A 72,089-nucleotide genomic window follows, 5' to 3' on the forward strand; every position below is an offset into this window, starting at 1 on the left:
AGTTCCTAAATAAAGTTAGATGTTAGTTTCTAATAATAAAGTTAGATTTTAACAGTTAGTCTTCTGGTTAGCAACACAATAATCTTACAGCTACTTGTCTGGCCATTCCACCAACCAGTCTATATTCTTTTGAAGTTCCCTACACAATCCTTCTCACAGTTCACAATATTTCCAAATTTTGTGGTGTCCCAAATTTTGGGATTGTGTGCTGAACACCAATGTCTAGGTCATTAATATATAAAACAGGGAGAGCAGGAATCCTAACATCAACCTCTGGGGAACTCTGCTATAACATTTTCTCCGTTCTGAATAACAATGATTCATGACTACTCTCTGTTTCTTTCACTTAGCCAACATTGTATCCATGTTGCTACTTTCCCTTTTATTCCATGAGCTATAACTTTGCTCACAAGTCTGTTGTGTGGCAATGTATCACATGCCTTTTGAAAGTCCATGTACCCCACATCAACAGCATTACCCTCATCAACCCTTGCTGTTACCTCATCAAAAAATTCCAGCAAGTTAGTTAAACACCATTTTTCCTTAAGAAATCCTGCTGATTTTCCTTAATTAACCCCCATTTGCCCAAGTGACTATTAATTTTGTCTTGAATTATCGTTTCGGGAAACTTCCTCACCATCGAGGTTAAACTGACTGCCCTGTAGTTGCTGGGCCTATCTTTACACCCTTTTTGAATAAGGGTGTAACATTTGCAATTCACCAGTCCTCTGGCATCACCCCTGAGCCTAAGGAATATTGAAAAATTGTGTGTAGTGCCTTTGCAATTTCCATTCTCATTTCTTTCAGTATCCTTTGATGCATCTCCTCCATTCCTAGTGGCTTATCAAGTACTTATTTAAGTACAGTCTATCCAATATCTCCTCCTTATCAATGGTAAACCCTTTAAGTGTCTGAACTACCTCTTTTTTCACCATGACCTGGGCAGCATCTTCCTACTTGGTAAATACAGATGCAAAATATTTATTTGATACCTTAGCAATGCCTCCTGCCTTCATGTGTTATTTTGGTCTCTAATCAGCCGTCCTCTTACCACCCTTTTGCTATTTATATACCTATAGAAAACTTTTAGATTCCCTTTTATGTTAGTTGCAAACCCCTTCGCATACTCTCTCTTTGCTTCTCCCATTCAATTCCTCTCTGAACCTTCTATGTTCAGCCTGGTTCGCGGTTGTATTATTCACCTGACATCTGGCGTGAGCAAACTTTTTCTAATTCAACTTAATCTTCGTATCTCTTTAACCAACGAGATTGGCTGATGGAGACACAGAAGGAAGGTGAATTAGAGTGAGTGAATTCAATGCCAGTCAGGTACAAAAATCAAAAATAAGGAGAGGGAAAACAGGTTGGATTAAGAGAGAGAAGAGAATAGAGATACATAAAGGAAAAGTTACATATCTAAAATGACAAGTTAAGGCAGATCCCTGGGGAATAATACATCTCATTTTGTACCAATTAGAAATTAACCTTTTATCCCTGTGCTTTGTCTTCTACCAAATATCAACCCAAATCAACCAAGGTTACCTCCAATTGCATGTGCAGTCATGCCATTCACAATGTGCAGGATTACACAGGAACATTTCAATAATTTAGCTAAATATTCTGCAATTAAATTCAAACATCCTTGTCTCACCATATTACTGAGCCATACATTAATCATCAGTCAGCATTTTTATATCTGCTGAGCAAATATTAGCATATATATGCACTCTAATTCACCTTCCTTCTGTGTCCTTTTAAAACGAGTTAATGCCCCATTAAACATTGTACAAAGACATCTCATAGGAACTCATCAAGTATTTTCATACAGTGCAATTTCAAGACCTTGATCTCTTATCACCACCCAAACAATGAATCTTCCTCAATTGAAGATCAAAATATGGCAAATGCTGGAAATTGGAAATACAAGCAGAAAGTGCTGGAGATACTCAACAAGACTAATTTGTGTAGAGAGACAGCTCTGGTTGATGGCCTTGCATTGACTCCATCGTGAAACATCATCGACCTGAAATGTTAAAATAAAAGCAAAATACTGCGGATACTGGAGATCAGAAAGTAAAAAACAGGAAGTGCTAATAAATCTCAGCAGGTCTGGCAGCATCTGTGGAGAGAGCAACAGAGTTAATGCTTTGAGTCCAATGTGACTCTTCAGAAGTGGTAAGAAGAGTTAACATTAACTCTGTTTCTCTTTTCACAGAGGCTGCCAGACCTGCTGACCTGAAATGTTAACTTTACTTCTCCTTTTCTCATTCGTCCATACGACGGCAGCATCACTAACAAGGTCACAGGAGCTGCCTAACTTGGTTTTCTTTCATTTATTTTTTTTTTAATTTAATTTTTCTCAATTGTTTTCCATTCTGGATCCCACATCATAGACCAAGCTTTTTATTCTATACAAACATGTTTGCCTCTCTTCCAATTCATGTAAATAAGAGATAAAGTCTTAAGCCGGCTTTGGTTTGCTGGTGATGTGACGAAGTTAGGTTAGAAGTTCGGTCTGAGAAGTAGAGTTAACAATTTGCCTCCTGGGCTAATTCTCCTTTATGGCTTACATACTGTGGCCCTACCATGGCTTAAACACAGAACTTCACACCTAACACAAATAATACAAAGAAACATCTGACCAGGGCAATGAGCCCACACAAAACGTAATAGAATGCCATTAGCGCTCAAATCCAGAAAGGCCAGACACTGTTGAGTGGACAATTTGCAATGTGGTACCAGTGACTTCCGTAAATGAAGAGGCTAATTAGTTTTTTTTCTATAATCCTCTTCCTTATTGTATTTGTGAGATGAGCTATGGAACATTATTCTGACAAGCAATTCAGCGGCTGTCATCCTCCTGTGTTGTGTTCCTGTAATTAGATTAAATTCACTGACTACTGAATTTCTAATGTTTCTGCCTCATGACATCTACAGATTATTACAAGAAGACATCCTGTAAAACTCAAATGAATTTAAGCTGCAGACAAAAAGACAGAGACACCAGAAAAGATCTTTTTTTTCCTGTGGTATTAAATTGGCAATCTTTATTTGTTTGAGCTACAGATGGCAGAGCTGAATGAAACCAAAGCTTACGTAATTTTAATTCCTGGCTGAGGATCAGCAAAGAAGGGATGGGGTCACTGACCAGCTAAGCCTATGGGCTGAGGAGTTCTTTCCTCAGTGTTACCACACTTCCCATATGTGAGCCTGCTCTCTGCAATGCTGAAGCAATACCTGATTTTTTTTTCAGATGCGACTGTCTCCGTCAGGCGCTTTCGCCAACACACCACGTAAAATCACCCCTTTGCCTTGCCCAGAGCAAACAGCAGGATAAATGGGCTACGCATTGTCATCTCATACATCATTTTGAGGTTGATCATGAATCTGACATCATTATTTCCAGGCCTGTGTCCTGTTTGGCATAAGTAAGCCCTGGATCCAACAGAAGTTGTTCAATTGTTAACAATGACTGTTACCCCTATTTTGATAAACGGATGGGGAAATTCCCAGGCCAGGCCGCACACATGTCAATCTGGAAAACTAGCAGATACTGATCAGTAATACCGACAAACAGAACTCAAAATCAGCACGAGATATAGAGCTTAAGGCATGTGAAAACCCAATACACTAAACCAGCATTTGCATGAGTGCAGGGTTTCAATCTTACATTTGGGGAGCTGGTGTAGTATGCAGTGGGGTGAGGTGGGGTTGTTCTTTATGAGGGCAGGAGATTGATTTTCTGGAGGGGAGGCCTTTAGTCATGTTCCTTCATCCAGGAAAAAATGATTTCATTTCTTTTACGCTCCTGGTTTTGGTGCACTTCCTTGCATTTCTGCACTGACTATAATTTTGAGCGTAAATATAAATATCATTTCTAAACTGACCTTGATTCTACCTTGGTTATTCTCCACAAAACCTCAGTGATTCTGCAAGTGCAGTGACAGAAAATATACAAATAAGTGAATCTCCCACCACAAAATTTCTTCTTATATTAAAAAGCAGCAAAAATCAGTCCCACAAATTGAACTCTATAGCTAGGCACATTCTAGCAAATTCCTTTGTGGAATATGAAAAGTTTTTGATAGCTTTGTTTGGCATCTTATTTGCTTATACAATTTTGGGGGGAACAAACTCTCAATATACACAAACACCACATATTATTTATGTATTTATATATATATGTACATATATGTATATTCATTTTAAAAATGACTGGTTAAGGTATTGGATTGAGAGGTAGAAAACAGAAAATAGGGACAAAAGGAACATTCTCTGATTGTCAGAACAGTCTTCCCTGGGATCTCTGCTGGAGCCTCTGCTTTTTATCAAATATATCAATGATTTGGATGAAGGAGTAGAGAACTGCATGTTCAAATTTGCAGATGACACTCAGAAGGCACATTAAGTTGTGCAAATGGGAGCAGGAAGTTACAAAGGGACAATGACTGACTGAGTGAGTGGCTAAAACTGTGACAGAGTTCAACGAGAAGGGAATCTGATGGACAACCTGCAGAAATGAATCTGCGTGACATATAGGAAACATTGGGGCAAGTGCAGGACCTTCAGCCCCCCACACTGTTCCACCAATCTATTAGACCATGGGTAATTTGTACTTCACTCCATTTACTCACCTTTGCTTCACATCCCTTGATAAACAAGGATCTATCATTTCTCGCCTTCAAGATTTCAATTGACCCACCATCGACAGCCTTGTGCAAGACAGCCTTACAGGTTTCACACTTGGTGTGAAAATTGCAGCAGAAAATATATAATTCGATCCATATTTCCGAAGCATGGTGCCTGATTAGAGAGAGATTGGAGGAGACCATTTCTATACTGAGAGTCATGATATCTCAGACCTTTGTGCTGATGTTTATGTCCAGGGAAAGTGTGTCCACCTGCATTGGAGCATCGGATACGACAGGCAACCGAATGTATGCTGGACATCGCCAATGGCCCTCACACTCACAATGTCACTTCAAAGAGAATGGAGGAAAATCTCACCTTGGGCAGTCAGCACCTCACTGAATTGTAGCAAAGTGCTCTTCAGCTCTTGACTAGCTGAGCAGTGTGGGTGGCCATTGAGAGTGAAGCTGGCGAGAGGGAACATGGAATTGGGGGCACTGCTCAAAGCACTTTCACTCCTGACTCCTTGCCCCCCCACTGTTGAATCAGAGCCTGCATGTTGCCTCATGTCCCACTGGTCGAGTCCTCTCCTGCACTGATACAGGTGACACAGTCTTTGATGAGGCCTTTTCAGGCCTCAAAACCAAGAATACTGGCCAAAAGCATCTGAGCAGTCAGACAGGGATATGAGCAGTCTGCTTTTAGCTCTGCCAAAACCTCAGTGGTTGCAACATGTAGGAATACCAGAGAAAAGATTTGTGGTTGTACAAGTGTACCAGTGTGTTCACTACTGTGTTAAAATGCCACATTTAGGTTTAATGTTTTAAAACCATGAACTAAATTTCAAAGCTCCATTGTCCTATTTTTGCCTGATGCCGTGTGAAGAACGATATGACAAGAAAAAAAGACAAGCAATGGGAGGCTGTGAGGGGGATGAAGTGTTGCTTGTTGTGCTGCCTTGTACGAGGGGCCATGGTGGGTTCACACTTGGTGGGTCGATGAACGCCCTGCCTCAGGTTGGCTGAAATGAGCCTGCACCCAGTCCTGGGTACACGTGACAGCTGAGGTGCCCTCAGCATATCAGGGTCCTCCGCCTGTTGCTCCTCCTCCTCCTCCAAAGATGCAGAAAACTCATCACCTCCCTCTTCCTGAAGCTCCAATTGTTGCCGTTCCGCAAGGTTGAAGAAGACATCATTTAACATTCTCTGAACCCCTCCTGCTGCATACTGAGGAGTGTTTCCAGATCCATCCAGGCATCCAAAACCTATTGTCAGCATCCTGAGGGTCTGCTCAATGACCACTGTGGTGCTCATTTGGCTTCAGATGTACTTACTATGAATCGGTGGGGGAGCCCCTCAGATGTGTCATCAGGCATGTCCTTAGAGTGTAGGCCTTGTCTCCAAGGAGACTCTGCTTGGAGGTGCAAAGATCTGTGGGAGACATAACTGGCCAGGATGAAGGCATCATAGCAGCTTCCTGGGTCTCTTGTACAGACATGCATGATAATCTTTCATTGGTTGCAGACCAGATGAAGTGGAATTCCTTTTGGTTGATGAATATTGCTGGGTAATCTTGGACTATGTTTATTACCTCAACTGTGTAATCGATAAATACCTAGACCTCTGCAAATTCAGCCAGGGCAGCATGTCCGAGGGCCCTCTTATTCTGACTGGACTCATCGGTAGTGAAGTGTAAGTAAGTAGAAATTCTGACACCCGTCACCTGGGAGGTGCACTTGTTTGTGGTAAATCCTGAGATTCTGCAAATGTCACCAAGTGATCCCTGAACGTAACCGAGGGCAAAGACATTCTGGATCATATCATTGGTGATCAAGGTCACCAATGTGTGCCTACCTGGTCCGTATGACAGCAGCTCCTCTTCCAGGGGGCTGCAAATATCAGCAATGCCCACCAGGCAGAGAAAGTCAGAGTCTCCTGAGGCACTGGTGTCCAGTCATGTCCAGAAAGCTAATCCTCTGCCTCTACACTCTGCGCTAGAGATACTGCTTCCAGCGAGTAGGACCTCAGCCCTGTGGAGAAGTAAAAATCTCTAAGACAGAACAAGCAACCCCCAAATTATTAGAAATCACCTCCCCACAGTGAAAACACACACTCAGAAAAGCCCTGTGAGCAAGGGCCTTTAATTTATGCAAGACAGCAACTGTGAGATCTCAGTATTTAAAGCCTTTCTTGTTTTCAATTGTTCAACCTGTTAATCCCCATTGTCCTCTCAATTGTTCAGCCTAGCGAGTGCCAGGAAGCCTGTGAAACACATGTGCTCAAAGGTAAATACAGAATCCTATATTTAAACTGCAGCTAATAGTCATTCAGCCTATTTCAATGTCAGGCCCACGAATCCCATTGGGGTTTACCAGGAACTAACAAACATACTGAGGTTAAATGTGGAAGTCAGCAGGTTACTGCCAGATTCCCAACATGCCGGCAGTTTCTGGTCTTTTAGTCTGCTGCCTGTACACGCACATGCCTACCCTGACAGGTTAAAATCCATCCCCTTCTCTCACAACACACATACCCACACAAACTATTTCAGGCAGTTCTTGTTTTCCTAAAGTTGCTTTAATGACACCAAGACCAACATTCTCAGGCTTGGTTTTATAAATGCTATCTATATTGATTTTGTACAAGAGAATTATAGGGCGGAACTTTCTGTGCCCGCCAGCATCGGGCGTGATCGGTGGCATGAGTGGACAGTATGGCACAATCGGTTGTGAACCCAGTTTGCCATCATCTGCTCTGCCCACCGGTGGTGGGCCATGTTTCCCACCATCGGACCTCATGAACCTCATTGTGATACATCAGCACATCACCATCAGCCAACCTGCCGGAATCGCCCCCACCCCCCTCCGCTGGATCGTCCGTCCACGTGGGCGGGAAAGCACTCCGACGTGTTGGACAACAGCACATAAGCAACGTGCACATGGTGGGCTGCACTATGAGAGGAACTCGGAGCTGAGCACAGTAACATTGTGCAGCACTCGCTAGGGTCGCCTATTGGACTTCAATCTTGAGGAGTACTGGGGGGGGTCGAGGTTAAGAGCAGCTTTCCTTTGAGGTGACTTGTGAGGGGTGGGGGTGGGGGGGTAACAAGGGCCTGTCATTGAATACAGCACACAAGCATTTGGGGTGGGGGGTTGGGCAGTAGAAGCAGCCACACATTAGGGAAACCTGTATAAAGTAACCATTCCCCTGCAACTGAGACTGTTCAGTCGGGTTTCTGGCTTATCTGCCCACTCAAGCAATGCAGAAGCATCAAAGTACCACCAAGTGCTGCAGAGCTTTTCACCCCTCCCGCCACTGCCCCCTGCCCACATCCCCCAACCCCCACCACAGCCCCTGGCACAGACTGCACAGTCATGAGCATTTTAGTGGATGCCAGAACAGATGGATGACTGGGCACGTTATACAATCTCCTTGCTAAATCTGGCTGTGGAGCGGTGGAGGTGCTCACAGCCTCTTGCAATGTCACCATCCCGGTTTGGACCAGTCTCCCCCATGGTTCAAGCTAACAGTGCAGCCTTGCAGTGCGGGTTAGGAGAATGTCTGTGCCTGAGCTGAGAGCACAGCATGCAGTCCAATGGGCGGAGCTGGAGCCAATTGGTCAGGTGGAGGAAGGTGGGGTTTCGGGCAGCCATGCAGCGCACTAAACTCTGGCCATCCAAGTGGTGGCCAGCACTCTCTGCGAATCATTAAGGGACCTTCACACTTAACCATGACAGGTTCTTAGCACACCCATGCTAACTACGTGCCTCTCTCTTTCATCCTGCAGGAGGACTACATCAGGATCGTGGAGCCTGGTGAGCTAGCTATATGCCTGATGGTCTACTGGGAGCAAAGACGACAGAGGAGAGAGCGACTGAGGCTGCTGGCTGCGCAGAGACAGGAGCAGCACCCTCAGGAAGAAGTAGTGACAGAGGCTCCCACACAGGGCACTGAAAAGCCACAGCGAGCCATCACTGGTCGGCGCCTAGTGACACCCGGGGTCTACAGATGCTGCCTTTCGTTTCTGCAGATGACCAAGGACCAGTGTCGCCAAAGACTGTGTATGTCTAGGGAACTGATCAGTCATATCTGCCAGTTACTGCAGGATTTGGCGCCAAGTGGATATGGAGGGCATCCACTGCCAGTGGCTGTGAAAGTGACAGCGGGCTCAATTTCTATGCCAGTGTCTCCTTTCAGCGCTCCCTGATCTCTGTGAGATCTCACAAGCCTCCAACCACAGATGTATCCATGAGGCCACGGATGCCATCTTCACCAGGGCACACAACTTTGTGCATTTCACCCAGGACCGGGACAGCCAGGATGCAAGAGCGATTGGATTTGCCCAGATCTCAGGCTTCCCCAAAGGTGCAGGGTGCTATTGACTGCACTCACATGGTGCTCAGATCTCCATCGCAACACACGGTCAACTACATCAACCGCAAGGGGTTCCATTCGCTGAATGTGCAGCTGGTGTGTGACCACCACAAACACATCCTGCAGGTCTGTGCATGGTTTCCAGGGAGTGTGCAGGATTCCTACATCCTCAGTCGGTCACAGATCCCTAAAGTCTTCCAGGGTCCACAGAGGCTGCAGGGGTGGCTCTTCAGGGACAAGGGCTACCCGCAGATGCCGTGGCTGATGACACCCGTGCGATGGCCTCAGACTGCAGCAGAGAGACGCTATAATGAGGCTCATGCTGCAGCTCGCAACTTGGTGGAGGAGATGAAGATGCGGATCCAGTGCCTGGGGCTGTCTGGGCCAGTTTGGTGGAGCCCTGCAATACAGTCCACAGAGGGTGTCACACATCATCATCGCCTGCTGCGCCCTTTACAGCCTGGCACTGCAACGGGGAAAGGAGCTGCCTGAGGAGTATATGCAGGAGCTGGAGGTCTCTTCCGATTAGGAGGACGCCGATAGGGATGGGGCTAAGGAGGTCCTGGGAGGTAACAATGACGGGGATGAGGCCCTCACACTGGCTGGATGAGGCAAGTGCACTCAGGAGGCCCTCATAGCTGCTAGATTTGTGGAGGATGATGACGACATGCAGTGAGGTGTCCCCGTAGATCCTCACATCGTAGTTGTGAACGTTTGACTGTGAGAACGCTCCTGTCATAGAGGCGCAGCGGAGGCCCTAATTGTCGCTCAATTCCAGGAGGATGATGACGACATGGAGTGAGGACACTCCATCGATCTTCACATAGTCCCTGCGAATGTCTGACTCCTGTCTGGCCAAGGGCAGCTCACTTGCGCTCCATGATCAGGGTCATATCGTAGAGACGCAGCCATGAAACTTTAGATACATCTAATCCTTTGTCAGCACCTGAGCCCATCAGGAGCACAGCCCATCACTGGTCACAGATGCTGAAGAGATGGGGGCCAACCCCACCTTAAAGGTGCTGAGGGCACACAGAGAGAATGAGGGAACTCTATGACGCCTGCCCACTACATTCTGGCAGCAATGACCAGCACCATCAAGGTGGAGGCATCAGCAATGTGTCCAGGGAGTGTGAGGCTGGACCAGCACTGTGGTCTGAAGGCCGCACAGAGCACAGGGAAGAGGCACTGGGCTGAGACACCTGCCTTTACCTTGTGCAGAAAGGTTTCACATCTGAGTGACACGAACACTGCTCATTAGAGCAAGGAGCTATAATCAGGGAGACATTCTTGGGAGTTTATTGACAATAGTGAACACTATGTACATGTGATTAACATCCATGTCCAGACTGCAACTAATTTGTCTTAACTTTCTTAGCCCAGCCGCTACGTCTTGGTGCTCCCCGGGCACCCATAGCGGAGGTGGAGGCACCCATAGTGGAGGTGGAGGCAGCCTGCTGACTGTGACGCCCTGTCTGTGATGACCTTGGCGAGCGTCCTCTGGAGGGCCGAGACTTGAAGGGCCTCGGCCTGCTTTCAGGATCCTGCTGTGTGGCAGTGGCACCCTCCTCAGCCTGTGGAGCTGGAGCTGCTGAGGTCACAGTAAGAGGGGATTCAGATGGGCCAGACACTCCCAGAGTCACCTGGGTGGATGGCCCCAGAGTGTGCACCTGCTGATCCTCCTCCCTATGGGCGCCCGAGGGCCCCAGGCTGACTCCTTGAGGAGAAGGGGCAGCTGGAGTGAGATCGAGCTACACCGCGCCCCTCTCATGTAAACACTGTTGGAGGGCAACTATGGTGCCAGTGATGGAGTTCAGCCCGTGCAGCAGTGCAGGAGCGACGTCCTGGACCAAGGTCTCCAAGATGGCTGCCATCCTGCCAGTATTGACCTCAGTGCGTTGCAATGCCGGCGCTATCACCTCAGCCTGAAGACGGACAGACTCCTCCATCGTGCCTTGCAATCTGAGGAGTGCAGTGGACATCCCTTCCTGATGTTCCCCAGCTTGCCTTTGCAGCTCCAGCAACTGTGACATGACCGAGTCCAGAGGCTCATCATCTGACTCAGACTCAGCAAATTTCTGGCCTCCGAGTGCCGGGGACCTGGGAAGTCACTGCTACCGCCTGCTGTGGATCAGACAGTGCAACGTGCTCACCAGATTGTGATCCCGAGGCTATTCTAAAGCTAGGTCCCACTGAGGTGTGTGTCTGCGCTGGTGGAGGGTGTGGGTGAGCGTTATGATGGGAATTTGGGAGGGCGCTTCCAGATTCCTCTTCAGAGGTTTCTTCAGGGTTTGATTGAAGACCCTGGATTGTGGACTCAGTCAGCTGTTTCCAAATGTGAGTGTGAAAGCAAGCGGAGATTATGAGTGCATGGCAGTGGCCTGTGAAACAGGACACATCACTCACAGCATGGTTGTCTGATGGATGTTGCACTGCTAGATTCTCACTTGGTAGAGCAGCACCAGCCTCATCATCAGCACAGGAATGGTCCAGATCCTCTCCAGCCAGCTGGATGGCTTTGTTTTCAAGGTCCATGAGGACCTTGATTTCAGGCATTCCTCCACCGGTCTGCGACCTCTCCCTCTTGTTGTGTGCCAGCTTGTCCTGCATGTATAGGAATGGAGAGAGTGTAAGCAGGATGCCTGCCAGGCCAGATGACAAGTATACCTGGCGTGTGCGGGTGGTGAGTGGTCTCATGGATGCGATGAAGACAATGACGATGTGTGTGAAAGAGTCCCTTGAACTGGCAGTGAGTGAGGACCCTGTGGATGTGTGATGGGTTTGTGAGTGTGTGAGTTGAGAGCGATGAGAAGAGTGGCTTACCCTGGCGGAACGGAGGGGATCATTCATCCTCTTGTGGCACTGGGTGGCTGTCCTCCTTTGAAGGGCGTTGGTGCTGACCACCACTGCTACCACCTCCTAAGCCTGGTTGGCGACGCCGCTGCCTATCTTGCGGCCAGAGCGGGGGTAGAGGACATCTCGGCGGGACTCCAATGCACCCAAAACGCGTTCCAGAGACACGTCGCTGAGGCCGGGGGACTACAGTCTTTTTGCCTTTCGGGGCCATTCTGCCTTCCGTGCAGCAGTCGTGGTCTGGAAGCGCTGAGATGCGTGCGTGCAGCTGGACTTTACATATAGCGCCTGGCATGATGAAGCAGCGAGGTGATGATAGGTGGGCTCTCAGTCACCCGCCCACCATCGGAACGGCATGATTCCCAGGGGTGCATAAATAATGTGGCGAGTTTGGGACGATACATCGTAAAAGGTCATTTTACCCACCCATTATTGCACTTATTGAAAATCTGGGACAATTCCGCCCATAATATAGATTTTCAACGCTAGAAATGAACAGTTCAATTTGACATTTTGATCAACTCATATCTTTAATTATTTCCGCACCATTTTATAACCCCTGTTATCCAGTTTGCCTAACATCTTTCTAGTTACACTTATGCAGAAGTTTGAGTTAATATAGTCATTGTAGGGCGCATTGAACCCATGTTGACTGTTTTCTTTGGGTGACTGGATGGATTCAGCCACCCTGCAGTACAGTAAAGGGTATTAAGCATTGTGTGTTGCACTGCATTCTGCAGGATTTCTCCTTATATTTTTGAGGCCTTAACAGCTAAAACCTGTGGAGGATAACCTGGCGCCAGCTGCAAATGGACATTTATGCTATTCTGATAGAGCAGATTTTGTCATGTTGACTAAACCTGGGCGCTGCATGAATCATCCTCGTTACACTTTCCTCCTCTCCAACACAAATATACCACAAACAATGAACTGTGTGCACAACTCACACAGCTCCCATTCATAACATCTGATCAAGGCCACTTCAAAACCTTGTAGGGAAAAGTGTTTGCGCACCTGACAATTCTAGACAGCTATAAATTGTATTAACACCAACACTGCCTGTGGGCTTAGTGTTTAGAACTGATCTGCTTCTGTTTGGTTCCAGCGTATGATGTATGTTGTTGTGGGTGCGATGGCACAAACATGCACCAAGCAATTATATTTCATGTGAAGCTTTTAGTGTGATGATTTCAACGGAGACTTTGACAAAATAAACATTTCTGGGTAAAGGCTGGTGGTGAAAGAAACTCCATTGTCGTCTTGGGCATTGATTAAGCAATCCAAAGGCTGTGGTATCCCTGACCCCAATAGGGATATCATTGTTGACTGGCTGACATCCTTAGTCTTAAAGCATTCTTAGAAGCTGCAGCTGAGGCCTCTTATCTTACTTGCCTTCTACTGGCATGCAGTGCCTGTCACCACCCGCCACTTCAGCTGTGTTGAAACCCTTGTGGATTACTTAATGCTATAACAAGCAATGCCTCCTTTCTCTGTCTGACCATGCAGAAACACATCTTTACATTAATTGATGAACCATGAGGCTCTAAACCCATTGTGCATCCAACACAATTTCTGGTTTAACGCTCCACTGAAACTGCTGTAGGCCCTCAAACCCAACATCTGAGATCCTGCACCATAAATGGTAAACTCCCAGTGACTGACGTCTGTAACACCAAACACTAGCTATGATTATGTTAATTACTCTAGGGAACAACAATGGGGTCAGTTTACATCTAACTGGATGGACACAAATCACACTTGCCCAATGCTTCATGGGGACACAGTTTCATGTATCCGTACCCCCAGGGCCTCCTGAAGGCGTTTACAAAATTGAAAACTGCAACAGCACCTAGAAAATTCCTCATGGAGGTGAACTTAAATTCTTGCTCAAATGTATTTTGACATCACACTAGAGTTTAATCAATGTGAAGCAGTTAGTGAAAAATATTTGGAACAAATTGACATATATCTGTCTGCACTTGGACAAATAAGATGGTTTTGTTGTTGGTTTTCCAAGAGTGTAACTAAAAGCCTACTAAATTTATAAATTAATATATGCACTTAACTGTTCTAAACAAAGTCTCAAAATTACAGCGAAAGACACATTCTCTCTTTTTTGGCTGTATCAATTATTGCTATGACATGATTTATCAAACAAGAATAGATTGGAAATATTAAAGGTCTGGCATAGGGCTATGAAGGTCCTATTGAAACAAGGATTTGATTACAAAACTGTTAGCAGCCTGAAATGAAGAAGTGACTCGTATCAGTGGTAAAGATTTCCAATCTCCACCTATCACTGGCCCTCTATCCAGCTCTACCTGTCCCACCCCCCCTTAAACCAGTTTATATTTCACCTCTCTTCTATTTTCCCTTAGTTCTGTTGAAGAGTCATTCGGACTCGAAACGTTAACTGTGCCCCTCTCCACAGATGCTGTCAGACCTGCTGAGTTTTTCCAGATATTTTTATTTTTGTTTTTGTTTTGGATTTCCAGCATCCGCAGTTTTTTTGCTTTTATTATAGTAAAGATTTCCAACCTGTGGTTCAAAGCATTGGGCATGACTGGTAATGTTACCAGATAACATAAAAGTGTTATGTCTTGTTCTTCATGAGGTTCAAAATAATCACACTTTTAGACATAAAATTCTGGGCATTTCTTTGAATCTATTTCTCAGGTCACACCATGTGTTGACGGCTGATACGCTGTTGCTTTGTACCTGACTGTAGTGCCGCACAGCAATGAATGTGACACCCTGGATATACACTCGGATACAAGTAATTCCTAAATCTACGAAGAATGTAACAATATAACAATAAAAAATTGAAAACTATAACCATAGGCTGTGTACAACATAGAAGGATGGCAAGAGCAGTTTAATTTGTCCCACTCCCTTTTCCCTGTATTCCTGCATTTTCTTTCCCCATTGCAGGTGCTTATCCATCGCTTTTGAAAACCACAATTGAATCTGCCTGCCCCACCCTCTCACACAGTGCATTCCAGATCATGACCACACGCTGCGTAAAAATTCCTTACGTTGCTTTTGGTTCTTTTTGCCGGTCATTTGAAATCTGTGTCCTCTGGTTCTCAACTTCTCCACCAATGGGAGCAGTTTCTCTCTATCCTACCTAAATTTGCAGATGACACAAAGGTAGGCAGGAAAGTATGTTGTGAGGAGGACATGAGGAGGTTGCAGACAGATATAGATAAGTTGAGTGAGCGGGCAAGGATCTGACAAATGGAGCTTAATGTGGGAAAATGTGAAGTTGTTCACTTTGGCAGGAAGAACAAAAAAGCAGAGTATTACTTAAATGGAGAACAGCTGCATAATTCTAAGGTGCAGAGGGATCTAGGTGTTCTAGTAGATGAGTCACAAAAAGTTAGTCTGCAGGTACAGTGAGTAATTAAGAAGGCTAATGGAATGTTATCCTTTATTACTAGAGGGATTGGACATAAAAGTGAGGATGTTATGCTTCAGTTGTACAGGACATTGGTGAGACTGCACCTCGAATACTGTGAGCAGTTTTGGTCTCCTTATTTAAGGAAGGATAGAAATGCATTGGAGGTGATTCAAAGGAGGTTTACTAGGTTGATACCTGGAATGAGTGGGTTGTCTTATGAGGAAAGGTTGGACAGACTGGGCTTGTTTCCACTGGAGTTTAGAAGAGTGAGGGGGTGATTTGATTGAAGTATACAAGATCCTGAAAGGCCTTGACAAGGTGGCTGTCGAAAGGGTGTTTCCTCTTATGGGAGAGTCCAGAACTAGGGGGCACTGTTTTAAAATTAGGTGTCGCCCTTTTAAGACAGAGGTGAGGAGAATTTTTTTTCTCTCAGAGGGTTGTGTGACTTTGGAACTCTCTGCCTCAGAAGACGGTGGAGGCGGGGTCATTGAATATTTATAAGGTGGAGGTAGGTAGATACTTGTTAGGCAAGGGAATCAAAGGTTATCAGGGTAGATGGGAATGTGGAATTCAAAACACAAACAGATCAGCCATGATTTTATTGAATGGTGGAGCAGGCTCAAGGGGACTCCTCCTGTTTCTATTTCTTCTGTTCTTATGCTTTTATGTTTTTATTCTGTGTAGACCCTGCCATGTTTTATAGAACGTAAGTACAATCTATTGCTGTTGAATTATTCAGTTTGATATTATTTTCTCCCCTTGCTCCCCACCCCAAATATTTCATTAGATGAGATTTATAGATTATAATCTATCTATAGATTATTAGCGTTGAGTTAGATTGCAAAGCAATGGAGAACACATGGTGAATGGGAGAACAATGGGACGATAGTGAGAAATGTCAAGTGGAAAGCAGCTCATAGCAATGAATTAAAAGAAAACACAATTTTTTTCCAGTGGAGAAGAATTAACAACCTCATCAGAATAAAATGCAGATGTCAGTATTAAAGGTGATCCAGAGGTGGAATGTAAGGGGAAATACTTGATTAGATAGGTCACAATTTGGGACAGAAATAACTCGGTGCTGTTTTTGATGACTTGGTTAATGAGCTTGTTTGAATTCCCCAAGAATGTTATTTACCAAAATTATTCACCTATTTAAAACAAATGGGCAAACAAATCTGTTAAAATAATGTGCAATAAATTTGTTACCGTTTTCTGTTCCCTGGAAACAAGACTTTCAGCTTTGCACAAGACACGGCATCAGTCAGATAATACCATGAAACAGAACAGAAAAGGTTAGACAGGCACACCAGGCCATAAGACCTAGCAGCAGAAATTAGGCCATTCGGCCCATCGAGTCTGCTCCGCCATTCAATCATGGCTGATAAGTTTCTCAACCCAATTCTCCCGCCTTCTCCCCATAACCTTTGATCCCCTTACCAATCAAGAATCTATCTTGGTCTTAAATACACTCAATGACTTGGCCTCCACAGCCTTCTGTGGCAATGAATTCCATAGATTCACCACTCTCTGGCTAAAGAAGTTTCTCCTCATCTCTGTTCTAAAAGGTCTTCCCTTTACTCTGAGGCTGTGCCCTTGGGTCCTAGTCTCTCCTACTAATGGAAACATCTTACCCACGTCCACTCTATCCAGGCCTTTCAGTATTCTGTAAGTTTCAATCAGATTCCCCCCTCATCCTTCTAAACTCCATCGGGTATAGCCCCAGAGTCCTCAAACCAATCCTCAAGGCCAGTCTGCACTCACACAGAGAACGGGTAAGTTTACATTTATTCAGAGGCAGTATGACATCTTTACTTCAGTTGACTCAAAAGCTAAAACTATTTTTCAAAATTTTTTGATGCAGTTCCCATGAGAAATCCAGAAAGTAGCAGTCAATTTGAACGTAACGTCAATCTTTGTGCTTTCATTGAAAGATTCGAGACATGATATTGGGATTTAAATGTATTAAATTATTTGAGCTGGATTTAACTTTATTTCGCTCATTCTCAGTAACTAGTGTCATCAGTAGCTAGTGTATTAATATTCACATGCATTCATTTTATTCTGAAGATCTGCTTTTAAAGAATTGTCAAGTGACACCATATGTTGCCAACTCTTTAGTGTAAACTCAGTGACCTATACTGGAATGGAATTTGGATATGACGTGCCAATGGTTCAACAATCTGAGTTGTGTGAATGTGCCATTCTCCCATTCCATTCACAAATTAATGTACATCACAAGTATTCCATTAGCAGGTCATTAATTGAGCATTAATGTCCCACTCGTACATCATTGCCGCTTTCAGATCTCAGTCTGTTACATTACCAGTCTCGAAAATGCAGGGCCAATAATTCTAGTCCAGTTAATGAATAACCTTTTTTGTCTCAGGATCATTCATTTATCAGGAATAAACATTTGCAAAAATTAATTAACATTTATTGTGTCTACTATGAAAGTGTTTCTGAAATACTTTTAAGTACAATAAAATAAATTAGAATATGAAGTACTTCTAGTCTTAATCTTAAAAGGGTAGATTTTCCTCTGTTAGTCCCAGCCATTTTCTAGTGCCAATACAATAAGTAGAAGAAAAGGGGGGTTGCTCTGTTTGGAGCTCCACAGCACCCTCTTTAGAAGAGGACAGATTTGAGTACCTGGTAGGTGATGCAATGCAGTGCAACCTCCAACACCCAGAAAGAGTTACAAGAAAGTAGGAGGATGTTTGAAAATTGAAAAATTTAACCAAGTGAAGGCTATTCACAAATTCCTTATATCAAGACAATTGGATCATCTTGCCCAGGGAAGAACCAGGTTGACCTGTTACTGATATTCTGCTTTTGCTTTTCTGTTGAGAAAGTGGTAAATGTGTTTAGCCAAGTGAACAATGCATCAATAACGCCCTTGATGGATCAATGCACTGTCAATTGATTGATGTACAGATGTACCCTGTAGTATTCTGGAAAACCCACACCCGGAAATCGGTTTTCTCTTGATGCTGGGTCGATGTTTCTCCTGCTGCAGAGGTTAGAACCTGGAGTCAAGGTTTCAGGGTAAGGGGTCAGCCATTTAGGACTGAGATGTGGAGAAATTTATTTCCTCAAAGGGTTGTGGATCTTTGAAATTCTCTACCCCAGAAAACTGTGGATGCTCAATCATTCAGAATATTCAAAATAGAGGTCGATAGATTTCTGGATACAAAGGGAATTAAGGGATATCGAGATAATGTGGGAGCATGCAAACATATGAAATAGGAGCAGAAGTCGGCCATTCGGCCCCTCGAGCCTGCTCCACTGTTCAATAAGATCATGGCTAATCTGTTTGTGTTTTGAATTCCACATTCCCATCTACCCCCGATAACCTTTGATTCTGTTGCCTAACAAGAATCTATCTACCTCTGCCTTAAAAATATTCAATGACCCCACCTCCATTGCCTTCTGGGGCAGAGAGTTCCAAAGTCACTCAACCCTCTGAGAGAAAATAATTCTCCTCATCTCTGTCCTAAAAGGGCGACCCCTCATTGTAAAACAGTGCCCCCTAGTTCTGGACTCACCCACAAGAGGAAACATCCTTTCCATGTCTATCTTGTCGAGACTGTCCAGGATCTTATATGCTTCAAACATGTCACCCCTCACTCTTCTAAACTCCAGTGGAAACAAGCTCAGTTTGGGAGGACTACTATATCTGCCCAGTATTGATTAATCTGTTGCATCTACCTGTCCCGAGGAGAAGGAGGATTGGATAACGGAACCTGTGCTCAATGCTGCCTTCTTGACGGCAGTGACCCGATTGCGGAGGAGGAGAAGGGCCCGGCACCACCTAGCGCAGCTTCAAGAGGAGGCCCCGCCTGAGCTCCATGGTCCAGGGGAGCCCCAGCAAGAACCAGAGGATAAGGAGGTTAGAACCATCCCATGGAGGAGACTTGCTTGACTAAGGGTCTACTGAAGAAGACTTTCCTATGTGGAGATGAGCAAAAGACAATTCTGCGCACATCTGCACTTGGCAAGAGATGTGGTGGGTCATATCTGCCGCGTTCTGTGGGAGGATCCAACGCCCCATGGCTGGGAGGACATCCCCTGCCAGTGCCCCTGAAGGTCAATGCCAACATTCATTTATTTTGCCAGTGGATTGTTCCAGGGCTCCACAGGTGACCTATGGGGCATTGCTCAGCCCTCAGAACATAAAAGTATCAAGGAGGTGACAGATGCCCTCTACAGTAAGGCTCATCATGATGTGAAGTTCACACTCGATGAAGCTAGCCAGGCTGCTAGATTCAGGGGTTCGCAGCTATCTCAGGCTTCTCTAGAGTACAGGGTGCAATCGATTGCACATTGTGTGCGGCCATCAGAAGCACATCATGCAGGTTTGTGCCAGGTACCTTGTGCGTTGCTATGACTCATACATCCTGAGTCACTCCCAGATGCCTTAAATGTTCAAAGGCCCTCAGCGATTACAGGACTGGCTGCTTGGGGATAAGGGGAACCCGCTCAATCGATGGCACATGATACCCGTGCGTCACCGTCTGAGTCACTTTGAGAAGATTCACAACACGGCGCATAAAGCAACACAATCCATCATCAAGCAAACAATTGGCATCTGAAGATGCGTTTTTGATGCTTGGGCAGGTTCAGTGGGGCTCTGCAGTTCTCTCCGCAGAGAGTGTCCCACATCATCGTGCTGTGTTGCACCATTCACATCCTGGCACTTCAAAGGGGGGGGGAATTCCCTTGCCAGAAGGAGACATGTAGGAGGCTGAGAGCTTCTCAGACAATGAAGAGCAGGAAGGGCAGGAACCTGAAGAGGGAGATGGGGGTCAGCTTCCATGTGAGGAGGCCATCGAAGAAGCACAATGTGGAAGCAGTGCCTGTGCCACACTGATAGCCACAAGATTCCAGGATAATTAACGGACAGGCAATGGGTCACAGCCACATTCCTCCTGTCCCTTAGTGCCATGCCGGTGCACTGAAAGGCCTTTACAATCAGTTACATCAAGAGCAAGTTCAGCATTTGGCCTTGCGCTTTCAACCCCTCATGACTCACTCGGCCCTGATCTTTGGAAAGGTCAGCGGTGAACCCTGTATCCGTGTGCATTGGGAAGTGAAAGTCGCTACAACAGCACAAACGCTGAGTCAAGGGACTTGATACAGTCATTGTCACCTTAATGAGAAACTTTTAGCGGACACTGCAATGCACACATGGCTGGAGAGAGCATCATGGTTGTGGGTCTTGTGCTTTGGCATGACCAATGAGGACAGCCATCCCTTTTTGAAGAACAATTATAACTAACCATCTGAGGCTAGTGATCACGCCTAACTCCATGTTGTCTGGTAAGGAGTACAGTTGCTAACACATTTCGCAGACGTTTCCAATAAAGAGTTTGACACATCTCCCTGACTTAACACAAGGATCGAGTAACTATCATGAGTCAGCTACACATCACATGAATGTGAGGCTCACTAAGGGAGGCAATTACAGAGTGGGGGCATGGCTCACCCTTGCAATAAGAGGGCACATAGCTGCATTTGCATGATGTTTTCAAATGACTACAGCATTCTCATGAACAGCAAAGGTATTTACAAAGGTGCATGATATAAACATGATTGAACACCGGTGACCCAGAAATTATGTCAAAGCTTCTTAATTTTTCTAACCCTACCGCAACATCTAGGTGCATCCCCAACATCTGCAGCAGAGGTGGAGGCACCCTGCATCCTGCTATGCCCTGTTGTCTTTGATGACTTTGGCAGGCATCCCCTTGAGGGTTGAGAGCTGGAGGACCCCGGCCTGTTTTGGGTCTCCTGCTATGAGGCAGGTGCTCCCTCATTGGCCTGTACAGCTGGAGATGATGGAGTCACAGGTAGTGGGGATTGAGATTGGCTGGACACTCTTGGAGTCACCTGGGTGGATGGCCCAGGATCTGGTCCTCCTCCCTGTGGGTGCCCGAGGGCCACTGACTGATTCCCTGAGGAGAAGGGAGACCCTGGAGGGAGGTCAAGGTGCCCCACCCCCTTCTCGCCTAGCCACTGATGGATCCACCAATGCTTATAGTGATCGGGTGCAGTTCCGAGCGCGAATCCGGCAGGATCTGATGGACCAAGGTCTCCAAGGCAGCCACTACCCTTCCACCCTTCCAGTGGAGAGCTCGAGGCATTTACATGTCAGAGCCACGATATCGGACAGAATACAGATGGACTCCTCCATCCTTAGCTTTGGTCTGTTGACCTCCTCTCACAACTCCACCTGATTTTCTGCTGCCTGTCATTGCATCTCCAGCATGTTTGACATGGTCGTTTCCAGAGGCTCATCATTCAGCTCAGTCTCTGCAGATTTATTTAATCATTTATGGGATGTGGACATCGCTGACTAGACCAGCATTTATTGCCCATCCCGAGTTTCTCTTGAGAAGGTGGTGGTGAGCTGCCTTCTTGAACCGCTGCAGTCCCTGTGGTGTAGGTACACCCACAGCGCTGTTAGGAAGGAAGTTCCAGGATTTTGACTCAGCGACAGTGAAGGAACGAATATATTTCCAAGTCAGGATGGTGAGTGATTTGGAGGGGAACTTCCAGGTGGTGGTGTTCCCAGCTATCTGCTGCCCTTCTCCTTCTAGATGGTAGTAGTCGTGGGTTTGGAAGGTGATGTCTAAGGAGTGTGGTGAGTTCCTGCAGTGCGCCTTGTAGATGGTACACACTGCTGCTACTGTGCGTCGGTGCTGCTACGGTGAAGGGAGTGAATGTTTGTGGGTGTGGTGCCAATCAAGTGGGCTACTTTGTCCTGGACAGTGTTGAGCTTCTTGAGTGTTGTAGGAGCTTCACTCATCCAGGCAAGTGGGGGGTATTCCATCACAGTCCTGACTTGTGCCCTGTAGATGGTGGCCAGGTATTGGGGAGTCAGGAGGTGTATTAGTCATCACACGATTCCTAGTCTCTGACCTGCTCTTGTAGCTACAGTATTTATATGGCTAGTCCAGCTCAGCTTCTGGTCAATGGTAACCAGCAGGATGTTGATAATGGGGGATTCAGCAATAGTAATGCCATTGAATTTCAAGAGGTGATGGTCATTGCCTGGTACTTGTGTGGTGTGAATGTTACTTGCCACTTGTCAGCCCAAGCCTGGATATTGTCCTAGTCTTGCTGCATTTGGACAAGGACTGCTTCAGTATCTGAGGAGTTGCGAATGGTGCTAAACATTGTGCAATAATCCCCACTTCTGACCTTATGATGGAAGGAAGGCCAATAATGAAGCAGCTGAAGACAGTTGGGCCTAGTACCCTGAGTAACTCCTTTAGTGATGTCCTGGAGCTGAGATGACTGACCTCCAACAACCACAACCATCTTCCTTTGTGCTAGAGTTTCCCCCTGATTCCCATTGACTCCAGGCCTCCCAGTGTCAGGTACCTGGGCTGTCACTGCCTCCAACTGTTGTGGAGAATTGCCCGTGAGGTGTTCCCCAGAATGTGATCCCGAGCCTACTGTATAACTAGGACCCAATACCATGTGTGTCTCTGAGTTGGTGGAGGGTGCAGGTGAATGTATTGATGGGCCTTCTTTAAATGGATCCTCAGCTTCCTCTTCTGAGGTGGCCTGGGGGCTGGAGCTTATGTTGGGTCTAGAGGTGTGTTTGGACCTGTTGCCACCTGTAAGAGAGAGCATATAGAATTAGTTCAGGAACAGGCTGAATACAACATTGCCTGTCACCCACTGAGAATGCTCATTTGTACTGGTGCGCTGGGAGAGGTTGATCTTCCCCACAGGAGTGATCTCTGTCCTCCCCTGCCAACGCAGCAACATCCTCCTCGAATCTGGACAGCTCCTGTATGTCGGCCATCCCTCCTCCGGTCTGGGATCTCTCCCGCCTGTTGTGGACAGGCTTGGCCTGGATGAAGGCACATGGATGGGATGTGATGAGGAGGGGTGAGGCAGAGGTTGGGAAGCATGCCTGCCCGCTGTGTATGCTGAGCCCTCCCCAGTCAGGGCTGTGAATGGAGTTTGTGCAGCATAATGGATGAGATACTGGTGATGTTAAAGTGTCTATGAGACAATCAGTGCTGATGTCTCCCCTGTTAATACTGTGTGAGACCGCTGAGCAGTTTAACCCTTTGAGTGCATGATGCCATTATGAGAGGGTGAGATTGGAGTGAGCTGAAGGTTGACTTACCCTGGCAGAGCAGATGAGATCACTCATCCTCTCCTGCACTGGATGGTGTTTCTTGGACGGGTGCCCAAAGAGCTGACCATTCTTGCAACCGACTCCTAGTCCAGCGAGGTGATGCTGACAGGGAGCCTGGAGCCATCCCTTGGGTAGAAGACATCCCGGTGCTGGTGAACTCCATGGATGAGGGCCTCAAGGGAGTCATTGATGAACCTGGGTGCAGCTTCTTTCTTGAATGCAGCCACATTGAAACATCTCCTCCACACACCTGGACTGGAGAGAATGGTGAGGTGGTAGATCAGTGCCCGCCCTGCCATGTGGTTCAGAGAGCTACTCACTGATGCATGTTTAATTCGTTTCTGAGTGTGAAATCGGGTGTGAATTGCCAGCATGCTGCCCAGTGGGAAATGTGCTGGGAAACCTACCCACCACCGCACTTAGTCTCCAGAATGGACAATCCCACCTATTAACTCCAGTTCTCTCTCCACAGATGCTGACAGACCTACTGAGCTTTTCCAGCAATATTTTATTTCAAATCTCCAGCATCTGCAGTAATTTGATTTTCCCTCATTATATGCGTTGTCGTTCTTTGTTGAAGTTTAATGGAGTCATTGGCCGTGTGCAGGATAAGATCATTGGCATTACTGGACAATCATAGAAATACAGCCATTGTTTTCCATCAGACTGTGAGGGCTGCGTGTGGAGCTTTGAGAACTGTGGGCCTTCTTTCAATTGCTCCTTACACTAATGGAACCCTTCCCACTCTGTGAAAATGGATAGCTCTCCCTTGCTGGTTGCCTGTCAATGCTTTCCTCCTGGTGGTAGACAGCAGCATGTCTTCAGGCATGTATTCCCCCAGTAACTGGGAGTTGGAAACATGATCTTCTGAGGCACAGAGGGTCACAAGACTTTATGAAGTACCCATAATCCAAAAGTAAAATACACCAGATGCTGGAAATCTGAAATAAGAATTGAAAATGCTGGAAATACTCAGAAGGTCTGGCAACACCAGTGCAGAGGGAAACAGAGTTAATGTTTCAGGTCATGACCTTTCATCAGAACTGGGGAAAGTTTGATTGTCATTGACTGTCTCCTGCCCTCCACCCTATCACAGGCCTATTCAGGGTTAGGCGGGAATGTGGAAATCGAAACACAAGAAGATCAGCCATGATCTTATTGAATGGCAGAGCAGACTCGAGGGGCCGAATGGTCTACTCCTGTTCCTGTTTCTTAGGGTTTTTATGTTCACTTCTGTTTATTTTTCACCTTCCTCCATTTAACCTATTAAAAGCTACTAGATTTGTAACTTTTCCCTGTTTCCGAGCTGATGAAAGGCCACTGACCTGAAACGTTAACTCTGTTTTTCTCTTCACAGACGTTGCCACACCTGCTGAGTATTTCTGGCATTTTCTGTTTTTACACAATAAAGAAAGAGGTTCTCGGTCTGTCAGATATCCTGTATGAGGCTTGGCTCAAAAACACCCTAATCCAGCCTGCTCCATTATACTCTTCATTGCATTACTGGAGTGTTTTCATTGCCAATGAACACCAAGAGCCCTGTCTGCCCCTCTAAAGTGTTAAATAGTTCATTGTGTAGGCAAAGTAAGATCAACCTTCAATGACAGCACAAAAAGTGACCTTTTTATCTCCCTGTAGCTCCAACAACTATGTATATGGTAGCTTGGGTTGTGGTAAATGGTTTTAACATGTTTGCAATGTCTGCTTGATGCTAATCCCCTGAGGTGCATTGGACTCCTGATGGCCGTGAAAGTCACCTGGCAATTTTTTGGGGAGGTAATTCAGGTGTCTGTTTTTTGCAGCAGATTCAGAACAGTGGCCTCAGAACCATTAGCCTCAAACCCACCCCAAAAGATGCTGTGACTCAAATAGAAATCCAAGCCAAACTTTCAAGTGCAAACAATCCAGTTAAGTTTAGTGTTCTGCTGGTGGGAGTATAGTCTTTGTTTCTAATTATTCAATGCCTCTTAAATTAAGTTTAATTTAGACTGTGGGGGATTATTATGTATTTTTAATTACAAGAAAATAGGTTTTAATTTAAATACATAAGTTAGCTGGTGGGATTTAATGCATATTTAATTGCACAAAGTTAACATCTAATTTAACAGAGTTTATTTGCTGTCCACAGGGTTTTATTTATACACAACCAAGTGGCCGACTAAGATAAGACGTTAGGTCACCACTGAAGGAAAAAGTTATAAACTCCACTTTCATCTGGAGAAAGAAGTACAATTGTATCATTATTCAATGTAAAGAAGTAGTTCTTTCTCTGAAACCATATTTTCATGGTCAACCATTATCAGCGCCAATGCCTATAGTGTTAAGATTCAAACAGTTTAAGAATGATCAGCTTTATTTCTTTAATGTTTTTGTCATTATTTAAATGTCTAATCATTGTGATCCCCAAATTCCTAGGCTCTGGAAAGTACAGGCACTCAGAACAGAGCTTAGTTCCCCGAGGTTTCCATTCATAATTTGCACTGGCCATTTACATTTTGGTCGGGGGGCAGGCATTGATCTTCCACTTACCCCCACCTCCCCCCGCGCCCCCCCCCCCCCCCCCCCACCCCCCACCTGCCATGTCATTGAAATGTGGATAGAAGAGTTCCCAGGTTACCTCTTGAACTTATTGCCCTCTCCTCCTTTTCAAGACCAGAAGGGGACTCATGCCCACTGACAGCTGGTGTGGGTCTTGCTCCGAGAATTTACTGGAGAAGGGTAATTTGTGCCAGGATGTTGCATTGGGAGAAGAAAATTGGTAACAAAAGTTTCTTAGAGTAATTGAATTATAGAATGGTGACAGCTCAGAAGGAGGCCATTCAGCCTGTAATGCCTGTGCTGGTGCTCTGCCAGGACAATTCACCTGGTGCCGCTCCCCTGCCTTTTCCCACAGCCCTGTAAGTTTTCCCTTTCAGGTATTGATCCAATCCCCTTTTGAAAGCCAGAATTGAATCTGCCTCCACCACATTCTTAGCTAGCCCATTCCAGATCCTAACCATTCACTGTGCAATGAAGTTTTTCCTCATGTTGCCATTTCTTCTTTTGCTAATCACCTTAAGCCACCTTTTGCCATCTGGTTCTCAATCCTGCCATCAATGGGAACAACTTCTCCCTATTTACTCTGCCCAGACCCCTCATGACCTTGAATACATCTATCAACTCCCCTCTCAACTTTCTTTTCTCTCAAGAGAACAGCCCCTGCTCCTCCAATATATCTACGTAACTGAAGTCCCTCATCCATGGATGCGCTATTGTGCATATTTTCTGCCTTTTGCTAAAGAATGATCATTCTTAAATTGTTTGAATGTTAAGGCTCAGCACTGATGGTGATAATATAGGGTTGCCAATATAGGGAGTCTCCCGGAATCGGTATCAATCTCGCGGATGCAAAATAAAATATTCCGGGAGATTTTAAAGTGTTATTTTAAGCAAATAAATGAATACAGTAATTCATACACAAAGCTCGTTATTCATTGTAAAATGGTGATCTGATGATGTACTCAGTATCGTGATGGCATAAAACATAAACCGATACTGAGGCGGGTCATACATGCGCACTGTGCTCCTGGATGTTGTTGCCTGTTTGTTCCCGCCGAGCGGGAGTGACTCGAGGATGTAAAAGGAATGAGCGCTGGGCTGCTGATTAGAAAAATATGAGCCTGAAGAGCTCTTTTCCTGCTGAGACCCGAGGTAAAAAGAGCACTGATTTTGGTCCCAGTTGATTCTTTTTAAAAATGCAACTATTGACTGAAATAAATCGGTGACTGAGAACGCCAAGAGATGGTGAGTTTTAAGGTTTATTTGTATCGAAACTCTATTTTTTTTTAAATTTAGCAATTAATTAAAAATTACTCCTTAAGTTAAAAGAAGTTAAGTTTTATTCCAGCCTGCATACAGGGGTATACTAGCTCTCTGAGAGCAGCTGCAGCAAGTTAATTAGGTAGCTAGCTTAAACTGGTTTTCAGAAGCTTGAATCAGTTGTTTTTTTTTCAGAAAGCATAAAAACAGGTTTTCCTCGGTGCTGCTTCAAGTGCACATAGTGTAAAGTGGGAGTTTGATGAGGGAAGTTTTCCTTTCTTTTTCTATTTTTTTTCAGCCTCCAGTAGCTGGCTCTTACTTCGGTTCAGGGGAAGAAACTGAATGATGAATAACTGGTAAATTATTCTACTTATAAAGTTATGGTATCGCAGGTCAGCTCGGCTGAGTGGAATGTACATCCTGCAGTATGTGGGAAGTCATGGGTGCACCATGTGTCCTAGATGAACGCATCTGCAGGAAGTGTCACTGGCTGCAGAAGCTTGAGCTGCAGATTTTGGAACTTGAGCAGCGGCTGGAATCACTGCTGTGTGTCTGCGAGGCTGAGAACAACGTGGATAGCACGTTTAGGGAGGTGGTCACACTGCAGGTTATGACTGTGCAGGGCAGAGAGGGAATAGGTGACTGCCAGGCAGTCTAAGGGAACCAGGCAGTAGTGCAAGAGTCCCTGAGTCAGTCTTGTTTGCTAATCAGTTTTCCATTTTGGATACTGGTTCCTCAGAGGAGTGTAGCCAGGGTAAAGTCTGTGGCACTATGGGTGGGTCAGCTGCAAGGGAGGGAGGGAAGAACAGTGGAATAACAATAGTGATAGGGGATTCAATAGTCAGGGAATCAGACAGGTGCCTCTGCGGCAGTAAATGTGAGTCCAAGATGGTATGTTACCAATCTGGTGCCAGGTTCAAGGATATCACAGAGCAGTTGCAGGGCCTCTTTCTGCAGGAGGTGAACAGTCAAAGGTCATGGTCCACACTGGTACCAATGACATAGGTAGGAAGAGGGATGAAGCCCTGAAAGCAGGTTTTATGGAGTTAGGATGGAAATTAAAAAACAGGACCTCAAGAGCAGTAATTTCAAAATTACTCTCCATGCCACATGCTCCTGAGCATAAGAATAGGAGGATTCATCTATTGAACATGAGGCTAGAGAACTGGTATAGCAGGAAGGGCATCAGATTTCTGATGCATTGGGACTGGTTTTGGGGCAGGTGGGATGTTGATGAACAGGTTACATATTAACAGGACTGGGACTAATGTCCTCGCGGGGACGTTTGCTAGTGCTTTGGGGAGAGTTTAAACTGACTTGTCAAGGGGATGGAAACCTGAGGAGTAGCTCACATTGGAAGGAAGTAAAGCTGGTAACAGGAAGTAGAAAGGTAGCAAGCAATTAGAAGGCAAGCAAAACAATGGCGAGCATCAGAAAGGCTTAGAATGCGGAATAATATCAAAAAGACAAAGTTAAGGGCACTCTAACTGAATGTGTGCAACATTCACAACAATGTGGATGATTTAAAGACGCATATAGAGATAAATGGGTATGATCTAATTGCCATTAAGGAAACGTGGCTGCAGGGTGACCAAGACTGGGAACTGAATATTAAAGGATATTTGACATTTGGGGAGGTTAGCCAAAAAGGAAAAGGTGGTGGTGTTGCGCTGATAATAAGGGATGGGATCAGTACATTAGTAAGGGAGGATTTCAGTTCGAAAGAGCGAAATGTGGAATCTGTTTGAGTGGAGCTGAGAAACAGCAAGGGACAGCAAACATTGGTAGGAATTCTTTATAAGCCACTAATCAGCAGTGGTAGTGTGGGACAGGGTCTTAGCCAGGAAATTACTGTCATGAAGAGATATTAATGTCCATGATGTTAGTGGAAATTATTGTTAAATTGGAATTGTAGTAAGGTCTGTGTTTGTGTGTGCGTGTCTGAGTGTGTGGCTTAATTGGATTAAAACCAGCTAGTCTGGGTGTTTTGATGTATAGTAGTTTGAGATGTTAATTGGGTAAACAGTAAAGAAGGATAGAAGGTAAAGAGTACATTTGTATTTTTTGAATAAACCATTCAAAAGAATGGGTAAAATCTTGTACCTAGCAGGGAGATGCCAAGCAATGTGTTTATATTATTAATAAAATTGTTGGAATGAAAGGATTATTGTTAGGAGAGGTAACATTTAAAAACTCCTAATAATACAATAGAAAACTTACATTCAAAGGGGAAGCTACGTAAAAACAGAAAGGAGTTTGTGTGTGTGGGTCAGAGGCATTTAAGATCTAACCAGCCTACAAGGCTACAACTGCCTACAAAGGAACTAAATAGAAAGGAACCTCATTTTGAATTCGTAAGGTCAAATGTGTTTTGCCTGGTATCTGTTTAAAGTCTATGGGTTATTGTTGCCTTGGTGAAGATTTACCTGGGAGTAATTAATTTGGGGATTTGTTTAAAAGTTATTATGGTAGTAATTGTAGACATGTGTATGTGTTTAATTTCTTGTTAAATTAATAAATGTTTAATTTAGTTTTATACATTAAAAAACTTTTGAGGCTTGATGGTCTTATTCCTGAATTCAGAGCTGCATCTCAAACATACCAATTGAAAATATAGGTTATGACAGTTGTTCAAACTTAAACAACTCAGCCTTTACCAACTGCTGTGTCATAACATTACCCAGAAGGAAAATAAAAACGATAAAAGCTGGGAAATAGGAGTACTGGTCCAAACTGCTTTTTCCTTCTGGGTAGAGAAGTATGTTTCTCATTTATTCATTCATGGGATGTAGGTGTCACTGGCTGGGCCAGCATTAATTGCCCATCCCTAATTGCCCTTGAGAAGGTGGTGGTGAGCTGCCTTCTTGAACCGCTGCATTCCATGTGGTGTAGGTACACCCACAGAGCTGTTAGGGAGGGAGTTCCAGGATTTTGATCCAGCGACAGTGAAGGGACAGTGATATATTTCCAACTCAGGATGGTAAGTGACTGCAGGGGAACTTGCAGGTGGTAGCGTTCCTATCCATCTGCTACTCTTGTGTTTCTAGATGGTAGTGGTCGTGGGTTTGGAAGGTGCAGTTGAAGGAGTTTTGGTGATTTCCTGCAGCGTACCTTGTAGATGGTACACACTGCTGCTACTGTCCGTCGGTGGTGGAGGGAATGAATCTTTGTGGATGTGGTGCCAATCAAGCGGGCTGCTTTGTCCTGGATGGTGTCAAGCTTGTTGAGTGTTGTGGGAGTGTGGGTACTCGGCACCCACCCAACATGCATGAGTGTGAAATAGCGCGCGATGATGTCGGGCGAGCGTCCCAATATCATCATGCACTCGTGATATTTTGGTCAGCGGGTGTGCGTGAGAGTCAGCAGTGCACCTGCTGACAATTAAGAGGGCTATTAAACCCCTTAATCAATTCATTAAATTGAATTTGAATCTTACAGTTGGCGGGCTGGTGAATAGGCCACGTGGCCTTTGCAATTTTTGGTAAACCTCATCCATATGCGGGATGAGGTTTCGAACATTTTTATAACTGATTTTTAACATGTCCCTGTTCATGTTTTCCTTATTTTTGAAATCTTTATTTTTAATGTTAAAATTCTTCAGTTTCCTGAGGCAGCTCTGTGCCTTCAGGTTGCTATCACTGAGATTGCGCACACTTCAGTGTTCACACTCATCCCGCCCCCACCCTGGCAGTGCTGAGGTTATCAATGCACATTTCATGTCCATTAATCGGCCAGCCAGCGTTAAATCGTGGTCGGGGCCCAATCGCGGGTGGCCGGACTGTCGCGCGTACGTTCCTGGGCACACCCACTGTGCCTGCCCGACAAGGGGAAAATATTCCCCATGGGTGACTTCAATCTGCACATAGTCTGGGTAAATCTAATGAGCGCTAATGCTGGGGAGGGTAAGTGTGTTGGGGATGGTTTTCTAGAGCAGTATGTTGATGAGCCAACTACAGAACATGCTATTTTAGATCTAGTATTATGTAATGAAAAAGGGCTACTTAATAATCTTGTTGTAAAAGAACCATTCAGGATGAGTGATATGATAAAATTTTACATTAAATTTGAAAGTGGGGTAGTTCAAGCTGAAACCAGGATGTTAAATTTGAAGAAAGGAAATTATAAAGGTATGAAGGGCAAATTGGTTGAGGTGTATTGGAAAAATACACTAAAAGGTATAACGATGCACAAGCAATGGATAGTCTTTAAAGAATTATTACATAGTTTACATTAATTATACTTCCCTTCAAGACACAGAAACCCAAAAAGAAAAGTCAGCCAACCGGGGCTAACAAAGGAACTTAGGGGCTGTATATGATTAAAAGGAAAGGCCTATAAAGTTGCCAGAAAAGATGTACCATCTAGAAGGCAGCAGGCACATGGCAACACCACCACCTGGAAGTTCCCCTCCAAGTCAGTCACCATCCTGACTGGATGTGAATCAAATGTAATATTTCCAAGTTTGCAGATGATACTAAGCTAGGTGGGAATGTATGTTGTGGGGAAGATGTAAAGCGGCTTCAAGAGGATTTGGACAGACTTAGTGAGTGGGCAAGAACATGGCTGATGGAATATAACGTGGAAAAATGTGAGGTTATCCAACTTGGTAGGAGTTCTGTTCGACGTGCAGACTATTTTATAAATGGTAAGAGAATAGAAAGTGTAGATGTACAAGGGGATCTGGGTGTCCTTGTCAATAAATCATTGAAAGCTAACATGCAGGTGCAGCAGGCTATTAGGAAGGCTAATGGAATGATAGCCTTTATCGCAAGAGGACTTGAGTACCATAGCCATAGCTATATGACTATGCCAAGAGGCAATCTCTCTGGAGGCTGCCATCTTGAGATCAGTTCATAAAGACTTAAAATGAGAAAGCACTGCTATCTTTAAACACAAAACACCCTGGGTCTAGACTCCCCAACCAGGAGAAACATCTGACCCGTATCTACCCTGCCTATACATTTAACTATTTTGTAGGTTTCAATGAGATCACCTCTCTTTCTTCAAATTTCTAGAGAATACAGGCCCAGTTTCCCTAATCTGTTCATCCTGTCATCGGGAAACTGGTTTTAGGCCTCATGCCAAATTTAGCTCCTTCACTCGCCAAGCATCCCGCTGCTGGTGAGACCAGGAGATTCCATCTGAAGTTTCTGCTGGTAAATTGTGGGCTTTTGCAGTGGGTTCAATCGAGGTTTTGATGTGTTTTTCTCTTTTGGACTCCTGGCAAATGCAGTTGTCCACGCTGTGTCGCTGACTATGTAATCCCAGCAGGCCACTCCCGAGCTGTCACACTGCAACTGGGTGCAGCTGAGGTGGAAGCCCTGGAGGTGCTGCATGGTCCATGGCTGCCACTGCAGGACCACATTGCTGTTGGCCATCACATTGCCCAACAGCAAGCAGCTAGGGAAGTAGCCCTGGCACCTGCCCAGTCCGCAACTTAAGCCCCTGTTCGTGCTCCATCCCCCCAGAGCCATCTTCACCGCTTCTCCCGTGGCTGATGATGGAGCCAGCCTCTGCTGGTGATGTCACTGTCTTGACTTTCAGTCCATCTGGTATCCTTGGGCTGGCAAAAGAACCAAAGGCTGGGCTCAAACTCCCCAAATACAAGCAGCTCACATCCCCCAGCAATCGGGTTCCATATTCCAAAGATATTCTTTATCTTTATTTATAAAGACCAGGTTGCTGTATGGCTTTATTAACCACTCTCCCAACTTGTCTTGTGACCTTCAATGATTTCTGCACCTATATCCCCAGCTCCCTCTGTTCCTGCAGCCCCCTTGAGAATTATTTTTCCCCTTTATTTTCTTATTGTTTCCCTTCATTCTTTCTACTGATGAATCACCTCACATTTCTCAGCATTAAATTTCATCTGCCACTTGTCCGCCCACTCCACCAACTTGTCTGTGTCCTTTTGAAGTTCTAGATTATCCTCCTCACAGTTCACAATGCTTCCAAGTTTCATAACATCCACAAATTTTGAAGCTGTGCCCTGGACATCAAAGTCTATGTTGTTAATATATACCTGGAAGAGCAAGGGTCTTAACACCGACCCCTGTGGAACCCGACTAATAACCTTCCTCCAGTCTGAAAACAACCATCCACCACTGCTCCCTGTTTCCTGTCACTCAGCCAATTTAATGTTGATGATGCTACAGCCTCTTTTGCTCCATGTACCCTTTCTTTGGTCACAAATCTGTTGTGCATTATACAATCAAGTGTCTTTTTGGAGTCTATGTACACAACATCAATCACATTACCCTCATCTAGCCTCTCTGTTACCTCATCAAAAAACTCCAGCAAGTTAATTGAACACGCTTCTGACATGTCTCCATTTTTCCTTAACCGAGACTTCACCCCCTCCGCCACCCCCCCCCCCCCACCCCCACCAACGGTACTTGACAGGGTCCTCAACCATGTCTGACCCATCTCCTGCGCCTCTGCCCTCACCCCTTCCCCGCCCCCAGAATCATGATAGGATCCCTCTTGCCCTCACTTTTTACCCCACCAGCCTCCATATGCAAAGGATCATCCTCCGCCATTTCTGTCAACTCCAGCATGATGCCACCACCAAACACATCTTCCCCTTCCCCTCAACCGCACCACCCCCCCCCACCACCCCCAAATCTGCATTCCGTAGTAACCGTTCCCTCCGGGACACCCTGGTCCACTCCTCCATCACCCCCTACACCTCAACCCCCTCCCACAGCACCTTCCCATGCAACCGCAGAAGGTGCAACACCTGCCCCTTTACCTCATCCCTCCTCACCGTCCAAAGTCCCAAACACTCCCTTCAGGTAAAGCAGCGCTTCACTTATTCCTCCTTCAATTGTGTCTACTGCACGTATTTGCTGCTCCCAATGCGGTCTCCTCTACTTTGGGGAGACTAAATACAGACTGGGTGACCACTTTGCAGAACACCTTCAATCTGTCAACAAGCATGATCCAGACCTTCCTGTAGCTTGCCACCCTGCTCTCATACCCACATGTCTGTGCTTGGCCTGCTGCAATGTTCCAGTGAAGCCCAACACAAACTGGAGAAACAGCACCTCATCTTCCAATTGGGCATTTTACAGCCTTCCGGACTTAACATTCAGATCAACAACTTCAGACCCTCTTGTACCTCTTCACCCCTTTTTTAATCCAATATGTATTTATTCTTTTTATTTATTTATAATTAATTTTTTAAAATTCTTTTATTTATGTGTTCATTTTTAATCATTTTTCTTTTCCTCCCCCACCTCCATAGGGACATCTGTCACTTGTTTTTATGTTTTGCTTTCACAGAGCATTGACCCTTGTTCCGCTATTAACACATTCTGTGTTCTTACCTTTGTACCACTATCAGCATCTTCTTTAGTCTTTAACACTACCATTAACACTCCCTTTGTCTTGTGTCCATGGCATCTTTGTCAACCTCTCCTTAGCTCTCACCTATCCCTGACCTTCTATCTCGTCCCATTGCTCCACTCCTTCTTAGACTGTATAAAACCCATCACATTTCTACTTTTCTTTAGCTCTGAAGAAGAGTCATACGGATGAGAAATGTTAACTCTGTTTCTCTCTCCACAGATGCTGCTAGTCCTGCTGAGCTTTTCCAGCATGTTCTGTTTTCAGTTTAGTTAAACACGATTTGCTCTTAAGAAATCCATGCTGACTTTCCTTAATTAGCCGCATTTGTTCATGTGGCTATTAATTTTGTCCCTAATTATCGTTTCTAAATGCTTCCCCACCCCTGAGGTTAAGCTGACTGGCCTGTAGTTGCTGGGTTTACCCTTACACGCTCTTTTTGAACAAGTTTGTAACATTTCCAATCTCCAGTCCTCTGGCACCATTCCTGGATCTAAGGAGGATTATGGCTGGTGCTGCTTCAACATCCACCCCTACTTCTCTCAGTGTATTTTTGGGTCTTTGCAGAGTTCACCTCTGTTGTTAGGTTAACACCACTATAAGGCCCTTAGCTGTACACACAGGAATTACATCAATGGAACAGTATGCCAGGAATTTCAGTGGCTGATTGATGATCAGTAATGTTGAGGAAATTGGTTTTAACAAATTTTGAGTTTGACAGTTGAGAGAAATGGATTTTCGAGTTGCAGTTAAAGGCCTATAATGTTTAATGATAAATTACCGACATTGGTAGGTTTATCTTCTTTCTGCAAATCAATGCATTCACCACATGCTGCTAAGATGTGCCCCACACCCTGCGGAAGCTCGATGGTACAGAACATCATGTTTCCTCCAGAAGCCAGATGTTAGTGGTTTACCTTCACACTCTCTATAAACCTTCGGTAGTATGTCTGTATGACAGGTTCATCTTTGCCCAAGTATCTAACCAGGTAACTAGGTGGTGCATCTTCATTTCTGGATGGAAATTCAAATCAGTGTCTGGGGATGGGTGGAGGGATTATACTGTGTGAAAAATACACCCATTTGAAAAACAAAGAAAATCAGAGCAAGATAAATTATCTTTCCTGATTAGTCAGTGTTTCCCCCATAGTCCAGTGCATGCTAAAACAAGACAAATTCAATGGAGAAGGGTTTTGAAGTCCATGAGACTCCAACTAAACACTGCCCCACTTGCATCTGTGAGGCTGATTCAGCTACTACTCGCTGATGCCCAGTTTGGGTTTGGCCGGGGCCACTCAGCTCCTGACCTCATTACAGCCTTGGCTTAAATGATGACAAAAGAGCTAAACTCCCGAGGTGAGGTGAGAGTGTCTGTCCTTGACATCAAGGCAGCATTTGACCGAGTGTGGCATCAAGGAGCCCGAGCAAAACTGGAGTCAATGGGAAGCAGGGGGGGAAACTCTCTGCTGGTTGGAGTCTCATACCGAACACAAAGGAAGATGGTTGCGGTTGTTGGAGATCAGTCACCTCAGTTCGAAGGCAGGAGTTCCTGAGGGTAGTGTCCTCGGCCCAACCATCTTCAGCTGCTTCATCATTGACCGTCCCTCCATCGTAAGGTCGGAAGTGGGGATGTTCACTGATGATTGCACAATGTTCAGCACCATTCATGACTCCTCAGATACTGAAGCAGTCCATGTCCAAATGCAGCAAGACCTGGACAATATCCAGGCTTGGGCTAACAAGTCACATTTGCGCCACACAAGTGCCAGGCAAAGCCCATGGGATCCAGGGGGATGTGCTGATTTGAATCCAAAATTGGCTCGATGACAGGAACAAAGGATAATGATTGACAGATGTTTTTGCAAATGGAAAGTAGTTTCCAGTCTGCCATGTGGGACCTTATCAAACACTTTACTAACATCCATGTAGACCACATCCACTGCACGACTCTCATCAATCCTCCTTTTCACTTTCTCAAAAAATTGAATTAAGTTAGTAAGTCATAACTTTCCCTTAACAAAACCATGCTGACTCTCCCTAACTAATCCATGCCTTTCTAAGTGAGACTTTATTCTGGCTCTCAGATTTGATTCCAATAATTTGCCCCCCATCAAAAAGTCCAACTGACCGGCCTATAATTATTTGGTCCATCCCTTGCACCCCTTTTACACAACCAGGCCTCCAATCCTCTGGTACCTCACCTGTATCTAGTGTTGATTAAAAAATGACCCTCAGAACATCCATTATTTCCTCCCTGGCTTCTTTTAACAGCCTGGGATGCAATCCATCCAGTCCTGGTGATTTATCCACCTTCAAGGATGTCAGTCCCTCCAGTACTTCCTCTCTCACTGTGCTTGTTCTATCTAATATTTCACACTCCTCTTCATTAACTAGAATGTCTGCACCATCCCTCTCCTCCTGCTCGATTTTAATCAGGATGGTTCAGGGTGGGGTGACCAAGGATGGAGTAGAGATTTGTAAAACCGTTCATTAAGTAATCTCCTAGGGACAAATGGGGATTTCATTCCCGTACTTTGCAAGAGTAATAAGACTAGCGATAGTGAGTCAACACGCTGGCCAGGAGTTTTCCATTGGAGTGCGGGGATGGCCCTTCACGCCGACTCGTAAAATGACAGGCGGTGACGTCGGGCGAGCGTCCCGTGTCACCGCGCGCCATCGTGACATTTAGCTGGGCGGGCGTGCGATGTTCTCGGATGCACAGCCGCTATTATTGTTCATGTACTTAAGGCCCTTGAGGCAGCTATTGACTGCAATTTTTTGGGGCCCGTGCGATCTTCAGGACGTCGCGCGGGCGCAGTGGGCAGGCGGGTAGGAGACACTTGTATAAATCTCATCCACGGGCGGAATAAGAGGGGTGAGTGGGGTCCTGAATGTTATCTGTCAGGTATTTAAGTGTGAAAGTTACTGATACTTGCCTGTGTGAGCAGGAATACTTCAAAACTCATACCAGCTGCTTGGACAGGAGTAAAACCCTTGATCAGGACTCTACAGTGAAGATCATTTTTGGGGCCTGCTGCTTGCAGGAAGCCTTCCCTTAGCCTGGGAATGGGAGTTGTGCTCCCCACTGGAGGCACCTCCTCTGAGGGGGAAGGGAGGGCCAGAAGGGGGAGGAGGCCAGGAGTCCACATTCAGCCTCCAGGGGAGCCACCTTTGGGAGGAGATGCGCAGGCACAAGGGGCGGAGGGTCAACAGGGATTCCAGGGTGGAAGGGGCCACAGAAGATGCCACTATCCTGCTGCCAGGGTTTACAGGCGGCGAAGCAGCTACCTCAATATGTCTGAGGTGCAGTGCCGAAGGAGGCTCCATCACTCAAGGGAGACAGTCATCTTCATTTGTCAGATGATACCCCTGAGATCTCCTCTAACTGTGTGGGTGGACACCCCATGCCAGTGGCTCTAAAGGCCACAGTTGCCCTCAACCTCGATGCCTCCGGCACTTTCCAGGGGTCGGTGAGTGATCTTTGCGGTGTCTCCCAATCAGCTGTCCACACTTGTGTCAAGCAGGTTACAGACGCTCTGTTCAGACGGGCATTAATCTTCATCCAATTCCACAGCGAGCAGGCAAGCCAGACACAGTGAGCCAGAGGCTTCGTGGCCATTGCTGGCTTCCCCCGTGTCCAGGGTGCTATAGACTGTACACATGTGGCCATCAAGGCGCCAGCAGGTGAGCCCGGTGCCTTCGTCAACAGGAAGGGCTTCCACTCCATGAACGTGCAAATAGTGTGTGATCACAGGATGCTGATTCTACAAGTCTGTGCAAGGTACCCAGGCAGCTCCCATGACGCCTACATCCTCAGACACTCCCAGGTGCCGGGGCTCTTCAGTGCTCCAGCCCGGCTGGATGGATGGCTGCTGGGTGACAAGGGCTATCCCCTCAGAAGGTGGCTCATGACGCCTCTCCACCATCCAAGAACAGAAGCTGAGCAGCGCTACAATAGGAGCCACGGCTCCACAAGGGCTGTGGTGGAGAGAACCATTGGTCTTCTCAAGATGCGCTTCTGATGCCTGGACCGCTCAGGGGGCGCACTCCAGTACCCCCCAGATTGTGTGTGGGTGTTAGTGGTTGCATGCTGCACTCTCCATAATCTGGCACTGGAAAAGGGCAGCGCAGTGCGCGAGGAAGACATGGACGCAGTTTCTCCGGCTGCACACGATGAGTCCAGCAGTGAGTCCGAGGATGAGCACCCACAGGAAAATGCTGAGGGGGTAGACGCTGACCCAGGCATACTCCAGGGAGGCAGAGACACCCGGGAGGCTTTAATCCAACGATCCTTCAGCTAGCACACCACAGATGGACCTCCAACACACGTCAGGGCTGTAGGCTCTGTACTCAATACGTGAGAGCCAAATCTGCCTAGATAGTAACATTAACTAAGGCCCTTGTCAATAAAGCTCAATGTCCAACAACTCATCATTACACCATGGGTTCCCATCCACTTGCAGAAATATGGAATCACCCTGAGCCATGGCAGCAGGTCAAAATGTATTGAGAGAACAAATGTAACTCCATAAAGCAAAAAAAGGGTGTTGGATATCACACCAAGTCTTCAAAAAGCTATCATGGACCAACATAAAAACACCAGTGAGAGATCTGTGCCATGCCTAAATTTATGCTTAAGGGTGCTACATCTTGGTGCCGCCCTATTGCTGGGACTGGTATCTGAGCCAGCCTGCTCACTCTGCTGTCCTGTTGGCCTTGATGACCTTGGCGGCCGTCCTCTGGCCCGTGGAGCCTGTGCTGGCCCCGCCTGGGAGGGAGCTGCCAGTTCCACAGCTGGCATCTCCCCAGTCACCGCAGCCTCACCGGATGCCACGGTCACTGGCAGAGGGGCAGAGGAGCTGCTGCCCTCATCCGGAGCGTCCTGAGAGGAGCCCGCAGAGATGCCAGGCAGCTGCTGCGCCGACGTGAGGTCGCTTCAGACCTCCCTGCTCACCGAGGATGGATGGGCACCGAGCTGGGATGCTTGGTGCCCAAACCATCTCCCACATGGGCAAAGACTCAGCTGAGGTCAATGCCAATGTAAGGGCTTGCAGGTCGGACTGCAACCCCAGGAAGCCCTGATTGTTCTCCTGGAGGAGCCTCTCCACGAGAGTCACCACTGTCTCCATGGAGGAAGCATGGCGCTTGGCCATGAGGCTCAATGCATTGGTGATGCTCCGCGTAGACTCCTCCAGCACGGGCACCATGCCACGCACAGCCTCATGTATCTCTGCCAGACCCTCCCACATACCCTGCTGCACATCCAGCATCTGCTGCCTCACGGACGACTCCAAAGCCACATCATCAGCCACCAACCGAGCATGTACCTGGTCCCCTGCAGTTCTTCGACTGCCGGTGCCATGGGCACTCCCTGTCTCTGCCCCGCACCTCAAGCGAGTGAGAAATGCCCTCACCGCTATTTCCCGGGACACTAGCCAATGATCTAATTCCCTCCGAGGTGCTAGTATCTGCGCTGGTGCCTGGCAGAGATGGTGTGACTCTGGTGAGTGGATTTGCTCTGGGGTCTCAGGGGTGAGAGGTGGCCCCTCTGTCTCCTCCTCCCGGCCCTGCTCCGGTGATGCTGAAAGGAAGAACAAGGACATTTGATTAGTTACAGTGCAGACAATGTCAACTTGCATGCCTCTCCTCCAGATCATTCTGTGCTCATCCTTCCATTATCAATGGTCAACCCATGTTGCAAACTTGCACTGAGCATTAAGCAGGGCCATCGCTTCTGGGACACACATGGTGATGACCTGAGTGCTCGCCAAACATACCTCCCTGTGGCACCACAGCCTCACCACCCCCAGTGAGCCTGGGGCATGGTGCCTCTCCAGATCCACGGCCTGCTGACCGTAAGGTGTTAGGATTGGTAACAGGGCCTGGCTTCCACCAGTCCTCATCCGCTCTGTGGAATTGTGCGCAGTCTTCTCCTGAAAAGGAAAGAAGAGCATCAATTAGTCCAGCCTGCTCCTGCCCCATTGTCCCATCACATCCCTGCCAACCCAGCCAGAGTGGGACATTGCAGGGCTCCAGTTCTTCGTCTCCCTGCAGCTGCCGCACACTCACCCAAACAAGCCAAGGCTGACCCCACTCCCATTGCCCAAATGCTGCCTCCTTCACATGTGACACCACAAGGTGTCACTTTGCTAAGTAAGGAGGCACAAGCACGTGGGGTGCAAAGACCAGCAGATGGATTGGTGCCCCGCCAACTGGAAGCTCCCCTCCCAGCAGGTTAGCACCCTGACATTGACATGCTTCCCAGTCCCAGCTCTATGCCTAGGTGCAGGTCGGTGAGTTTCCCTCCCATTCTATACTCTGGGTGTCAGTGTCACGCATGCTGTGGATGCGGAACCCATCTTAGCTCAACCCTCTCAGGGTGAACTGGGCTTGGGCAATATCTGCTGGCACACCCAGTGAGGGATCCAGGCCGTGAGGGATTCAGTGCCGTTACTGTACTCAGAAATGCTGGGTGGGGGATGGGGGCGGGCGGGGGAGGGGAAGGGTGACGGTTGCACTAAGTGACCTCAGCCAACATGGTTCTCACCCTTCCCGAGCGCAGGATGTCATTGAATCTTTTGCGTCACTGGAGCCATGTGCGCCGCACCACATCCTGGGAGCTCACACTCTCGGCCACCTCCTCCCACGCACATTGGTCAGGTGGGGAGGCCTCTTGTCCATTTGAATCAGGACCTCCCGCCGCACTGCCACCTGCTCCAGGAGGGCAGCTAGGCACTCATCGGGGAACCGGGGGCACACTGCCCCAATGGCCTACCCGCCAGACTTGTGTGATGCACAATAGTCCTCTGCTGAGCCCTTCTGGCGGCCATTGTGAGCTGCCTTGCAAAGGCTTCCAGGTCTTCATTCAAACAGGCTGCTAGGTCACCATTGGGCTTATCCGCTGCTGCCCACGCACTCCCGCTATCCTCGGGAGGCAAGGTATATGCTGGGCGGACCTTAATTGACCCGCCCACGTAAAATGGCGGTGCGGACCCAATCGCAGGCGGCCATGGGGTCCACACCCCCCCCCCGTACCCGCTCTGGACAGGCCCGCCCGACATGGGGAACATTCTCCCCCCTGTTTTGTGTCACTCCCAGTTTTATAGCTTCTTACATTTCTTTTGATGAGGTGCAAGATTCCCAAGGCTCTGGTACATTAACACAGCACGACATCAGAATTGTGTCTACTTTAGGGCATAATGGAAATTTACACTGCTATTTATTTGCTGGTTTAAATTCAAAAGAGAATTTTGAGAAGTGCACAGCGTTAATTTTGTGGTATTAATGCTGAGAGGATGTTTCCTCTTGTGGGGGAATTGAAAACTAGGAGTGCTGTTTCAAAATAAGGGATCTCCCAATTAAGATGGAGTTAAAGAAGAATTTCTTCTCCCAGAGGTTAGAACTCTCTTCCCCAGTGAGCAGTGGAGCCTGGGTCATTGAATATATTCAAGGCTGAATTAGACAGATTTTTGATCGACAAGAGAGTCGACGGTTTTGGGGAGCAGTTAGGAAAGTGATGTTAAGACCAAAGTCAGGTCAGCCATGATCTTATCCAATGGTGGAACAGACTCAAAGGGCCGAATGGCCTATCCCTGCTCCTGGCCTTCTGGACTTTGGCAGGGTAGAAAGCTGATTTGAGGAATTCAGACACGATCTTGAAGTTAAAAGCAAAATACTGCGGATGCTGGAAAACTGAAACAATAACAGAAAATGCTGGAAAAACTCAGCAGGTCTGACAGCATCTGTAGAGAGAAAAACAAAGTTAACATTTTGAGTCCATGCCCTGAAAAAGGGTCATACGGACTCGAAATACATTTTTCTCTCTCCATGGATGCTGTCAGACCTGCTGAGTTTTTCCAGCATTTTCTATCCTGAAATTATTCCATTATTGTATTTTGTTTACTTGCTTTCTGTTCAAAAAGAGGGTGAATGATCTGATGCAATGGCAAAAATGCTGAAATAAGAACAGAAAATGCTGGAAATACGCAGCAGGTCAATTAGTATCTGTGGAAAGAGAAACAAAGTTAACTTCTTTGCAGGTTGATGACCTTTTCAAAGAACTGATTTGGTGAATGTCTAATCAGGAGGATCTCTCTTACCCATTGTGTAGTCAGGAATAGCACCTGAGGTAATTCGAATATTCTTTGAGCTGGATAGAAAACAAACTGATGCTCAGATACTCTCTTATCTTTTACAGAAGGCAAAAAAGTCAATATTGTACCTCCCGGCAGTATGTTCTGCAATTGTTCAGTAGGTGACTCACCAAGACCAATAGAACAAGAAGTGGGATCCTGTGAAATGTGGAGAATGCATGATGGAAAATCATTGTTTTTTTATCTCTGAGTCCCTGACTTTCCTAAATCAGAATTCCCATTGGTAGCATTAGCAGTCATTGCTGTAACAAAAGCACTTAGAAAAATGGCTAACATAAACAAAAGGCAGGTTGTGGCAATTGTGTAAATTTCTTTTTAGGAATCCTTTCATTCCTTTCCTCGTTCTCCTTACGTTGGTGTCTCACTGACCAAAAGGCAAGTAACCTGCAAAGTCTTTAATGGCCTGCTCTCTCTGCCAACATAGGATACTCAGCAACAACTCTGAGATGCCCCTGTTCATCTGATTTCTGTTTGTTGTCTCTCACCTGCAGTATGGCTGCAATCAGGAAAACAGCAAAGTGCACAATTGATGCCACATGTTGGTGCTCCTGCACCTGATGGTGCTGCAATCCTCACCAGGGCCTTATTTTTATTAATGTAGTTGTTAAAATCAGCTGCTGTTATGGTGACAGTAAGCTGAAAAATAACTAAATGATCATGAAATATATCATGTACATCTCACAGTACCTCAAAGTGCATCCTCAATCTTGCGCACCATGCAGAATAATACATTACACTTAAGCATATGGATGGTACTGGGCAAAGAAAATTTTGGATTTCTGTAATACACACAGTTTATTGGCAGGCAATTCAGTTCCCGCTGAGATCATTAGTGAAAATACATTTATGGAGGTTATTCTTCATTTTAAAAAAAATACAGACCTGAGAGGCAACATAAGGCAACATATTTTTTTCTACACAGAATGTTGCTGCAATCTGGAACGTGCTGCCTGATAGGGCTGTAGAAGCGGTTTCAATAGTAACTTTCGAAGGGGAATTGAATAAACACTTGAATGGAAATAATATACAGGGCTGTGAGAAAGGAGCAGGGGAGAGGGACAAATCGGATAGTGCACCAAAGAGCCTGCACAGGCACAATGGGTGAATGGCCTCCTTCAATGCAATATCATTTTATGAATCACTCCGAACATTCGAACGTGGTAATCATCGAGTCGGAAAAACGACTTACCTTTTATCATCATTGTAAACATTTCTGTTTTCAGGCAAGTTTTATAACAGTAAAGTTTTTTGTAAGAAGTATTATTGTCATAACTCTTGTTGTGTTGCCACTCAGTTCTTTATATAATCAAAAAGCCGGGGGATATTTGTTCTAAACAAGAACTCTTTAATTACATGATTCATGCATGTCTCAGGTATTGCAGCTAGCTGCCATAGTGACGGGTGCTGTATACTCAGCTGTAATAAAGAATAGGTTGAGGTACATCCAATTTGTTTATGATAGCACTGTGATCAGCAGCCTGATTCACTGCTCACTGCCCACTCACAGCACAATAATTGCTGATTTACGTATAATGTCCTGGACGATACTCACTGTGTATTCATCTTCTTTTCATTCCTCACTTGTAAAATTTTAAAGTTTTGATATTATGACTTATAATTAAATGATTTTCAGGTTCAAAACAGATGACTAAGAATTAACAATGAAGGAATGTCACATTGCATGCTGAAAATGCATCGTCCATTGTGTTCGATCGGTCTGATCCGTGAGCACCCAGGCTACGTGTAACTAAACTACTTTGATTACTGTGGATCTCAATCAAATGACTCAGGTTTTCGTGATTTTGGGCTGCCCCAGATTCTGACTCATCACATGATAAACTCGTTCAGCAACTCGTGATGCTAACAGGCAGGAGGACCCTTTAGTTAGGCTCATCCATAACATACAGCTTAGCTGCTGGTTTGTTTTTCTGAGGCTGCTGGTTAACCTCTAGTAATTTTTTGGACAGTGGTTTTCTTGTTGTGGAAATTTCAATCTGATTGTTGAGAAGATTTTGCTACCTTCTAAACAATTCCACTGCAGTCAGGAGTGATCTGGTAGGGCTGTCTAGTTTGTATTCCACTGTTGTATCAGGGAGATCACAAAGACTCTTTGCACAAGGAGGAACCTCAACATCCCATTCTACATGGACAGAGCAAAGCATGACAAGGCAGCACTGGCAATTGCACACATTCAGGCTTCCTTATAGGGCAAGGTACCAGAGGCTGGACTCACATTTCCTGGTGGCATCAACATTCTTTTATATTTTAGGCCCTTGAAGCCTATGTCTGAGTTCAGTATTGTGTAGGTATTACATGATCTGGTGATCTGGGGCATCTCTACCTTTTTTCTAGATCCTGCACGCTTTTGGTTAGTGACTCAACACACCTGAACTACCACATGGTGTCTGCCACTATCTGAACTGGTACATCTTTGCTAAGACTGGCCTTCTCTCTCTAGTGACAGATGTCATTTGGCCCTTTGTGCCTGTGCTAACTGAAAAAGAGCTATCCAGCCTGATCCTAGTTTCTAGCTCTTGGTCCACAGCTTTGTAGGTTACGACACATCAAGCGCAGATCCCAAGTATTTTTTTTAATGCAGTCAGGATTTCTTCCTCTGTAGGCTTTCAGGAAGTAAGTTTTAGACTTCAATGTCCCTCTGGGTGAAAATAATTCTCCTCAATTCTTCGTTAATTCTTCTACCAATTATTTAAACCTATGTTCCCTCATTACTGACCTCACTGTTGTGGAAAATAGGTCCTTCCTATTCACTCTGTTGAGGCCCCCATAATTTTACGCACCTCAATTAAATCTCCCCTCAGCCTCACTGTTCCAAAGAAAACAACTCTACCCTGTCCAAACTTTCCCCATAGCTAAAATCTTCCAATCCTGGTAACATTCTCGTTTGTCTCCTTTTTACCTTCTCTCGTGTGATCACATACTTCCTGCAGTGCAGTGACCAGAATTACATGCAGTACTCTAGCTGTGGTCTAGCTGGTGTTTTATACAGTTTGAGTATAACATCCTTGTTTTTAGATTCTATTCCTTGGTTAGTAAAGTATCGTATATGATTTCTTCACCACCTTCTTTACCTATCCTGTTATATTCAGGGATCTGTGGACATTCACCAAGGCCCATCTATTCCTCAACACTTCTCAGTATCCTATTTATTGTGCATTCACTTTGTCCTCCCCAAATTACCTCACATTTTTCTGGATTGAATTGTATTTGTCATTTTCTACCCACCTGACTGATCTTCTGCTTCTGCTTTAGTTGTGTCAACATCACAGACTATTACCCGTGTTCCATCAAATTTCACATGGGTAGCGCTAGCTAAACCAGGCATGAGCTGCTGAGATGGTAGTCCTGATAATGAAAACTTATATAGTTGAAATAACCTAAAGATGGGTTTAGAAGATTTCAAGTGATAGGTCAGATTGAAGTGGATTATAACTCTAGCCCCAATGGGGACTACCCTAGATTGGGAGCACTCCCTCAACAATCACCCTCACTTGAATTCAAAGCAGCCACCTCACAGACACTTATTTTTGGTCTGAAAACATGAACTACATCTCCCCCAAGGAAGGTGACTATCAAGATAGTCCTTTTACCTTTTTCCAGATAGCCTGTTAAATAATTTGTTAGTCAAGTTATAATTACCCAGATATTATAAGGGTCCGGGGTGTCTCCAATAAATTGTATCTCCCCACTTTCAGTAAATACGAGAGAGGTGGGTTCTTAAACTGCATACAGAAGGCTACAAGAGACGTTATACTTTACTAACTTATTTACAAATTTATTAAAGAACTATTTAACATACAACACACTTCAAAGTGGATAAGTACATCGCAACGTTAGTGACTATTAAAAGATTTTTTAAAATAGTTTTAGTTCTAATAGAGTGCCCAGTGAAAAGAGACTTTAAAATACAATCAAACAGTTAAAATTAGTTATGGATATCCATCAAATATTCAAAGTAATGTAACCTTAAATCCCCTAGTGGTTCAGTTGATGGGCAGTTGGACACTAAAGCTGCCCGCTTTAAGACATCCAACCCCTCAACAACCAGGGAAATATTGAAGGTTTCTCAATACCCTTCAGCAATATCTCTGATTTTCTGAAGGGAAACTTGAACTTTTATACTCTTCTAAACCAGGTTACATCATCTTTAGCAGCTCCTTGATTAAACTCTTCCTTCTTAATTAGGCCTTAAAATTCACTATTACCAAGTTGTTTATATCAACAACTTTATTATATTGATGCTGTGAGCCGATATCTGGTCAACGTGTACTTAATAACATGTTCCAATATCTTTCCTGATTTCTTCCAATTGCTTCTGTTTGTTCACAAAGTGATTTTAAACTTTTAATAGAAAAATAGAGACTTTTAAAAATTGCTTTTTGTTCTCCAGCTTGGACAGAGCTGCACCCCTACAATATTTATTTTTTGTATCGGGTGTCTGAACAAGCCCAATTCTGATTCACTGAGCTAAGTTTTAGGGATGTCTTCTTAATAAATAATGGGAATCGTACTAGGGTGTGCTATCATTAATCTTCCCTAAAATTCCTCTGCTAGTGAATAAGGCAATTAAGCTTTTCCCCATTTCCAAAAAAGGAAGGAGGCCCAGTGATACCTGGTGGATGGTACGGATGAGGTAATGTCTGTTTCTAGTTGGAAGCAGAGTTGTGAGGCTAGTGCTGCCCATGTATATGTTTGAGGGCTCCAGGGTAAAAATGGCTATCCATGAATCTGTGTCCATTTTCTCAATTCTAAAGTACAATGTCCTAAATCTATATGAATTCTACCTCTTTACTCGTGTATTTCCTTCATAATGTGACTACTTCCTTTGGCAGCTTATTCCATTGTGGGATTATCCTTTGGAAGAAAGATTGTTGATACATTGGAAACCAATGGCCTTTATAGTTTGTGTGGATGGCTACCTCCACTGATACCTTCCTGCAGTTTGTGACTTTGTTCCTCACTATGAATCACATGGCTAATGTTTGTATCATCTGCAAACTTCTTAATCATGCCTCCCGCATTTAAGTCTAAATTGTTCATATGCACCACAGAAAGCAAAAAGCCCATTATTAGCCCTGCTGAACCCTACTGGAAACTGTCTGCCAACTGACTTAATAACCCCTTGTTTCCTGCCAGTGAGCCAATTTTGGATCCAACTTACCATTTCCCCTTGGATCATATGTGTTTTTATTTTTCTGAGCTGTCTGTCATATGGGATCTTGCTAAAAATTTTGTTAAAATCCAGGTGTTGACAATGGTTTGAAGACCAGGACCTCAAACCCGGCACCAAGCCCATGGTCGACAGAGCAGTAGTGATACTCACCCTCCTATATGGTCAGAGACGTGGACTATGTCCGGCAGGCACATCAAAACTCTGGAGAAGCACCACCAGCCCTGCCTCCACAAGATCCTGTAAATCCATTGGCAGGGTTGATGCACTAATGTCAGTGTTCTCACTCAGGCCAACATCCCCAGCATCGAAACATTGCCCACACTCAATCAGCTCTGCTGGGCGGGTCACATCATTCACATGCCTGACACGAGACTTCCAAAACAAGCGCCCTGCCCAGAGTTTCGACATGGCAAGCGAGCCCAAGGAGGGCAGAGGGAAGACTTTAAGGAAAAACACTGTTATGATGTGGTAGATAATGTGTGCCAGGCGGATCAAATCCATGAGGGAAACTTGATCACATGGTCACAACTGTTTTGCAATTTGTATTTTATTTTGAGATACATGCCCTGATTTCAGAAGTAATAAGACTACCACAACTTCAGTGGTTTTTAGAAAACTAAATTAAACATTTATTAACAAAAGAAAATGCTTCAAGCACATACAAAGGTCTATAAATTGTTACTATAATAACTCCTAAAACTCCTAATTGACCTGGCTCCCAGTTACACCTTGGTTAAAGCAACTGTAAAAATAAATGGATTGAAAGAGACCCAGGCAAAGCACACACTACCCTGAACAGTGAGTTTCAAAATGGGTTTTCTCAGCTTCAGTTCCTGTAGACATCAACTTGATGCACAGAGGCTGGAGGCTTTTCACACTTGTGTTAAATCTTGGAATATCTTCTCTTACATACAGCCTCATCTCCTTTATACATGTTTATCCCTCTTTAATGCAAATCCATTGTTCCAATATGTCTTTGGAACTTTACCTTTCTCGTAATACAAATCTTTTCATCATGCTAATTTTATCAGTAACCTTTAGGAAAAATAAACACACTGGTTTAGCTTCTTCTGGCTAGGTGTAACATCTTACCATCTCTGGAATTCAAACTAACCTCATTTATCTAAAAATGTAAATGTTCCTTACACCTCCCATTCTAAAACTTCAGCCATGTTTACATATTTAGCATTTCAAACCTAGCCTCTTGTTGATAACTCAAATCCTCCAGACCAGCTGTCTCCTTCAATTAAATACCCCATGCACACATACACACAGAGAAACTAATCCAGAGCCACTATTAACCTGCCTTTACAATAAATCACAATAATATTATGAGAATTATTATATTTTCATGACAAAATCCTTAAAGCCTCCTTGAAAGAATGCAACATTCCCGACACCTGGGAATCCCTGGCCCAAAACCGCCAAAGTGGAGAGAGAGCACCCGGGAAGGAGCTGAGCACCTTGAGACTCATCACCAAGGTCTAGCTGAAGCCAAACATCGACAGTGAAAGGAATGCATGGAGACCCAGTTACCCAACCAACCTGCTCCCCTTACCACCATCTGCCCCAGCTTTGACAGCGATTGTGGGTCGTGCATTAGACTCTTCAGTCACCTGAGAACTCATTTTAAGTGCGGAAGCAAGTCAAGCTTGACCCCAAGGGACAGCCTAAGAAGGAGAAGTAAAATCCATGTAAACAATATCAAACATTCGTAGGCCCTCATGGACCATCCTTGTTAGCTCCTCAAAAGATTCCGTCAATTAGTCAGACATGATTTTTCCCAACAAATCCTTGCTGGCTGTCTTTGATTACCCTGTACCATCCTAAATGATGATTAATACTTTTCCTCAGAATTTATTCCAACAATTTTTCTACTCCTGAAGTTAGACTGACTAGTCTGTAATTACTCAGTCTATCTCTTTCTCCTTTTTAAACAACATTAGCAATCATCCATTCCTCCAGCACTGTGCCTATAGTCTAAGGGGATTGGAAGGTGGTGGTCAGAGGTCCACTATTTCCTCCCTTGCTTCTCTTAACAGTCCAGAATACATTTCACCCCAGTCTGGCAGTTTATTGCCTTTCAAAGGTGCTAAACCGCTTAGCCTTTCCTCTCTATGTTTATCTAATCCAATATTTCACAGTCCTCCATAACTACAATGTCTACATGATCCGCTTCTTTTGTGAAGACAAATGCAATGTATATATTCAGAACTATGTCCACAGACAGGTTATCTTTTGGTCTTGATTGGCCTCCTCTTTCAATAGTTTACCTCTTGTTCTTTCCGCATTTATAAAGCAGAATTGGGTTCTCCTTGAAAAGGAGTGTGTTCATGACAATTTTGTATAGTGCTTAGAGAATGTGCTTGTCAAGGTAAACAGTTGGTACGAAATGTGAAAAAAGTGAGGTGTGGGGCGGTGAGGTGTGCAATATTGGTGAGTATGTGCATATGGGAAGACAGAGGTGTGGTGAAGTGTGATGCCGCAATTGTAGGAAAATCAATGGAAATGGAGGAGAAACATATTGTGAGTTGTGAGGCTGACCTCCTCTTCCTGGTGGCAGAGGTATTTTTGCATTTTAGCCAGCTGTAAGTGAAGAGAGGGACAAGGGTCAGCTTCTAGCATGAAAGGAGAGAAGAGGGAGAAATGACTGTTGAAAGCAATTTGTCACGCATGTGTAGGATGGCATTGGAATAAGGGAAAAAGGAAAAGGTGTGAAGAAAGTTTACACAAACTCTCCTCCAGTTTTTCCACTCACCAAAGCCATGTCTCCGTCTACCAGTGATAAGCAGCACAGTGTTTCCCACGGGGGCTGGAGGGTCCACAGGGGGACTCAGTCTCCTCTGGTGAGCAGAGAGTAACAGAGTATGATTCTTCCCTTGACAACTTTGGTGACGTTATTGAACTTTTTCCAGCCAGGTAACCAGGCAAGGGCACCATCCCATTCGCAGCAAAGGTGTTACCGAGGGACTTCCTGCCCACTGCAGGGATCACTCTCCCTCTGCCCACCAACATGCATCAACATAGCATCAGACAACCTGAGGGCCCTCTTTGGACCTCGTCCAGTCATTTTAGTTCTTTGATGTATCCTTCTGTCAGCAACCAGAGTGCACTACTCATTTAAGAGGCTGTCTTTATGCGGTATGAGAGACAGGGTTTCTGGCCCCATTCCCTACCTACACTTCCATCCCCATCACCATCCCATTCCCAGCAGATTTGCAACCAATCAGTAGTTGGGGAGGTTTTGGCTCTATGTATGAATCATTTTGATGAGGTCCAGCACAAATTCACTGAGCCAGATAAAGACATATTAGGACACTTAAACAAGCTCCCAATCACAGAGGGAGGTTTTAGCAAGTACTTAAAGGGGGGGGCGACATGTGGAGAGCTGAAGAGAGGTTTAGGGGCACAGCCATTAGTGCTGGAGCGAAGATAATTGGTGATGTGCATATGGAGAGACTGGAGAAGCAGAGAGTCCTAAGAAAGATTGTAGGACTAAAGGAGGAAGCAGGCATAGGCAGGGGGAAAGCCATGGAGGCATTTTTAAACAAGGATGAGCATTTTAAAATCGAGGAATTGTTGGATTGGGAACGAATGTAGATCAGCTAGAACAGGATAATGGTAAACAGGACTTTGTGCAAATTAACATATTTGATATAGTCTTGGTTCTGCTGTTTATGGGAGGTGGGAGAAATACATTGGAATAGTTGAGTCTAGAGATAGCAATAGCGTGGGTGACGGATTCTGGCTGTGCAGAGTCCTGCTTTCTGCCCAGTTTCAGGAAAGATCAAATTTCTAGGGCATTGGCACAGATGTGTTTTTCCATTGACTTTGTTTGAATGTGAAAGTCCTGCAGTTTCTGAACGTGACAGCTGTAGAGCAAATTGTAATTTCAGAGCTCAGGCTCGTTGTGCAGTGGCTAGGACTCCTGAAAATAATCCCTTGAGTGCTCCCAGCAGGGAGCTAGCCTCCCAGAGAATGCAATCACAAGTTTGAGTCCCTGTCTATTAAAAATCAATGGATAGAAAATTGATGCCTCTGTGATGAGTTCCTGAGAGGGTTCTCTCCAGCTGGGAATGCTGGATCACAAAATCAGCTGTGTTGTGTTCGACTCTAGACCATCAGAATATTGAAGAATCTGCACCAATAATGTTAACCCGTCATTTCTCTGATGGATTTTCTGTGTAGAATTTGAAATGTTTTTGATGCTAATATTACATTCTTCTCTTCAACATAAACATACCAACCATACACACGGATTGGTGAAACAATAACCTGGGCTCTTTATTCAAAGGAAAAATTATATACAAATAGGCCCATAACTTCCGAACTTCGGGGCCAAAGATGTGCTGGGGAAACCCCCCCACCGCCCAACCCCCGTACCCCCCACCCACCCCGCCCAACCCCCGTACCCCCCACACCCCCCGCCCAACCCCCGTACACCCCACCCCACCTCCGCCCAACCCCCGTACCCCCCACCCCACCCCTGCCCAACCCCTGTACCCCCAGCCCCCCGCCCAACCCCTGTGCCCCCTAACCCACCCCCGCCCAACCCCCGTACCCCCCAACCCACCCCCGCTCAACCTCCGTACCCCCCAACCCCCCTGCCCAACCCCCGTACCCCTCCGCCCAACCCCCGCACCCCCCACCACCCAACCCCCGTACCCCCCACCCCCGGACCCCCTGCCCAACCCCCGTACTCCCCACCCCCGCACCCCCTGCCCCTCCAGAGGTCCCCAGGCAAGAATCACATTGCAGTTGCCCAAAAAGTTCAAACTTCCGTTGGGCAATTGGTCTTCAATGGGAGCCATATAACAGTGCAGTATAAATTGCAAACTTCGGATGGTTCCGACTGTCTTACAGAATAGTTAACCAGAAAAAAATAGAAGAATTATAACCATTTCTAACTTTTGGGTAAGTGTAGAACTGACCCCCCGAGCCCGCCACCACCCCATCCCCCCGACTAACCCCCTAACCTCCAGCCCCCCACTAAGCCCTCACTACCCATACCCCCGACTACCCCCAAGGGACCCAGTGACTACCCCCCTCCCTCAACTCCCCACGGGACTCTCCCCACCCCCTGACTATCTCCCACCCCCAATAACTTCTGCCCCGACTCGCACCTATTACCCTCCCCTCCTCTCCCCCAACTAACTCTGACCAGCCCCCAACCACCTGACCCCCACTGACCACCCCGTGACCACCTGACGGCCCCACTCATCACCCAACTACCCCTCACTGACCACCCCTCCCACTCACCAGCCGAGTCCCCCCACTGACCACATCACCCCCCCCCACCCCCCCACCTCCCCACCACCCAATCCTACCCACTTACCTTACAATCTTACCTTCCCCCTGGCTTCTCAAAGTTGGCTGCACCTTTAAACGCACTGCCTTTACAGCAGCTAGTGCTGTAAAACATGGGGGTGTGGCTTCCTTACCCCTGACTCAGCTGCATTCGACTCAAAGCCCTTGGGAACCCGCTGCACTGGACTGTTCTCACCCGGCCCGAATCGGAAGGTCCAGCGAAAAGGGAGCGGCTTCTTTCCCAGGTAAGTAATTCGGAGCGGAGTGTCAATCCGATTCAGATTGCCATTCAACGGAAATGACTGGCATCGAGTTACCTAGGAGACTACGTATAATACATCTGCTTCCTACTCCTGCTGCTTGTAGACTGATAACAAGTCATGGGACAACTATAACACATCCTGATGAGGTGGTATCTGTGGCAGCAGTTTAAGCCTCCCTTAAGGTAAATATACATCATGTCACAACATCCCCCCCTTCTCTCTAAACTACTGATATAACTTTAAAGAATCAAACTGTTTACATAACAGCAAAAGAAAGTAACAACGTGTCTGAATATACCATTCTACACAATAATGAACTGACATTCTGTGAAATGTATTGGTGGTTTGCTTCTCTGTCTAGACTTAATCACGATTATCTTTACTGGAGGCTGCTGAATGTTTTCAGGATGCTGGTTAGGGGTGCGGAGGTGCTTTGTTAGCGTTGTGTCTTAGACCATGTCCTGCTCACAATTATACTGTGTGGTGTTTCTGGTTGTGATATTATGCTGATTTAGCATCTGTTTCATCGCACTATCATACCATTTGATGTTCGTGCTTGAGATAACCTTGGTTATGGGCATATGCTGACTATTTCTGCTCGATTCCAGGTGCCATCAGTTGAGTGTTGTAATCAAACCCCCTGTCCGATGCTCAGGCTGGGTGATTCATTACCCAAGTGCTGGTCATGAGCACCTTTTATCTCCTCCCAGGAGTATTGACAGTTGATGACTGGCAATTGCTGTCTGCGCTTGTCTGCTGGATAGTAGTTCCTCTTTGGATGTGCAGTGTGATGAAGCATGCACATTCGGAGTGGGTATACATATCCGGTTCACATTGTGCCACTCAGCCTGTTGGTTAATGATCTGCATTGCAGAGTTTGGTGATCTTCTTCCAGTGTAAGCACAAGGTTTCCCATGGTGCTTATTGTGGTCCTAGTCACTGTCTTGACGATAACATGGATGGTAACCAAGGACCGGTCCCTGCATGCTGGTAGGCCTGTGATCACTGGACCCTTGGTGTCAACTGCATAAGATATCTGGGGTGACCAGGATGCGTTGTTGTAGCAACACTTGAATGTAATAGATACCAAGAATGGAATCCCCAAGCCATTGTAAGCAGTGAGTTTGGCAGTGGTTGGTTGTACCATCACTTACCACTTTTTCTGGGTACAAATATTTCAGTGTACAAAGTGGAAGGATGTTTGCTCCTGGGCATATAATCTGAATGGTGGCAAAGGCTTCTGTTGGTAACACTGTGCCGATACGTTCTTTAATATTCACTGTGCTGAATGTTGTCTCAATTTGCATATTGTCGGTCTGGTCACCCTCATCCTCTGACGGTGTCGCTGCAAGCGACATTTCATGACCTTGTCTCGATGCTGTTTGGTACGTGCTCTTGGTTGCCTGGAATGCTGTAGCTGTGTGGCTTTTGGATATGGCTCCTTGTGATGTTGAATCCCTTGTTTTGGCCTTTGCTTTCTGTATTAGTGCTTCCAATATCTCCTGCTTACAAATGTCTTGTATACATCAGTAAAAGCTGGGAAATCTCCGGGTGGAAACATGTGGCCACATCACCCACGTTGCTTACTTGGTTTGCCTGTATCATGCCAATGGTGAATGAATTAGACATAGCCTGTAGACTCTGTCTACCCAGTAGCCTGGTTTTGTACTAGGGTCTGCTTTGTAGTAGTGCTCCCATGGTGTAACCATTATGTTGGTACAAGAAGCCTTTTTGGAAGGCTTCTATTGGGGTAGGTCTATCATGAGCTCGGTTAATCTGTTGGCTAACTCAACTGCCATGAAGAAGCAAGCATGTTCCTTGTCTCTGCATCTACTTATGAACTGATCAATGGTCTCTGTTGGTTGCTGCCTAAAGGACATGAATTCCAGGCGGTACATTCTGAAGTTGAACTTCACTCGTAATTGAAATTTCAAGTGTTGACCATATTTTTTCTGGATTTTTAAGATGGTCGTCAGACAGACCTGACATGTTCAATTTTAATCTTAATGGCTTGTTTATTTGGTTCAGAAATATCAATGCCAGAAAACACAGTTCTACGCGTTGTCAGAACAAAGAAATCTCAGATAGGAGGTCCACTGTCTTCCAATTAAGTGTTGGGAATTTTGTGGCCATCTTTTAGCTTTTGACAGGATTTTTAATGCTACCTGAAACTATTGGCAGATATTCGGGCTGTTTTGACAGCTCTCCTAAAGTTGTTTAGCTCTGAGTTGCAGTATCTCTGGAGGCCACTGCCTTAGCTGGGCATATGTTACTCCTTGACTGCAATGGTGGTACTGTTGAGCTCTTTGTGAATTTTCATGGTTTACTGAAGCTGCACTCACAAAACAGTGATTTCAGGTGTGAATAAGAACCACAGACTTGAAAAGTAAAATAAAGCAGTGAACAAAGCTATTTTTACAGACTTCACCTGGCTGTTAGGGACTGTTACTGAATGGATTCTTCTTCCCAGCCCAATCTGCAGTATTTTATATTCCCCAGACCTTCTGTAGGCAGCAATAATGGAGTCTCTCCTATCTATGAATCCTGCCTAAAGTTAGACTTTCCAGAGTCAGCTATTTAATTTCTTGTTCCCGCTTAAACTTCACAGCAGGGCAACTTATACTGATTAAGCTCTCCCAAATGTAAATAATCTTACCGGGACCTGGTTGCTGCTATCTGATGTGATGATGTCCCAGAATGAAGGTACAGGGTGTAGGATTTTCACAGAGCTGCAGAATTACTTACGCAGGGTAAGGCTCGATAGTTGTTTCACTTTCACACCAGCTTTTTTATTCTGTGTGCGAAGGGTTGATGCCATTCTTCCTTTTGACGTAAACATACCAATCACACGACAAGGATTGGTGAAAAGATAACATTGGTTCTTTATTTGAAGATAAGACTATATACAAATAGAGTTAACTAGGAGACTATGGATAGGACACCCGACTCCCACTCCTGCTGCTTGTAGACTGATGACAAGTCATGAGACAATTGTGTCACATCCAGCCGAGGCGGTAGTGAGTCACAGCAGCTTAAGATACGCTCCCTTAAAGGTACATATGCATCATATCACAACACTTGTCAGAGTAGAGGTAAAGGAAGACTTCAGATGTAAGCCATAGTATAAATTAGCATTAGCCCATCTGTTAAAACTAACTGTGGGTTAAATTTGACTGTGAATCATCTATGGAAATTACAAATCCAAGTTTTTGAATAAATATGAATTCTACTATTTGTTTCAGTCATAGAGCAACCCATTCTGTTGCCCCATCCATGGGGGTAGATTTCTTCGGTGTGCTGTGGGTTGCAGTTTTACAAAAAAGAACATTCTTTATAATTCTACTATTATAGCTAAAAGAGAAATTCTTCCCTCATGGTGGACAAGTAAACTATCCATACACAGCACATTCGTTAATTATTTTTGTTTCTATAAAATAACATTATTTACATGGAAAAATAAAAACAGATGTATTTAGTAATGAAAAGGGTTAGACTTCAGCACAGTTTGTGTCGTGATTTGTAGCTTTTCTACACTTTGAGCTGTGGTCTGTAGTTAATGCTTGGAGGGTCCAGAACTAGAGGGCACTGTTTTAAAATTAGGGGTCACGCTTTTAGGACAGAGATGAGGAGAAATTTCTTCTATCAGAGGGTTGTGCGACTTTGGAATTCTCTGCCTCAGAAGGTGGTGGAAGCGAGGTCATTGAATATTTTTAAGGCAGTGGTAGATAGATTCTTCGGAATCACAGAATTGTTATGGTGTAGTAGGAGGCCATTCAGCCCATCATGTCTGCACTGGTTCTCTGATCATTTTAACTTAGTGCCAATCTCTCCTGCCTTTTCCCCATAACCCTGCACATTGTTTCTATTTAGATAGTCATCTAATGCTCTCTTGAATGCCTCAATTGAACCTGCCTCCACCACACTTCCAGACAGCGCATTCCAAACCGTAACTACTCGCTGTGTGAAAAAGATTTTTCTCACCTCACATTTGCTTCTTTTTCAAAACACTTTAAAACTGTGCCCTCTGGTTTTTGATCTGTTTACGAATGGGAACAGTTTCTCCCTATCTACTCTGTCCACACCCCTCATTATTTTGAAAACTTCTATCAAGTCACCTTTTAGCCTTCTCCTCTCCAAGGAAAACAGTCCCAGCTTCTCCAATCTTGCCTCATCACTGAAGCGTCTCATCCCTGGAACCATTCTCGTAAATCTCTTCTGCACTCTCTCCAATGTGTTCACATCCTTCCTATAGTGTGGCACCCAGAATTGTACACAATACTCCAGCTGAGGTCTAACCAGTGTCTTATATAAGTTCATCATAACCTCCCTGCTCTTGTACTCTTTGCCCCTATTAATGAAGCCTAGAATACTGTATGCTTTAGAAACAGGTCTCTCTACCTGTCTTGCCACCTTTAATGACTTATGTACATATACATATACACCCAGGTCTCCCTGCTCCTGCACACCCTTTAGAATAGTTAGGCAAGGGTTATTGGGGATAGATGGGGACGTGGAAATCGAAACACAAGATCAGCTGTGACCTTATTGAATAGTAGAGCAGGCTTGAGGGGCCGAATGGTCTACTCCTGTTCCTATTTCTTATGTGCTTATGTTCTTATGTTGTGTTGTGGTTTGTATTTTGTGAACTGTTTGGTTACCAGTTCAGTTTTGATTTTTGTTTCCATTGTCATGATTTGCACACGACTGGATATTTCTGATCAGATTGAAATTCCACAGATAAAAAAGAAGTCTAAAAATGTCTTATGTTTGTATGGGGGCAACCTTTTTCCATTGTCCACCTGGCAGAAACTTGGCTACCTACCTCATTGCCGAGGATCATTCCTTTGGCTCTTAGATGGCAGTCTCATGCTTCCCGACATTCCTCTTCCAACCCCTGGCCAGCTGATGCTTTTGACCAGTTTCTGGAAGGGCTCGACAAGGCATATCTGGACAGAGCGCCCTGCCAGAGTTTGGGATGGTTTGATGTCAGCCTCAAACTTCCCACCTCCTCAACTCACATCCTAAGTTGAAAAAAAAGTCTTTGTTCCATTCCAAGGCCGAGCACTCCGCCTGTTTTGATTTTCAAAACAGCTGATAGTTACACATGAAGCCATATTAAAAATGCTGGACGGACAACATCCTTTTTTACCAGCGTGACATGAGTTTTTTTTCTCATCAGTCCATTGTTCCTTGAGCTTAATACGTAAAATAAAACAAATACTGTGTGACCTGTGCGATGGGTTCAAAGCGAATTTGGAATGTCAGAGTAGCATCGGCCATGCCCTGCCATTACCATTGCTATTCTCATGTTCTACACTAGTAATATTATCAGTCACCACTCAGAACAATTATGTGTATCATTTTGTCAGTCAGTATTGTCCAAAGTCATCTCTCAAGTCACTGCTGCTCTGCCAAAGAAGATGTCTCACTGGACTGGTTTCCCGTCAACCCTACAGGAACAACAGGGAGCATGGGAGGCTTTTTACCTTGTGATTACTGATTTCCCCATTGTATGACTGATTCTACCCAAGCATCCAGCTACGAACCTGATAGAAGAAGCACATTCACTGCATGGGAAAGGCTGCCCGCAGTTAAAGGATATTTGGTATAGTGTGCTCGGGAAATTACAAACATGGGTGTAATTTATTGAGGCAGGTCTCATGGCTTTTTATTCCGACTGGACTGGGTAGTTTTGTGAAAGTAGAACTGATGAATGGGTACCTGTTTTCTCAGTGGCCATGCTCTGTATCTACTTTTTTTCAATTAATGATGCTTTCTCTCCATCAGGCAACAAACAGTACCACTAAATGTGGGTCTCATAGCTCCAATACTGCAGCCCACACAGAAGTGTTTTAATGAGGCTCACGCCTCCACAGTCCCAGCACACAGCATTAATTTGAGAATTTAAAACTGTGGTTTTGATATTTGGAATTCATGGGGTGTGAATCACAACAGAATGCGTGGAAAATTGGTGAATACCTTATTGTCAATTGGATCCTGAGCTTTGTGATGTTGAATTCTGAAGGCAATTGCAAGAACGTTTACAGTTGTAAATGATCAAGAGTATTCAAAAGGAAAAACCCACACTGCTGTCAGGTGGACTCAGATTTTTCAGGTTTTTTTTTTAAAAAGAGAGGCCAACATTGTTAATGCATGGGGAGTAATTTCAACCTAACCCAACAGGCAGAAAGGGCCAGGCACGGGTCAGAGTCTCACTTCACATGTTGCCTGAGTTTAACCTTCTTTGGGGTACAAAATTGGGCACATGTAATCGTGTCTTAACTGAACCCACCCTGTTCCCAATAGGTGGGTTAGGTTACATCTCAGTGTGGTGTATTTTGCTCAGTCAGTAGAATGGATATGCATGGGGAAGGAATTACCACCAAGAGTGGTGAATCTAATTAGATGTTTAATTTTAATCTACTTTGCTAATTACTCTATTTAGTGGGGGTTGAGTTACTGCTGCAGAACTCTCAGATGAAGACCTCAATGAAGCTCCATATACAGGAGAGAGCTGACGGGAATGCATACTGACAGGATGGGTGTAATTCTGGCTGTCCTGCCAGAGGAGGACGGAGATGTCGGAATCCAATGGCAGAGGGGATGGTCCGGAACTCCATCTCTGCAGTAACTGTAGCTTTAAGGAACGCAGTGACTGTAGCTTTAAAACTTATTGTGTTGTGCAGTTTCACATGACAGTGTAAACGAATCATCCCTAAGCACGAGGGACCTTAGGATGGAGTTTGTGCCTAGTTGTGGATCTTGGTGGAAGCATGTAACTGCTGCTGAAGCTCTGTAAATAAAGTTCACTGTTTCTCACTAAAAACCTGTCTGGAAAATCAAATTCATAACAATTGGTTCTGGTGCTGCCCCATGACCAGTAAATCTGAGTATCTTGTTTCAAACAAAAGAAAGGGAAAATATACTCACCAGGGAGCTACTTTTTGGCAGGATCAACCCCTTCATCCACAGAGGATCGGAGTCAATATACTGAACGCTTCAGTCTCTTTTTTTTTAATTCATTCACGGGATGTGGGCTTCGCTGTCTGGGCCAGCATTTATTGCCCATCCCTAGTTTCTCTTGAGAGATGGTGGTGAGCTGCTTTCTTGAACCGCTGCAGTCCATGTGGCGTAGGTACACCCACAGTACTGTTAGGAAGGGACTTCCAGGATTTAGACCCAGTGACAGTGAAGGAACGGTGATATATTTCCAAGTCAGGATGGTGAATGACTTGGATGGGAACTTCCAGCTGGTGGTGTTCCCATCTATCTGCTGCCCTTGTCCTTCTAGGTGGTAGTGGTCATGGGTTTGGAAGGTGCTGTCTAAGGAACCTCGATGAATTCCTGCAGTGCATCTTATAGATGGTACACACTGCTGCTACTGTGTGTCAGTGGTGGAGGGAGTGAATGTTTGTGGATGTGGAGCCAATCAAGCGGCTGCTTTGTCCTGGATGGTGTCAAGCTTCTTGAGTGTTGTGGGAGCTCCACTCATCCAGGCAAGTGGGGAGTATTCCATCACACTCCTGACTTGTGCCTTGTAGATGGTCGACAGAATTTAGGAAGTCAGGAGGCAAGTTACTCGTCACACAATTCCTAGCCCCTGATCTGCTCTTGTAGCCACAGTATTTATATGGCTAGTCCAGTTCAGTTCCTGGTCAATGTAACCCCCAGGATGTTGATAGTTTGGGATTTAGTGATGGTAATGCCATTGAACATCAGGGGGCAATGGTTGGATTCTCTCTTGTTGGAGATGGTCATTGCCTGATACTTGTGTGGCGCAAATGTTACTTGCCACTTGTCAGCCCAAGCCTGGATATTGTCCAGATCTTGCTGCATTTGGACATGGACTGCTTCAGCATCTGAGGAGTAACGAATGGTGCTGAACATTGAGCAATCATCAGCGAACATCCCCACTTCTGACCTTAAGATGGAGGGTAGGTAATTGATGAAGCAGCTGAAGATGGTTGGGCCGAGGACACTACCCTGAGGAACTCCTGCAGTGATGTCCTGCAGCTGAGATGATTGACCTCCAACAACCACATGCATCTTCCTTTGTGCTAGGTATAACTCCAACCAGCAGACAGTTTTCCCCCTGATTCCCATTGACTCCAGTTTTGCTAGGGTCCAAGCAAACAAAATAACGGTGGAGGAAAAAAGGAAAACAATTGTCCTAAATGCCTGTGAGAGTAAAATTTATAATTTAATCTGTAGTTCGACGGCGCCGAATGCTCCCAATTCAAAGACCTTCAGCGAAAAGGTCATTTTCAACCCAAACCCTCCCTAATCATGCAGATGTTCAAATTTAATTCGAGAGTAAGAGCCCCGGGGGAGACCCTAGCAACATACGTAGTGAAGTCGAAGCAGCTAACTGAACATTGTGACTTTGGGGGGACCCTGAACGATATGTTAAATGAGCGTTTGGTCTGCGGTGTGCACGATATTGCCATTCAACAAGGGTTATTCGCTGAAGTAAATGTCGATGTTAAAAAACCATTGGAAGGAGCCAAGTGGGATTTGCAGGCCTTACACGGTGTACAAGATGACGCCATCTTCCAGTTGGGGCGGGATCTGATCATCAGGCATGGCGCGAATCTCAGGGAGTCAGTCGCGAAGCGGGACACAGTCCCTGTTACCCGAAAATTTTAAAAATGTACAGGAGGCAGCTCAGCAGCAAATCTGAAAATGAATTGTGACTGATGTGGAAGTAACCATATCCTGAAACTTGCCGTTTTAAAGAGGTGGAGTGCCATTAATATCATAAAAGAGGGCACATTCTGAAGCAATGTAAAGCAAGATTGTGACAAACTCCCAGGCAGCAAACTAAACTGATCGAAGTACATAACGTGGAAGAACCAGAAACCACTAATTCCGATGTTTTTCCTCTATTTAATGTAAAAATAGGGAAAGCAGAGCCAACCACTGTTACTCTGCAGGTCAATGGAAAACCTTTGATTATGGAAGTGGATACCGGTACTGTAGTGGGGTGAGCACACATTAAATATTTAAACAAGGGTACTCAACAATTGAATATGGAGCAGACTACAGCCAAATTGAAAACGTATACTGGTGAAGCCATACAAATGAAAGGTATTACCACTGCACCTGTTTATTACAAGCACCAGACAGCACAGCAAGGCAAGGTACATCAGAATGAGACTGGAGAGTCAAAGGACCACAACTGGATGCAAAAGCAGTGTGTAGCCATTCAGCAACCTGACAAAATGGAGTCTGCTTCAAACAATGACATGAAAGGACAGCAGAAGAAACTCAAGGAGACTCTGCTGAACGACAGAATTCAAGGTGAAGCGAGTGAGCTTCGCAAAGAAAAGGAAAACCTGTTGAAAGATCTTCACACGCGACAAGGATCCCTCAGGTCAAAGTTTGTACCTCTGGAAAGTTACAAAGAGAAATGAGAAGAGCGTCACTCTGAACAAACTGAAGAACCAGTTGGAAGAGAAGATGCAGCAATATTCAAGGTTCCAGGAGGAGCCAAATGATACAAGGAGGAGACAGAAGAGCTGAAGAATCAGCTGAATGAAACAAAGGAGGCTTTGAAAGGAAAAGTCTTGGAACTTTCCAAAATGCAAATGGGTGATAAAACCATGGGTAGCCCAAACCCTGAACTGAACCACGTTGAGCTTTCGCCTGAGAGCAGTCTGGCTGACTGTGAAGTCAAAATGAAAGATGAGACTAGACTCTGTGGTAGACAGAAGAAGGCAAGATGGAAGATGGCTCAGAAAAGGCAATGAACAACCCCCCACACAATTACAGGTTCCACACCTTCGAAATTACATATGAAGCGCTGCCTTTGTATGAGATTAAGCCTGGTACTTCCCGATTTGGAGGGGAAGGTAGAGAACAGTCAAGGGAATCAAAAAGTGACTCATGATTTGCATCGTTGAGAGCGAGAATTTACTGTCGGTGAAACAGTGTTTGTACGGAACTTTGGTTGTGGATCGAGTTGGTTACCTGGTGTAATAGTTTTGTGACTGGACCGTTGTCATACCACATAGAAGTGGAGGACCGGATCGTCCAAAAACACATGGACTATTGGAGAAGAAGGGAAATACCCCAACAAACCAATGTTCCACCAGTAACCATTGTAGAACCTGTGGCCCCTGTTGTGATTGATAAACCAAGGATAGACATACCAGATGTTTCTGTCGGAGTGAACGACACTGAACTGCCTGGGCCTAAGGAGGTACCTGATGTCGCTACGGTTCCAGATAATGAAGATTCAGTGAGAGATTCTAAAGTCGCGGAACTACAACCTTCCACCTGGATCAGGAAACCACAGGAGAGGCTGAACTTACATTATAATTTCATAACCCGTGAATATATTTGTAATTGTTCTTGTAAATTCAAATTGTAAAGTAACATCAAAGGGGGAGGAATGTAGTAACTGTAACTTTAAATAATGTGGTGCTGTAGCTTTGAGACTTATTTTACTGTGTAGTATCGTGTGACAGTGTGAACGAATCAGCCCTAAGCGCGGGTAACCTTAGAGTTGATGAACCTACTCCCAACAGGAAGTAGAAATTTGCAGCTATTTTGGTGGAGGTGAGCTGGCAGTTGGGTTATATCACCTGATGGGACACCTTGAGCCTCCTGAGATACTGCAGTTCAGACAAGCAAAGGCAGCTCAACCCCTGTCAGTAAACTCTGTGAGCTGGGTATGACCTTGTATGAGTTGCACATCTCCACTTCTTCCCCTCTTGGAGTTGCAGGTCTGTGAACAGCAGGCTGGTTCTGCTGCTTCTGCTGGTCACCTTGATCTTCATTTGAAGTCACAGAATAAGCAGCATCCGTGCTGGTCTGATGGATCAGACCTCCAGATTTTCAAAGTATAGGTAAAACCTCATTGTATTGATGAAATCTCCAAAATATAGATGATAACCCCAAGGTTAGTGACAGATCTCCAAAGTGCTGAAATGACGTCTACAGTGTTCAAATTAATCTCTCAACATAAGCACCGTGAGCAATCACTTCCACACAAGCAGGTAATAAATAAGCTGGGAGTACTGAGTACTCTGCATGGCTTCAGCTCCCTCAATTGCCACTATCGTTCACACCTTATCTTCACTAACGAGTTCCAGAAAGCCCGGGAGATCCGTGGACCCCAAATTAAGTTTAAAAAGTCATGTCACCATCACTCTAATTGAGCGATTAACGTATCTTAAGTGGTGACCCACCTTTCCCAGGGGGTTGCTCACATGCAGCCTAACACGTTGCAGTGGAACGGGGAAATCGGGCAGGTTGGAACTGGCTTTATGTACCAGCTGTGATTCAGTTGCTAGCAGTCTTACCTCTGAGTCAGAGATCATAGGTTCAAATCTCACTCCAGCACTTAAGCAAACAAATCCAGACTGACACTCCAGTGTTGTATTGAGGGGGGTGCTGCACTGTTGAAGTTGCTGTCTTTTGGGTGTGACATTAAATCAAGTCTACCCTCTCAGGTGGATGTAGAAGATTCTATGGGACTGTTCTGAACAACAGCAGGGTAGTTATTCCCTGTGTCCTGGCCAATATTCATTTCCCATCAACATCATAAAAACCAGTGCATCTGGTCATTATCATGTGTCTCTTTGTGGGAGCTTTCTGTGTGCAAATTGGTTAACATGTTGCTTACATTACAACAATGACCACACTTTAAAAAAAGTACTTTATTGGCTGAAAGCACTTTGGGATGTACTGTAGTTGTGAAACACACCATATAAATGTATGTTTTTTCAGACACTCTTTAATTTTAACCACCCACTTGCTCCAGTCCCACGTGCTTCTGCACATTAAAATCTAGCCCATTGTTTCATTATATGGCATTCATTTTATTGCGAAAGAGGTTACTCAATTAAATCTTCACAGACTGGGAGAAAGAGTGCAGGGGTGATCATTTAAAATGACGTGCTATTTATCTTCGTTGACCTGATAATGGTTTAAAAGCCCAGTAGGAGCAGGGATTTTTATTGCAAAACCGGCAGCGTGTCTGACCTCGGGTAGAGAATCAGGCGCTCATGTCAGCAACATCACTCAGACTCATTTTCTGCTCTGCACTGTGCCTGAAGCAGGAACACAGGCCCTGCCAGCAGATGGTCCACAGGGGCTGCAAGTGTCAAATTAGATTCCAAAGCAAACAGCCCATCTTAGTGGCTTTTAGTGCATGAATCACTCTAATTTTAACAGCTATTGTGGTGTTTTGCTTCCCTTGACTCAGGCCTTCTTCCGGGAAGAAAAACCAGTTACTCGGAGTAGTTTAGCAGGAATGAGCTAAAACAACAACATTGCATCTTTATTTCAAATAATGTGCCCCAGGCACATTGGAGGAAGCAATTTATCAAATCATAAATGAATATGAACATAGAGCAACATTTTAAAAAATTGAATATTGCCAAAAATATAACACCAAAAGTAATTTCCTGAATGTGAATGTTGCACCATTAGTTTCCACGTGTTCATATAACATGACACCAATTGATGGATGATTTTGTGAATATTACTTCTAAGGTAATTTCTAGATAATTTGTAAAGTAATTTCTAAATGTATGTCTAGCATTTTAATTTCCTTTCCGATTGAAAGCAATAGGAGCATTGGAACAGTTGCTCAATGTCACCAAACCATTATGTTCTCCAAAGCACACACAGTTATTCATTGGTCATCATTTAGTCCATTTTTAAAAATGTAAGTGAATGACCACGTATCATGAATCTCTTTGAAAACGCTATCCAGGCACGTGGGGTGAGTTTTACATGGGTGCTGATGTTACCCAGTGTTGCTTTCATTAACCCTAGGACTTCTCATAATTTCTCATCCCTTGTCTGAGAAATAGACTTTGATGAGGTAAAACCTCCTCCAGCTAAATGTCAGAAAAATTAAAACCATCCTTTTTAGCTCCCAGCTATGCACCAGACTTTAACATTAACCCCCTTCCTGGCTGCTATCCAGTGTTGCAGAAATTAGCCCCAGCTATTCACAATCCAAATAAATGATTTGGATGTGGGGACCAAATTCCAAGTTTGCTGATGACACAAAACTAGGGGCTTGACTGAAACATACAAGATCCTGAGGGTACTTGACAGGGTGGACGTGGAAAGGGTGTTTCCTCTTGTGGGAGAAGCTAAAACTCTGGGTCACTGTTTCGAAATAAGGGCTGACCCATTTAAGACAGAGATGAGGATTTTTTTTTCTCTCTCAGAAGCAGGTTGAGGCAGAGTCCTTGACTGTTTTTAAGGCAGAGGCAGATAGATTCTTGATAAGCAAGGCAATCGGGGGTAGGCAGGAATATGAGGTTAAAATCAGATCAGCCATGATCTTATTGAATGGCGGAGCAGGTCTGAGGGGCTGAGTGGCCTAACTCCTGCTCCTGTTCGTGTGTTGGGTGGGAATGTGAGTTGTGAGAAGGATGCAAAGAAACTTTAGGGGGATTTAGACAGCAGGTGAGGGGGCAAGGACATGACAGATGGAATATCAAGTGGAAAATTACAAATCCACTTTGGTAAAACAGAAATGCAGAGTCTTTCTTAAATGTTGAGAGATTGGGAAGTGTTGGTGTACAAAGGGACTTGGGTATCCTTGTTCATGAACCATTGAAAGCTAACATGCAGGTGCAAGCTAATGGGGAGTCAGATGGTATGTTGGCCTTTATTGCAAGGAAATTTGAGTACAGGAATAAATCTTCTTACTGCAATTGTATAGAGCCTTGGTGAGACTGCACCTGGAGTATTGTGGGGGGGGGTGGGTGGTGGCCGTTGGGGGAGGGGGCTGGGTGGAACGGCCTGCTCCTGCTCCTATTTCCTATGTTTCTAAGTTCCTCATACAGCTGTGGCACATTTAAGAATCAGAACAGACATTACAGAGGCTGCTTCTGGAAGTGGGAGAAATCGTATGTTGTGCACAGAATGCTTTATCTCCGCCATCATAAAAATAAACATTTTGGTCCCACTAATATGGCAACTGCCTCTGAATGGCTAAACAATCTGTACCAATACTCATAGAATTATCAGCAATTGTGGTCAGAGTTTATTCATACCATGCTGTAAATCAATGTATGGAACTCAGTTCTGCATGTATCTGGTTCAATTTCATGACATCACAGTGGCTTGGGGGAGGAGCACATCAGCTCTGCAGGTAAAAGTGTGATAATTGGGTGCGTGTGCACACAAAGTGGATTGTTTTGTATTCCAGCACATGTTAATTTCCAGCTACTGGTTTTCAAAATGTTAGGAAATGGCACAATTATTCACAACATTAGATTTCCAACTCTCAGGATTCTGCTTAAATGCGATAGTCATGTCTGAGACTTAAACTCCCTGTCATAGAATCTCTGTTATAAACTTAAGAATACTAATTCAGCCAGAGGTACCAAACTGTAGGCCGTGACCCCCCCCAGTGGGGTTGCGGAATGAAATTTTGGGGCTGGAAGGTCTGAGACCATTATGACAGCTGTAGAGGAGCCTCATGGAACTTTTGCAATGGACCACTTTGTTAAAACTACAATGATCCGGCAGGTTCCGCGGTGAGAGTCTGGTTGGTTATCATGAGATCTGCTGGAGCCGGCCTCTATTTTGCTGCCTTGAGTTTGATCCAGTGATATTCATTACAGTATCCTGCACTTGGTGAGAGAGACGGTGAGTGGCAGAATCGGGGAGGGAGACGGCTTGTGAATTTGAACTACCTGTTCTCTGGGGGTACATTATTTAATTTATTGTGCACTTATATGTGGAGCAAGTCAGCTCCATTTACAACCCTTTGTCAAATATACCCACTCCACGGCTCAATTAACATACAAAACATCCTGTGCCACCAGAACAGAAATGCTGCCTGGTATAGGGCAAGAAAACTGTGATTGTGTGAATATCCCTGGTGTAAGCTGCATTCCAGTAGCTAGACTGCTGAGGGGGTTACTGGTTTAGGGATTGGATGATCATATCCAAGTTAGCACAGTTAGGAGAAGTGGTTTACTCATGTGTCTAGTTTCATAATCCTGGACACCAGCAACTGCGTCACACGAAGACGTGACAGGGCTTGGGTCACATCACTTACAACCAACCTGACAGCGATGCGAGTTACACAGATGCTCCCACTCTCACAACCCTCCCCCGGCTCTTACTCTGGGGTCACGTTAATTTATAAGCATCAACATGGGGTCACGGTGCGAAAAGATTTGGGAAGCATTGTGTGAAATAAGAGTATTCCACAAGGCATGGATACATCAGGAGTTGCGTAAAATGTTCAAAATATCAACAACGACTTAAAAAAGAGAAGTTTCTTCAATGTGAACTTTGCAATGGTCATTCAGCGGCTCATATCAATTCTCCCAATGTTAGAAAGATTGTTTTACAGCTCAAGGCATACACTCAGTTACTCATAAATCTCAACCAATAGGGTTACATACTGCCAAAATACCATGAGCAAATCACAACAAGCTCTTTCTGTTTGAAACAGGAGGATGTAAGTACAAGTTGCTTTGCTATCTATTTTGGAAGTTATTTTGTGTTGAACTGATTGATAACAAACCATCAAAACTAATTTATAGCCAAACAGCTGGTTATTCAGTATCAAACATGGATAAATTGCTGAATTTGACGCTGAATTTGAAATTAAATAACATTAGTTAGCATTGGGAAACTGCTAGATAGAGAAGATAGACCATACCAGTGTTGCATAATAAAATGAGCATCGTCTATAAACTCCATCTGCTTTCTAAATCAACAGTGATTTTTGATTTAATTGTTATTTTTTATCTGTTAGTTTTCCTCAGCTTCTGAATACATATGCTGAAACTGAAGGCTTAACTACTGTTGGTGACATTGAGCAGCTTATTTGTGTAACGTTCTTCTTTTCACCAGGATAACTGAGGTGTCAAGTTATTTTTTAAAATGGATTTATGTTACAAAGAAAAGAGAGATGTATGAAATCTGTGAAAGCCAACTAATAACGCCAACAGTAATTTGCAGTTTTGGACTGGTAACAGCGTGCAGAGTATAGTTGTAATGGGTAGGCACTGACAGCATGACAGATTCTTTGGAATTAACAGCAGTAGTTAACATAATGCTTCTGATCAATGTTTATTAGTGGCAACATTTAATAATGTTCGCTAGACGTTCTGACTTGTGGATGTGATCTGGAAACTCAAAACTCAGCCAGCTGACTGGAGCTGGCAAGTTCTGTGAGAGGTGCTAGAGTGTGGAATTACACAGAGAAGTCAAGCCAATTGAAAAAATGTTAGCCTTGTCATGTTCATTGTTTCAGTCCAGCTACGCGTGTACAGACCATGCAGGCTTCCAGTTGTCAGTGTTCTTTAAGAGGGTTTACTTACAGCCAGCATATAGTGAGAGCTCAGATTGTATTTGATCATTGCCTGTAGAGAGTAATGAATGTTGAATGGATAAAGAATGTTGATCAGATTTCAAACTACACAGCAATCCAAGCCATTTGAACATGTCTACTGTAGTTTTGAGCTTTATAAGTTGTGATTACCTGGCCATTTGTAAGTACCTTTAGAAGAAACTGTCTGGAATTTTATAATTGACACTGTGAAATAAAAATAATGAAATGAAATTCTATTCCCAAAACAATGGAACTGCTTATATTTATTCATTATTGATGAAAGGAGAATGAAACAGATGAGCTGTGATGGTTCAGTTCTGTTCAGCTAAACTCATAGAATTAAATGTCAGATCCAAGCAACAGGACTCATTTATAAATGTCTCAGTTATAGTTCGGATAGCAGCTTGACAGCAGTGCCAACTTTAGAGAGATGCCCAGCTGGCAATACCAAGATATAATTCTGCTCTAAACCACTGTCTCTCCAACCAAAACAGACCTCAAATCCTGAATATGCACATTCTCAGTATTTAAATACCAATGGCAAAGAGCCAACAGGACAATCAGCTCTTTGTCACCACACAAAAAGTTTACTTTGCACCAACTTCAATGATACACTGCAACGATGCAGGGCTGAGTAGGACAAGATTATCTCAGCCTTTTATTTAACTGAATTTGACGGACAGTGCTGCAATGGAACTGGCTCACATGCTTTTTGAATAATCTCCCAAACCTAACCTCATGGAGAAGGGAAAACAGTAACAACTTCCGTAGGCCCTATCCAGGGGGCGATGGGAAGGAGTTACCACTCCTACACTCTTGCCCCACCCTCCATTACCACCGCTCTGCCAAGCTGGAGATCCCATTCCAATTTTTGGCGACAGGTTGTTTAAATATTTGAAGTGGGCAGCTGATGCCTGCAGGGATGCAATAGAAGCCTCAACCCCCATTGTTACCTTTAACTCAGACCATGACCCCGTTATTCTGAAAATGGGAGCCTGAGGTCTGGATCAGGCCAAGGAAATAATATATACCGTTTTTTTTTTGTATTTTTGGGCAATGCTCTGTAGGCCCTCCTCCAACACTCATCAATCATTTTAGCTGTGGGCATTTTTAAAGCCCAATGTGGGACCTTCATCTGCTCTCTCTCTCTCTCTTTCTCTCTCTGCTCGGGGACATGGGTTCAAATACTACCATTGCAGCTGCTGGAATTTATATTCAGTTAATAAAAGCTAGTCTCAGTAATGGTGACCATGACAATTGCCATCTGGTTCACTATCGTCCTTTAAGGAAGGAAATCAGCCACTCTTACCTAGTCTAACCTATGCACAACTCCAGACCCACAGCAATGTGGCTGGATTCTTAACTGCCCTCTGAAACAGCCTAGCAAGCAGGGGGAAACTGGGTGTGGGCAACAAATTGGGATAGTCTTCCCACCAATGCCCACATCCCATCAAAAGGATAAAGAAAGGAAAAGTAGACTAGGCCTGTCAGAGGGCACTCAGTAAAATTCTTGGGTAGGTAGAGAATGGCCCAGGAATGTCCCAAGCTGTTGATGTGGTGTGACTGGGATGGGCAGAAGAAATACCTGGTCCTCATAGATTGAAATTTCAGAACCAACTTTAGAACAGAAGAAACCCAGCAGGTCTGGGCCCAAATTACAAAACGCTTGCCACGACTCTGTCGGAATTTCACCACCTCCTCAAGCTCCGGGATCTATCTCTCTCCCTCTCAAAAGTTTCCACTCTGTTCATTGCACTGTTTGAAGATCAAGAGCTTGAACAAGAGCCCTGTTTTCATGCCACTTCCAGCTAATCACTCAGGGGGATATATGTGTGATCCAGATTATCTCAGCCTCAGTATTCTCTTACCTCTCAACTGTAGATCTCTGTATTCTGAGGATACATTTTCAAATTGTACAGAAGGTTTAAAGCCTTGTTAGAGTTTTGCCTTGTTAGTGTAATGTTGCATTAGAATTGTCCTGGGATTATTGTATCCTGTGTGGCTAGCAGATTGCTAGTTTATGCACTCTGTAGTAATAATTAATTGGAGAAACGAGATAAACTTGATTGTACAGAAATATAAAAATGCCGAGGGCAAAAATCTAAGTTCAACATTGGAAGATAAAATTGGAAGATAAGTTCATTATGTTTGGATTCAAACTAAATCAAGCTCAACGGCTTGGGTGATTTATTTATGTCTGCTGAAGAATACAGTTTCATATTTCTGCATTTGAAGAGCTTTGTATTTCTCAGTGCATGGAGTATTATCCAAGAAAACACAACCATTGCTT

Source organism: Cetorhinus maximus, chromosome 9 (genome assembly GCF_964194155.1).
Source record: "Cetorhinus maximus chromosome 9, sCetMax3.hap1.1, whole genome shotgun sequence".
Lineage (NCBI taxonomy): Eukaryota > Metazoa > Chordata > Chondrichthyes > Lamniformes > Cetorhinidae > Cetorhinus > Cetorhinus maximus.